General features: G+C 44.3%; 1 protein-coding gene across 1 annotated transcript; it reads left to right on the forward strand.

Moving 5' to 3' along the window:
- Window positions 1-4,379: 4,379 nt before the first annotated feature.
- Window positions 4,380-50,374, forward strand: ABCG1 (ATP binding cassette subfamily G member 1). The gene is made up of 14 exons (XM_041399825.1): window positions 4,380-4,617; window positions 34,858-34,975; window positions 35,724-35,856; window positions 37,249-37,299; window positions 39,308-39,453; window positions 40,093-40,216; window positions 41,481-41,595; window positions 42,361-42,509; window positions 42,666-42,767; window positions 43,884-44,052; window positions 44,851-44,951; window positions 46,043-46,201; window positions 47,658-47,776; window positions 49,124-50,374. Exons 1-14 carry the CDS (start codon window positions 4,398-4,400, stop codon window positions 49,350-49,352), a joined length of 1,935 nt encoding a protein of 644 aa, XP_041255759.1. The 5' UTR covers window positions 4,380-4,397; the 3' UTR covers window positions 49,353-50,374.
- Window positions 50,375-50,950: the final 576 nt, after the last annotated feature.

A 50,950-nucleotide genomic window follows, 5' to 3' on the forward strand; every position in this document is an offset into this window, starting at 1 on the left:
GGAGGGAGGACACTGCAGGGCAGGGATCACATCCGACCTGGCACAGATGTTCTGGGCAGCAGCCTGCAGCGCCATGCTGCCTGCTGCTTGTGGTAAACACAGGAATAAAATACTTACCTGCCTCCCAGGGCTTTGTGAGGCTTATCCCGTGTCTGTGCAATGCTACATGAGTTCCAACCACTCTGTGAAGCTCCCTGATTAGAAGATTCCTCTCAGATTATGAACTCCTGTATGTCATGTTTGGTAGCTGCTCTGAAACCAGTTCTCAGACTGCTGCTGTGTTTTATCCTCACTTTCTGCTGCTTCCAGAGGAATTGAGAGGGAGCCTTAGCACACACCTAAAACAGTCTCAGCAGGAATGGGAACACTCAGAAGGCTGGTGGGTTTTTCAGCATCTGGCTTCTTGGGGCAAGTTTTTGTCCCCAGGTGGCACAGCCAATGAATCCACCTCCAAGACTAGCCACATATCCAGATCCAAGGCAGCAGAGCCAGCTCAGCCCTAATGCCATGTGAGCACCACGAATGCGTGGTGCCCTTCGTGTGCAGGACCTCAGTGTCCAAGGGGAGGTGTCAGAGGATGAACCACACTCTGCTCAGTGGTGCCCAGCAGTGGGACAAGAGGAATGGGCAGAAGCCAATGCCCAGGAAGCTCCACCTGGACATGAGGAAGAACTTTCCTCAGCAGTGACTGAGCACTGGACTGAGATTGTCCAGACAGGGTGTGGAGTGTCCTTCACTGGAGATATTCCAGAACCATCTGGACACAACCCTGTGCTGTGTGCTCTGGGATGACCCTGCTGGAGCAGGGGGGTTGGACCTGGTGACCCGCTGTGGTCCCTTCCTGCCTGGCCATTCTGTGATCTAGTGATTGTGTGACCTGGCTGAAATGCAGGCCTTTGATGTGAGGAGTAAATGAATGGAGAATGTAACTCAGTGACAACTTTCCTTCCTCTCCATTCCTGAACTACAATGGCTTGCTCACCAATCAGTGGGTAGGAGTCCCAGGGCCAGAAGAGCTGCCTCGTCCTCATGAAGATGGGATGCACAAGGCGATATGGGATGGTGCTTCTACTCCCCATTTCCTCAGGGAAATCCTCAGGGAGCTCTTTAGGAACCCATCCCTGCCTGGAGCGTGGGGACAATGCTGGCTGCCCTCATTTTGTCCCGGCGAGCGACCTTCGGTGCCCCAGTCCTCGGGACAAGCGTCTGCCGCGTGTTTGGGCACAGCGACAGCCACGGCCACCAGCGGCTTGGGGACACGCTGCCCACCATTCCCAGTGCAGAGGGGTGCCCCCGACCCCGCCGCTCTCCCCATCCTCGGTGGGGCGGGCCGGGGCGGGGGCGGCTCCAGCTCCATCCCGGCCCGCCCGCCTCCCGCAGCCAGTCGGGGCGGAGAGGCGGCACTGGAGGGCTCCTCCGCCAGCAGCCGGGCGGGCAGCGGTGCACATGGCATGTCTGATGGCGGCTTTCTCCCTGGGCAGCGCTTTGGTAAGGCGAGCCCTGCTTTCCCTGCGCGGGGCCGCGGCGAGCGCCGGGCTGGGGGGAGGGGGCGAGGTGCGCGGCTGGGAGATGGAGCCAGGGCTCGGCGGGGAGCTCCCGAGACGCTTCCCGAGGGAAAAGCAGGGTCGGAGGGGTGCAGGGTGGAGGCTGAGGGATGCGAGATGCGGGGTGCAGGGTGAGGGCTGCGGGATGAAGGATGCGGGATGAAGGATGCGGGATGAAGGATGCCAGTGTGCGAGCGGCCGGCGGCGCACGGCGGGACTTGACCGCTGGTTACCTCTGTCTGTAGCTAAGGCGGGGGGATTATCGCCGAGCATGCTCCCTGCGCCGCTGCGCCCCGCCGGCTTCCCAGCGGATTTGCGGAGGGACCGTAACCTTTGCATAACAGCGGGGCCGGCGGGGGACGGAGCGGGCAGAGCCCGCGGGACCGTCCTGCCGCCGCCACCCGCCGGGCTCCGGGAGCGGCCCGGCTCCTCGGCGGCTCCATAAACTACACGGGAAATAGCCCAAAGTGTGCAAAAAGCAGCTGAGAGGTGAGCGCGGTCCTGCTGCGAGCGCGGGGCTCGGGATGCGGGGCCGGGGCATCCCTGCGGGGTGGAGAGCGCGCTGCAGGTGTTGGAGCGGGCGGAGGGGGCTCAGGTGTGTCCGTGCCTTACACACGGCTTGGCTAAGCCTGCGCCTGTCGTAGCCACGGGATCGCCCAGCTTTTTCCAAGCCAAGGTGATCCCGATAGCCGGAGGCGTTTGGATCGTCCCAGCTCGGGGGGATCCTCAGCCACAGCGGGCAGTCCCTGGAGGAGGCAGGTGTGTGAACAGGCAGTTCTGTCCGCAGAGTGACTGAAATTGTTTAATGTCCCAGCAAGAAAAATCTTTGCCTTCATACTCTCAGACGATTGAGTAGTCAGAGGCGAGGATCTTGTCCAAGGTTCTTGTCTTGTTTCTTTTTGAATCGATCTGAACTGGAGAAGCTCTGACTTGTCACCTAGATAATCAAGGTGACCTGCTCATTCAGAGTTCCTTTTTGGATATTCCCTGTGATTGTGTGAAGGTGCCCAGTGGTTCCTCAGAACAAAAGAGGTTATGAGTGCCAAAGTCAGCCTTGAAAACATTCAGGGAAGAATATTGTTAACTCATCTTCTCTTAGCTTTTAGGGGAGTTCCCCTGCTTTAATTCTTGAGCTTTAAGATGTTTCCCATTACTCTTGTTATGGTCAAATTACATACCATGGCAGTGAACTATTTAAGAATTTGACAGTAAGTGTTAATGGATACCTGACCTCTAAGTAAGTTGAGAGCATGATTAAAATCTCTTTCTTGAGAAAATGTGGTGAGCAGAGCAGATTACTTTCATCCAGAACTTGGGGCTTGTGTGTGGAGAATGTGAAGACACCAGCTATGGAGTGGTTAAGCAGGAGTACCTTTTTTTTCCATCAGTGATTATGTAGCACTGGAGTTTTTTTTAATGTTTTGTCAGCATTCATGACAAGTGTCTGATCTGAGCTGGGCTGCTCTCACAGCAAAGATGGGAAGACCAGGAACCATGAGAGGGAAATGGAAGTGGCACAGGCAAGAGGAGGCAGTGTCACTTCTTAGCTGAATTAGACAAATAGAGGGAAAGAGTGGCAAGATCTGCAGCTCTGTCTGAGTTCATGCATTGAAAAGTAGTGCAGCGCATCTGCTTTCCAAGAGATAACTTTGTATTATGTGTCAGCATGGAAAGCCTGGCACATCAGCCATCTAGAGAAGTCCTTTCCAATACAAATCTGCATCAAAAATATCTAAATTTCCTAACAGACAACTGTGCAGATGTTTGGCTCTGCTTATGACACCCACCAAACAAGAGATGACAGCGAACAGCCTTTAAACAGAACTGTTCAAAATTCTGATTAGCTGAAGAAAATTCATGACTGTTTTTCTTTTGAGCTTACACACATCCTGCTCATATTGGTGCAAGGCACCTGTGCTGGTAAAAGGAATGGAAAAAAATCCAAGTTTTGGACACATAATAAAAAAAAAAAAAAGAGAAAGTGGGTGGAAGGCTGTTGTCATGGCCAGGAGGGGAGGGCAAGGAGGTTTGCTCCAAAAAGTGCCAAGTGGAATTGCACAGAGTGCTGTGATAGGCAAAGTGTAGCAAGAGGGATGGCTGTGAGCACAGGACATTGACCTTACAGTGTCAGTGGTGCAAGAACTGGAGCAGGGTTTGTGTGTTTATGCAGCTGATAAGATTTCCATTAGTTATCACCATGGAAAGCACTCAAGGATTTTGGGTGCAAAGCATTGTGCTTTCCTAAAAGACCTCCAGAAAAGAACTTGTACTGTCAACCCAGGTTGCAAAGTCTCCAAAACTATCAGTGCAGGAGAAAATAAGGCATGAAATAGTACATTTGAAAATTCTCAGAAATATAATTTCGCCTTTACAGAAGCATAGGCTGATCCAGAGGAGCAAGAGCTCTTAAGACGTTTTGAGTGGCTGTCTCTTGAAATACCTGCACAAATAATTGCTCAGCCAGATCCCTTCCCCCTTCAGCTCTGTCCCAAGCCCTGGAATCAGAGTAACTAGAACCAAATGCCTTGAGTGCATGAGAAACCAAATACAATGGGGACTGAACTTATAAATGTATTAATCTGGTGCAAGATCTCAAAGAAAAACTAGTGCTAAAGGAACTGTATGTGCTGCAAGAGCTCTTTTACCTCTTCTGTCAAGGCTCAGGCAAAAGAACAAACAAAAGATTGCTTTATTTTACTCCTCTTTCACCTTTCAGCGCGTTACAGCGCTGGATTTTTGTGCTATTTAAAGAATAACTCCTCTGGTGCAGAAGGGTTTGAAACGTGTTCCTAAACAAAAGTCTGTGAACTTTCTCCACTTTCCCTGCAGGGTGGCAGCAGCTCTGCTTGCACCATGGCCGAGCCAAAGTCTGTGTGTGTTTCTGTGGACGAGGTGGTCTCCAATGGCACGGACACCCAGGACATCCGGCTCTTCAATGGACACTTAAAAAAAGTGGACAATGCTCTGACAGAAGCTCACAGGTTCTCCTACCTGCCCCGCAGGCCAGCTGTGAACATTGAGTTTAAAGAACTGTCCTACTCTATCCAGGAAGGGCCATGGTGGAGAAAGAAAGGTGAGGAAAGCAAGGTTTCATCCACAAGAGGCTGAGGATGCAGCAGTTCAAACAACTGCTTATTTCTGCCTCCCAATTCTTAAGTATCTGAAGTAAATATAGTATTGCTGTGCTGCCAAATATCTGTCCTGTGATCTTGCCTGTCTACAATTTATTGTTGAGGGTGGGTAGAGCATGCAGGAGTTTAAAGATGGGGGTGGGGGAAGTGAGGAGGCTTTGTTTTTTTCACTCCTGCAATTGGCTGTTTTGTGAAATGGTTGTTTTCTCAGTACTCTTTCAGAACAGAGAGTATCTCAGAATTTCAGAAGGCATTAGACACCAGGAAAAAAAACCTATTTTCTTTAAAGGTTGTGTTTGGAAAGAAATGCTGTGAGCTATAGGTTTCTCTACAGCTTAGATGGGTCTCTCAAAGCTTACAATTTCTGTGATGAAATCACTGGCTCTTGCTGGGACTGAATCCTGAGGTTCAGTCAAGGACCACGATGCTTTTTGGGTAACTCCTTTGCTGATATACACTGCAAAGAGCTCACAGCCTGCAGCACAGGGCACCAAAATGATAGATATTGGGCACTTCTCAAAGAAGAGAAGTTTGGAGTCAGAAGAGATTATTCAGCTCTCTTCTCTATAGATTCTTGGTTGATTCCAGTTCTAAAAGGTGATTCTGTCCTTTCTCCTCTGCTTGGCATCAATTCCTTTCATGCCTTCATTTGCTTTGTGTAACCGTGTGTTTCCTAGAGAGTTTTTGGTTTTTTGGGGTTTTTTTTCTTTGGTGTGTGTGACTGGTCCTCTCTGAAAGGAAAACTAGGTCATGAAGTAAATTCCTGCCAGCGAAAAGAAGTATGCCCAAGAGAAAAATGTTGAAATCTTCAGGAGAATTTTGTGTACTAAATGGCATAATTGCCCTTCCTCGAGGAACTCTCTCCCAGTAATGTAAATTGTATGGTTGTGTGCTTCAATTCTTTTTAGAGATAAGGCCCTGCCAGTGCAGCCCTCACCTGAGCCATGCTTGATACCTGCACTGGCCCTGAAACTATAAATCCACTGGCTTAAAGGTTCCACTTGAAATTGTTTCACAAAGTACTTGGCTGCCGTCTGTAAATTGTATCATTATCACAACACCAAGGCTTCAATAGTCTAAAAATGTGTGGTATGAAAAGCTCTGGAGCTGTTGCCATGAAAGTGCTACTGTATGCGGACAGGCTGTGCATACAATTATTCATTTGTTGAAAGATCTGCAGATTTCATGCTTTAATGGGTTTTTCAACATCAAAACCGTATGTAGACCCACTGGCCTTCTTTTAATTACTTGCTAAAATTGCACGGAGCCACATTGTCCATAGGAGAACAGCTTGGTTTGGCAGCAACTTTGCTACATTCAAAATTATTCTTTATCTTATCAGAATGAACACAAAACACTGAAGGTTTTTTGTCCTCCAAGAAATGGAGCTATGCCAAAATCTCTCATTTAAGATTTAAAAGCTTGAGATTTCTAACTCAATCTCTTTCTCACTGGCCAGAATTGATTGAGGGATCCTGTACCCAAAACCTCTGTTCAAATCTTCTGACATGCCTGGGTGGCTCGGCTTGAACAGAAAAATATCCTGGCAAAAGGTCCTGCTGCTGAAAATAACCCGTGGAGGTATTTAGCTCTGGGGTATGGTTATGACTGTGCCACCACATTTGGGTTTGAAAGAGGAGGTTGAACTTTCCTGGCTGGCTGTGTGGAGGGGTTCAGATCCTCCTCAGCTGGTCTCACACCTCGTGCCACTGCTGGGACCACCGAGGACAGGCTCTGAGCTGCTGTCTGCCCCAGGGCTTGGCTCTCCTCTGCTTGCCAAGGAGCTGGCACAGACCTGGGAGGTCTGCACCCAGTGCCAATGCCTGTGAGCCAAAGGAAGGGGAATCACACCCTGTGGCTGAGGCCATTCCCAGCTGGAGGCAAGCCCTTGCCCTTCTCCTTCCTCATCACTGAGAGCACAGCTGGAATATTCTATCACTTTGGGTGCTTCATATCTATTAAATTGTTTTTCCCAGGCCAGTTCTTATAAGCCCTCGAAAAACACTTAATACACCCAAGGATAGCTCAGCTATTACTTTGGGGACATAAAATAAGCAGGATGGTTTCTGCTGCGGTGTTAGAAACAAAAAAGGTTTAATAAAAGGCAAAATAACAAACAGAAAAACTAGAGCCAGGTACAGGAGTCTGCTCCTGGTAGAAACACTTCACAAAAGCCCCTCTTCTCTTTTGTTCTGTTCTTTTCTACTTGATTGATCAGGCAGGTCTTTTTGGCTTCTATCCAATTAGATGTTCTCTGGTGTTTGGTGAAGTCCCTGAGACCCTATGAGGTGGCTTTTCACCTAACAGTTGAGAGAAACTTCTGGGCTTCTTTCCTTTTTTGGGGGACAAAGGTTAGTTTTGCCACTCTGTCATTAGGGGACACATTCCTACACATATCAGCAGAGACATGAAGCTGGAAAGGGTCTCTCAGAGGGGTTAAATAATGGTTCAGGGGGGTCTGAGGAGTCTGGGGCTGCTCCTGCCAGTAGTGCCAGATGATAAATTACACGAGCCCGTGGCCACACTTTGCAGTTTGGGTGGCTCAGGGTGGACACCAGGAAATAAATTCCTGTTCCCCAGCTGCAGCACTGGGATGTGTCACCCAGGGACAGCAGGGGACACGTGGCTGAGCTGCTGATCTGATCTGGAGCTGGTGGTTGTCTTGCTTTGAGTAGAGGGCTGGGCCAGGTGACCTCCAAAGGTCTCTTGCTCCAGTGTTTCAGTGAGTTGCTGGTCAGATTATAGAAACCTAGAACCAAACTTTCCTCCCAGCCATGTTCTCTCCTCCAGGGATGGGCTCAATATATTGGTTTTAAAATAAAAGATTTTCCATTAGAGAAATAGAAAACCAAATTGCCTAAATAGTCCCCAGTGAAGGTAGGAACCAAACAGTTCAGATTCTCTGAATTGTTTTAGTGGTTCTGCCAGTAGAGGATTTTTTTTGTGTGTAATTTGGGATATCTCTGTTCAAACCTGGTGGATTTGTAGCTGAGTGCATTGCATATAAAACTATTCTGAATACCTTACACTGGTTCCTGTTCCAGTGGGAAACTGAGACTTTGCAGTGCCCAAGTGTTGTACCTCCAGCACTGGTGGTTACTGCAGTTCAGCACTCCTTGTGGATTCCCTGGGCTAAAAGTCTCTCATTGCTGGAATGTGAAATATTTGAATTCACTTTTTTATGAGAAGAATAGCAGAAAACATGCTGGGAAAAAAAAAAAAAAAAAAAAAAAAAAAAGAAAGGAGATGTCTCTCAGTTCACATTGTTCTTGGGTGCTGGTTGTGGTAGGAAGAGATAAGGAATGCTGTTTCAAAAAAGTCTTTTAATTAATGGTGTTTCTATTCTGAAATGGAGCTTAAAAAAGAAAATCTACTATTTCCACATCATTCTCTGTGATTGTAATGAATTAGTTAAAACCTTTCAAGAGTGTTGGATCACAAAGGCAGAAGTACAGTTTCCTTGCAAAGACAATTTGTGCCAGCATGTTGGACAGGAATTCAACTGAAGAGCAATTCCCAGCAATTCCCTTCAGTAAAAATGGCATTGCAAAGTAATGTTAAGGTTAGGCTCTAAATTAGCAGAAGGAGGAATAATTAGTAGTGCTGCCATTGTGTTCTGTGCTTCGCTTGATTGTTCAGACAATGCAACTCATGGTATGTCATGTCTTTTATTTTCATTAAAAGCCCCCAAAAAAGGTGAATCTCCATTTCTTGTCAACAACAAAGGAGCTAAATATGCCATAGTAGACTTCAAATTGGAATTTTTTCATTGATTTTTGTCTCAACATTAAATTGATTAATTAAACAATTAAATACCATTTTCTCTTTAAATATGAGGAGGGGCGTTTTGGTTCTAAGGTTTATATGATAAATGCTGCTCTCCTTATGAGGTTTTATCAGACTCATAGCAGAGATTGGGGTGACTCTGGGGCTGATTAATTCCTGCTGCAATTTCCCCTGAGGTCAGTGGGATTAACAGGGAAGGAATAAGGCAGGTCAGTCCTTGCTCAAAGCTGCTGTGTCTGACCCACTCCATTCAGTAGGAGCTGTTGCCAGTATGGGAATTTGGGAGAGGTTAAAGAGGTAAAAGTTTCAGAAGGTCTCAGTTGACTTTGCCATTTTCCCCGTAAAGCTTTCAGGGAATTGGTCAACAGGTAGAAACAACTGTTCCTTCAGGTTTGAAGGAAAGGGATTTTTGAGTGATTTGTGAGGTTAAGGATCTTCCAGAAGTGAAAATGTGTCTCAGTCTTTGAATCCAGGCCATGTTCAAGCATGTCCTGGGGGTTTCCTGTGGCTCAGTGAGGTTTACAGTTTCAGAAAGCCCCAGAGCTCCTGGAGGAGCTGCTGTGAGGTTAAGATGGACTGGCAAAGCCAGAAAAGGGAACTTCAGCAAGTTTAGTAGAAATAACAGGGCTGCTTAGTCCCTGGATACTTCTCCTTTCTTTTAGGATGAGGGACCCAGCTGGCTTGGAGGGGAAAAGAAAGAGTCCTGTATGAGATCCAGTGTGGATCCTTCAATGTGAAAAGCAAGATCTGCAGAGCTTTGGAACAAAACATGGCCAAAGTTTCACTGTCTTGTCACAAAGCCATTTGTCTGAGGGTTGAGAACAGAGCTTTGGAACAAAACATGGCCAAAGTTTCACTGTCTTGTCACAAAGCCTGAGGGTTGAGAGGGAGACAGAAGTGGGTCTTGGCTTCTGAGCTGTGTGTTTTATACTGCAGTTTGAAATGTAAATCACAGGAACACAGAGATTGGTTTTACCAGTTCATAGAAAAATTACAGATGTATAGGTTTTCATGGTAGGCCTGCCTGAAGACTGTTTGTAAGAGGATTTGGTAGAAAAGTCAGTGCCTCAGGTTTCTGTCATTTTTGTTAAAAGCACCATGAAATAATCTGAATGGTGGTTTGGGGATGAATTATGTATAGTCCCCTATACAAAGGGGGCATGAAAAGTACTTTGGAGCTTTCTGTCTAGGTCAAAGTCATTCAGCTTTACTTGAAAAAGATACATACATTCTGCATAGCCATGAAAGGGCATTTCTTCTATTGTTTCTAGGTGGGTTTGCTATAATATAGCATGGAGATGGAAATATTCTGCCTATATAATTGAGTGCATCCAGTAAGAAAATAGTAATAAATCTGCTTGCAAAACACCACAACAACTCAGGGATTGCTTTTGGTTTTTTTTGTTTTTTTTTTCCCCTCCCCTCTCACACTTCTCAGTATTCATGGCTAATTAGGCAACGTTTTAGTTGGAAATTTCTCCGTTGTTATTTTTAGGGCTGTAATGAGTCACTTGCGCTGCGTTCGAGTGCGAGTTCTGGTAGGATTTGGTCTGGAGTAACCTCTGAGCGCACGGGCTCGGGCCAGGCACAGTGCAGCCGGGGATTTTGGTACAGAAATCCACTCTCAGCAGAAAACATGACATTTCTTGTTATTTTGGGTTTGTTCTGATGGCTCAAACCTCTTGGAAGCTAAGCGGAGAGGTGCTGCTGTCTTTGCTGTCAAGGTTGCAGTTCCGCAGCTTTGGGCGGCAGGAGGGCAGCGAAGGACCGGGCTCCGAGGTGTCCGGAGGGGGAACACGGAGCCCTTGGAAGCTTGTTTGGTATTCATGGAAGGCCAAAAGTGGCAGCCCGAGACAGTGTCATCAGGACAGCGCGATCCCTGCCTGCCGGCTCCGGGTGCTGTGTGTTGCGTTCATGCCGCTCTCTGCGTAAGGTGGAAACTTCACCGCTGTCAAGGCGTCGGCAGAGATTTAAACAGCCTGGGCTTTGCTGATTTCGGTGCTGTCCTAGCAATTGCCTCTGGCACACACACACTCGGACAGACCCATTTCTGTTTATTTAGCTGGACGCTTTATTTTATTTATTTATTTATTTATTTAATTTTTGCAGCATCCTCTCTGCTGAAAAGATCTCACACAGCCCCCCCTCTCTCCCATCCCATCCCATCCCATCCCATCCCATCCCAACCCATCCCATCCCATCCCACCCCATCCCATCCCATCCCACCCCATCCCCTCCGGAGACACCCAAACGAAGCCCGGGAGAGGAGGGGGGCCCGGGAGGGGGGGATTTGGCCTAGATGAAGTGCAGCTCCGTGCAGGGGCAGCGGGAGAAGGGCGGCGTTGCCGGGGCAGGTGCAGTGCGGCGGAGGCGCCGCGCCCGGCGCGGTTACTGCCGGGCGATGCACTGCAGTAACCCGGCGGGATGCGCGCCTGCCTGGTTGGCTGCTCCAGCCTCTGTTGCTAAGATGGGAAGGAGGGAGGGAGAGATGCAGAACGGGAACGAGAAAAAAAAAAAAAAAACCACTTTCCGAGAGAGATTTTTCTTTCCTTTTTTTTTTCCCCCCTCTGCCAGATGGGTTGCATTGTTCTCCACCTTTTTTTTTTTTTTTTTTTTTTTTGCCTTGCTTTGTCTGAGAGTGTGTTTTCATCTCTTGTGCAAATTAAGATCCATATGTTAGGAGGAGTAAACAAGTTAGGCCGGTTGAAACCAACTGCAATGCCGGTAAAAGGCTCTTTTTAGGCAAATGTTGTGTAGATTCCTTTTCAGTGGCTTAAAGTGTTGGCATAATTAGGCATAATTTTTTAGCAGAGAGTTTCTAAGCACGTGCTTTAACCTTGATAAAATCCGTTTAGTTTTTCTTCTGACGCTTAAGCTGTGTCAAGATGGTAAAAATATATTGAGTAGTTGCTGTTACTGAAATAGTTCACAGTGTTTTATTAAGTGATAAATAACTTCCTGGAGTCCTCTTGCATGTGTTCTGTAAAATAGAGGTTATTGGGAACAAATCTTGGTCAGCCCCTTTGTCTGATCCTTCTCCTGTTTCCCAGCTGAGTATGCCCTTACTTCAGCATTACTTGTTTTCCTTCAGGCAGAATCCATTGTTATTGTGGGTTTGTTTTGTTGGGGTTTGGGTTTTTTTTTTGTTTGTTTGGAGTTTTTTGGACCTGGAGCTTTTATAAAAATGTGCCTTAAGTTTGACTCAGTGCGTTTTGGTCACTGAGTCTTCAAGCAGAACATCTTCTTTCTCTTTGCTGTATTGTTTGTTAAACCTAAACATTACAATGACCTCACTATTCTTCATTCTAGCTAATGTTTTGATACAATAAATTTTATTAACTGCTGCTGTGAAAACTTGTGGCTGAGGAAGGAGGTTTTAGGGAGTTACCAGTAAAAGCATTCTGGAATTTATATGCCAGGAAGTGGTCACAGTGAGTTGCTGAGTCTGAGCTCTGGTCTTTGCTGTTTCCATCTCTCAGAAAAAGTGTTGGGGGCTGGCTGTAACTCACCCTGACACCCTTCCACTCCAACTTGCTCTGTGCTGAGTGGGATTTGATGATATGATTTATCCTCTGCCCATAGGTGGCCATGCCCTGCTCGAGGTGTTGAGGAGGTAGAGGCAACATGCACCAGCATCTGGGTGCACTTTTGTCACATTTCAAAGCAGACTTTGGTTTCTGTAGTCTGGAGATCCATCTGAAGGCTGAGGAAAGATGAAGCAAGAGGCATTTTGCAATTGGAGACTTCAGACATCATGTGGTCGTCCAGGGTTTTCCACAACCCCACTAAAAGGAAAGAGAAATCACAAGAGCAGAAAGAAAGCAGAAGCTAACTTGAGTAAAAATGCTGTTAAAGTTCATTTTTTGTTGTGCACTTTCATGCCATTTTGGAAAGTGCCTTCTGGAAGTCCTTGGGGCCTGAGCTCACCAGCTCTTTAGGGCAGATTTTTGTTCCATGGGGATTTAATATCTCAGAGCTCAGCTCTGTATCCTCTGAGAAATTATTTGCTTCTCACACTTCCCTGTAGCATTTTTCTTGTAGGTAGACTGTGGTGACAGATCATGACACTACTCTGAATGTGGCAGGCCCTCACTCAACTCAGCTGCTTTATAATTCACATCTGCACTCTTTAAACTTAGGATGGATAACTTTGTCTTCTATTAAAAAACAGTGTTTGGTCTTATTATTAAAATAACAAGTCAAGACTTACAAGAAACAACATGCAAGGAGATCCCCAGCAAAATTTACATGGTTAGCACGTGGGAATGAACTGATTTGGATTTATAATTAAAGCGTTGCAAACTGAAAGGTGGGTGTTCATTCTCAAAATGAAAGTCCTTGAGGCAAAAGCTAAATCAGCCAGTGATGCTTTAAACCCAGAACCTCTGTGGCTTGCATCTGGAGAGGTGCAGAAGGACATGTATCTTACATAAGACTGAGTTTTTGTCAAAAATAAATTGGGAGTTTGGGTCATTGTGCCCAGAGTCTGTTACTTTGCAGCAGGACTGTGAGATAACTGGCCACCTACCTTATTGTGGGATTCATTTATTTAAGAGCTTTAATAAAATGCCTTGTTGAAACATGACATCCGTGTCAGATGACAAAATGCCCACTTTTTTTAAAGGTGTTCCTTCTAATGGATATCACACGCAATTAGTATTGCCAAATCTTGTATCAGAAACTTCTGCACAAGGCCTTTTATCTCTTATCAAAAGCCTTGGGACAGGAAGAAGCTGAGGTGGTGGTGGTTCAGATTGCCTGCCCACTGTGCCAGCTTTGAGCCCAGCAGCCAGCAGTTTTTGGTTAGCACCACTGGTACAGAAGGACAACAAATCCACAAGCTCTTACTTACTGTGTGGAAAATGTAGTTTTCTTCTGTGAAAGTGATTTACATTCAGAACTTTAGTCCCTAGGACTGGCAGAGTGTTCCTTATCAAGCCCAGGACCAAGCTTAAACAGACACCTTCCTCTTGATATCAAAGTCTGTTAGGAAATGGAAAAACTGAGGGTCCCCAGATGGTCCAAATGTACTCACCTTTTCACCAGCTTCATGAGAAGAATACATAATACAGCATGTATGGAAGAATTACTGCCCTTTTCAACCAATTCTTTAGGTTGTTCATCCCCAAGTATGATGGAGAAGGGTAACAGCACAGACAGAGGAGGCCAGACAGTTTTGGTTGTTTTCAGTAACTCTGAAGCTCAGTAACTTCCTACAAGTAACTGGAAGGAGGCCTGCTGCAATATCCCATTGATGATTATTTTGGCATCTGCTCCCTTGTGAATTCTGTGCTTTGGTGCAGATGTTTGAGTTTAATTTGGCCTTTGGACGCTTCGTCACTTGGAAAATGAGATTTTTGAGAGAATGTCTGATCTGAATATGTGTGGTGGCATAAAATACAGCAGGGCCAGCCCTGTGTGAGTGTCTCTGGAAGGAGGGCAGAGCAGTTCTGTCTGGGAAATGGTGTGGCTGGGGACTGCAATGGCTGGATGAAATGGATGAAATGGGCTGCAGTTGTGGGCTGCAATGTGGCTCGAGTCACTGCAGGTCCTCACTGGACCTTCTGGTCACTGCTGGGCTTCTGCTCCCATTTCCAGCTCATCCAGGCTCTGCTGATTGGTGGGGGAAACAGATGCACTCTGCAGACTTAATTTTCTTCAGAAGGTACAGGGATAAAGCCATCCAGATTCTTAGCAGGCAGAACTACATGGAATTACATAATAGCCGAAGAGATAGCCGCTTGTTTGTTCAGGTTTGGGTTTTTTTTTGTTATGTATCTGTTCCAAATAAAAATAAATGGCAGAGACCTTGGCTTTACAAGCTAATTTACCATCTGCCTCTCATCTAGTATGTACAGCCTGCATCTTTTGTGTAAGAAACGTATTTCTTCTGGCTTCACATGTTTAGAGTAATGACAAATGTTGTTTATAATTGCAGAGCATCTGCTACAAAAGAGAGGAGAAGATTGAATATGCAGTGGTCAGGTTCCTGGGTAAATGAGAATGGACCTGTGCTCTGTCTCCTGCTGAGCTTTAGAGGGTAGGCTTTTATGCCAGACAGAAGAAAGAAGTTTCAAATGAAGCTATGCACCTGGTTAATATGAAATTTAAAGGAAAAAAACACCACAAACTGAGGCTTTTAATACTCTTGTTAAGCAATGGAGTTAAATTCTGCCCTGTTGCATCTGTTTTGTGCTTTTGAAGCAGTCAAGTGGATGGGGCTGCACCAGCAGAGCCTGGCCAGTATAATCCTTTTTTAGTCATGATGCAGTTATTACCTCAAGTGCTTTGAAAATTAAGCACTCTAATAATACCAGCATGGCAGGGCTGGAATGGGTAAATGAGTACCCAATTAAAAGAAAGGGGATTGGAGCTAAATATTTGCTATTAGAGGAAGAGCATTTTCTTTTTCTGGGTCAAAGAGCCACAAACTGCAGCCAGCTTATTGCATATGAATATCAAGGCCTGATGTCTAAAATGCTATTTGAGGCTCATAAAGCTGAAGCCAGTCTGGGATGGAGTTCCATTTCCTTCTCCCCTTGGAGAGGTGAAGCTCTTATGCAGAGAAATGTGAGCCAGAAAGCCAAGAACAGAGCAGAGGGCACATCTGTGCACAGCTGGCAGTGAAAAGTTACTCCCCTGGGTTTTAATCTGACCCTGAGTCTTGCAGAATTTCTTGAAGAAGAATTTTCCCCAGGGAAACAAACTGACAGTACATAAACACAAAGATGACTGATGGGAGGCCTTTTGGAAAGCGAGTTGGGTCAGTCTGTTTTGTAACCAGAACTGCTGAGTTCTTCACAAGGAGTGTCCAATGATAATGACAGTAATTAGGCAGTAATAAAACTTAGACTGCTAGGAGCAGCTGGAGCTGGTGGGGCTTTGAAACATGAAGGGATCCCTCCTGCCCTGGTGTGTGGCAGCCTTGGTTCTGGAATTCCAAGTCCAGCTTGTGGTGAGGCAGGGCAGCTGTATGGAGCAGCAGGAGGACAGAGGGCTTCTCCAGCACCCTCCCAAACACAGATGGCACCTGGGCAAACCTGAGCAGCCCCAGTGCCTCCCTGGCATTCCTCCTGTGTGGCTTCTTGTGGGTTGCACGCACCAACACACACAGAAGATCTCTCCACCAGGTGGGTTTGGGACACGCTGTCCATCCCATCAGTCCCTCAGACTTTGGTCTCCTTCAGTTGTTGGCACCTGGACCTACAGTAACCCCTCAGATTTTCAACCTCATGCTCCAGCAGCTGGTGTGGAAATCCTTCAGCTGCTGACCGCTGGATCCAGGGTGGTGTCTCCTGGAATGGGCTCACACAGGTGAGGCCATTCCCACCTGAGAAATCTGGGAGCAGTGTTTAGCAGGAGTGCAGGCTGGACTGCAGGGAGGAGGAGCTCTGTCACACAGGTGTAGCTGCCTCCTGACATGCCTCTGGCTCCCTCAGTCCCCATTTCCAGCTATTTTCTCAGGCCTGTTCCTCCTCAGTCTTTGATCCATCCCTTTCCATCCCCTAAATGTCCTGTGATGGATGTTTGTCACTCTGTAATTCCCATGGCCATCCCATGGCTGGTTCTACACCATCCCAAACTCTTGTTCCCCCTGCATGGCATGGTAAAGGTCGGCATGCCACTGAAACAATTTCCCTGGGGACACATCTTGGTGGGTTTTCCTCCAGGAACAGCAGCCCTGTCCTCTCCATTTTAGCATCTTCAGAGTGGCCAGTTCAGTGGGTTGTGTCTTCTGAGCCTCACCTCAGTCTCTGTGCTCACTGGCCTTGTGTCACATAACTGAGCAAAGACCATTTTTAGACCTTCTCGGCTGATTTGATTTTTCTGAACTTTGGATTTAAAAAGAAAGGAAATAATATGTCTGGCCAGTTGTTTGTTTAAGCCCATGGAAAGTTTCCCCGTGGTGTAAATCATCACTGAAGTGGAACTCACATTAGGCAGATTTTTACCCTCTCCTGTGGAAGTTTCAGGAAAGCGGTGAGTGACTGCAAATAGGGAATGGAGCTGCTGCACTTGTGGCTATGATAAATCAGCTTCTGCTGTCTTACAGGCTGAGTTATGACAATATGTGTGAGCTGCTATATCACAAACAGTCAGAGGAGCTTGACAGACAGCCCTGAAGGAGGATTTGATACTGGATTTCTTGCCTGGGAGACCGGTGATGTAAACCTGAAGGAGAAACACATTAAACCTGAAGGAGAAATACATAACCTGAAGGAGAAATACATTAAACCTGAAGGAGAAACACATTAAACCTGAAGGAGAAATACATAACCTGAAGGAGAAATACATTAAACCTGAAGGAGAAATACATTAAACCTGAAGGAGAAATACATTAAACCTGAAGGAGAAATACATGACCTGAAGTATTCACCAGTCCATGAACCCTGGGGTTGCTGTCAGACCTGGTGTTCATGGAGGAAGACTGTGCCTTGTGCAGCAGTCTGACATCTGGGGACACCAAAAGAAAGATGAAATGTCTGAATATACATGAAAATAGTAAACAGATTTACTGTTTAGTCTCCAAGCAGAAATATGGGCATCAGTCTCCTGAACCCCATGCATTCTTTTTGCATTATAAAATCAACCAAACAAATAAAAATAAAGCAGGCCTTCCCATATAGGGCATGGCTGGGACATTTTAGCACTCATCTTTTGATTCTTATTGACAGGCAGTAAAAATAAGCTCCTCCAGCTAAGTGAATTGGGACAAAGGGTGGCACACGTTTTACAGTAAATAAAAATAACTTCAAAGCCAACCTAAAATTCTTCTTGGATGCTCAAACTGTGCTGCTCCAAAAGTACAGGTCCAAAGGAATGCTGGAATCACTGCAAGGACACACTGGACAGAGTTTAGCCAAGGGACAGGTATCAGCATTCTGCCAGGGCTGTTGTCTTATGATAGAATATTTTGGACCAAATTAACAGAAATTAATGAAGTTTGATGAAGGAAGGGTATGGCCTAATACCCAGAAGGAACTTTTTCACTTATTTATATATTTCACTGCTAAAACTACATTCTAAAGATTACAGAAGCCAATTAAATTCATTTTAAATGTCAGTGTTGGATGTCACCAGCATTCAAGGCATGTTTACCTGGTGGTGGAATGTGTCAGCAGACACCATCCTGTATAGACGTGTCTGAAAGCATCAGAGGACCTCCCTTCAGAGCACTAAAAGTAATATATTACAGGTGTATTCTATGTGCATTGTCCCTCTAGGTATAAATATGTTCAATATATGTGCATTTAATTTACTTATATAGATACCTGTAAATATGAGTGAGTGTATATAGAAACACAGGCCATCTATATCTATATCTATATCTATATCTATATCTATCTATATATCTGTATATATATGTAGGTTATATATAGATATTTATAGGTTATCTCTGTTTGCATATTTAGATGTGTGTATGCACATACATTCAGGTATATTTATTTGTGTACTAAAACTGGCTGCATATCACTGCAACAAATGCTTTGAAGATAACATTTTAATCGAGGTGTATATTCCTCCTCCTCCTTTGTAGTGACAAGATGATGTAATTATGGGAAAGCAGCAGCAGCAACCTGATTTTTTTTTTTTTTTAAATGAAAAGCAAGAGAGTAGCAGTTGCTTAGAAGTGGTTCAGGTCTGTTGCTAGTGGATTAACAGCATAACAGGCTAAAATAGCAGGAAAAATGAATGTAAAATGGAAGCTGTTTTATCTGAGTGCCAGTGGTGAAAAGAATGGCGTGAAGAAATGGCAGCATTTTGCAGATGCTTTTCAATAGGGACTTATTACATTACATAGGTTGAGTAATTTTCTGCTCCCAGTCATTTCTCTGGTAATCAGATTGTTTGTGCTTTGTTCTTGCTGCCTTTAGAAGTTGTAGGAATTGGTTGGAGCTCTCATGTGTAGCAGTGGTGGGTCCAATTCAGACCTGTGTGGGTTATTTTGCCTGCTTGTAGCTGCCAGCATCATTGTCTGAATCCCCTCATTAGCTGAGCATCTTTGGAGCTTGCTTTCCTGCTGGGTGTAGAGGAGAGTATGTTTATGTGCCAGATAAATGGCTGCTACTTCTGTTTGTTTCAACAGTGCTTTGCTGGTGAAAACCGGGGGGAGTTGTGTATCTTGGATTTCAGAAGGAAAACACTGAGGTTTTAAGTAGAATAATGTGTTCTGGTTTGCAAGAGCCACCGAGAGAGTGATGCTGCAGAGAGCAGGGAAATGGTGGAGGTGTTCTTCTGGCTGGTTTTCCTGGGGACTGGAAACATTCCTTAACTGCACCAGGAAGGCAGATAGCAGCACTGCAGATGCACAGCTGCACTTCCCAGGAAGAGCTCTCTGCGCATGGATGGTGCCCACTGTGGTCCCTGTGGCTGCTTTTGCCTTCCCTTCCTCTGATGTGGGAAAGGGAATGGGCTGGGGAGGGAATTGTGTGTTTGTGGCCGGCCTGGGGAGGATCCACACTGTGTCCCCCAACACATCTCAGGGCTGTGAGCACGAGTGCTCTGTGGTCACTTCATCACCGAGGTCAGGAGGGTGGGAGAGGGATGACAAGAGCTGTAATGGTATTTTTGCTGTCCACGTGGCTCTCCCACACCTCGGGATTGGTGTGAATTGCCCATTTGGAGGATGGTCCCACCTGTCCCTCCTCCAGCTCCCCCATCCACAGCAGCAGCCATTCCGAGCAAGTGCTGCCGCTAAAACCACAGAGGAAAAGGTGCCTCCAGATGCTTCCAGGGTGTTTACAACTGTACACAAGGAAAGGGGATTGGGCATATAGTCAAGATTAACCTCTCCTTTTGTATTGCAGTATCATTATCTAATGAGATCAGAAGCAAAGCCCAGCAGCTTAGTCAGTATTAGAGCGTAGGCACCCATTTCAGGAGGGAGCCTTTGAGAAGAGCAATCCTGAGCCGTCCTCCTACACCATTTGCTTTGCAGCTTTGCAAGATGGAAAAAGTGACAGCTGTAAACCTCCCCAAAGGCACTTGCATGTTCTCCTGATGTGCGTTGCCTCCAGACACTTCAGCTCCCCTGGCACCATCAGGGGTGATCTCCAGAGGTGACCCCAGCTCTGCTGTCCCTGCTCTGCTGGGACAGAAACAGAGCAGCTCTGTTGGAATTCATGGGGATGAGGTCTGGTTTTGAGCCATCCATGCTATTTCCACCAGACCAGGTCCCATTTTTGGGGTTTATATACTTTAGGATTCACGTTGTCTGCTCTTGATTCTGCATCAGTTCTGAAAGTACTTTCTGTTTTAAGTTTGCAAACACCCCTCCACAAGAGTGTGCCTTGTGCAGTTTCCCCAAGCATTATTTTAACATAACAGATGATGGGATTTTTGTGGGAAAAGCTAAATTTTAATTTTTATTCTGTTTTGAATAAACCACTCTGTGTGCCCTTCACCTTACTGACATATGAGGGTCTGAAGAGCAGTGCTGTGGGAACTGCAGCAAACCCTTCAGTTGTGTAAGGACAATTTATCAACAAATAAACGGAGAGTGTGGGAGACAGGAATTGAGTAGGTAAGATCCTGTCCCTGCTCCAAGATCTTGAGCTTAATATTTGATGTCAGTAGACTAAGGACGTGGGACCAGGGCTTGTGGAGGCTGCTGTGCTAACAGTAACATCAGCTGTAAATGCACAAGAACTGTTACAGATATTACAAGTACAGAAGTAGAAGCTCATCTGTTGGGGGCAGGTAGCAGAGCTTAAAAGCAGCGTGTTGGGTTCCACTCAGGTCTTCATTGGAAGTGGAGCAGTGACTCAGTTTTAACACATACACACAGGAATTTAAAAACATGGCAATGTTTTGAAAATGTTGTGATCTGGTAAGAGAGCAATGTTCTGTACTTGTGCCATTACCCAGATTGCTGCAGCCCCTGTCAGAATAAGGTAATCTCACCTGTTGGCACAAGGACAAAAAAAGACACAGGTGGTGCATTCATCACTTGCACACAATGATCAAAAGCATTTAGCCAGCACTGAAATGAAAACCAACAATATTAGAGGTGCTTATTTTCCCATTTGCACGCAGACTACAGCTGTTATGACTGTGCTTTGTTCTGTCACATACACTTAGGAAAAAATTGCTTCAAAACTCTGAGCTTGTGCATTGCCCATATGGCACTGAACATGCTGCCCTGAGAATTGTCTGTGGCCTGGCAGACCACAATTGTTTTATCACTGTGTGTAATCCCTGTGACACTGAGATTTGAAATTATTTTAAGGTATTATGTATTTTTAAAGTATTTTTAAAAGCATGGATTGCATGAGCTGTTGTATCTATAGGCAGTAGAGCAAATTTTTCCTCAGGTGTCTCACAGCAGTGAGAAACAGGGCTGGACACATTCCTAGAATCACAGAATGGTTTGGGTTGGAAGGGAGCTGAGAGATCATTCTTTTTCCACCCCCCTGCCATGGCAGGGACACCTTCCACTGTCCCAGGCTGCTCCAAGCCCCAGTGTCCAACCTGGCCTTGGAATGTGGCAGCCACAGCTGCTCTGGGCACCCTGTGCCTGCCCACCCTCACAGGGCAGAATTTCTTTCTAACATCTTATCTCAATCTTCTCTGTTTTAATTTGAAGCCAATTCCCCTCTTGTCCTGTCGCTCCATCCCTTTTACACAGACCCTCCAAACCCCAGTGTCCAACCTGGCCTTGGAATGGGGCAGCCACAGCTGCTCTGGGCACCCTGTGCCTGCCCACCCTCACAGGGCAGAATTTCTTTCTAATATCCTTATCTCAATCTACTCTGTTTTAATTTGAAGCCAATTCCCGCCTTGTCCTGTCACTCCATCCCTTTTAAACAGACCCTCTCCATCTTTCTTGTTGGCTCCCTGCAGGCCCTGCAAGGCCACAGTTAGGTGGCCAAAAGCTTCTCCTTTCCAGGCTGAATCAGCTCAGTTTCTCCAGATTTTTCCTCACAGCAGAGGTGCCACTCCTTTGAATCTGTGCAGGTTCCTGCTGGGTAAGAGCACGTGGACAAATTATACAGCAACCTGCAAATTATACATCACCTTTTATTGGTAAAAAAAATTCATTGATGGCCAGCAGACTGTAAGTTACAAGGAATTTCATCCAAAAGATGCCAGACAAGTGAGTCTCCACATCTCCTAGGGGAAATAGCCGTGGTGGGGTGGCCCTAGCTTGTGGCTGAGCATCCTCTCAGCCCCTCCCTCAGTCTCCTCCCTGCCCCCAGAACAGGGCAGAGCAAAAGCTGAAAGTTATGAAGATGAAGATCAGGGCAGTTTAATTAGTGAAGCCAAGCTGCCTGTGTCTTCTCCCAGCTTCTGGCACACCCCAGGCCACTCTAAAAAAAAAAAGAAACCCTTGACTTTTTGCAAGCCCTGCCCAGCAATAGCCAAAACTCAGCGTGTGACAGATGCTGACTGCTCCAGAACTGCCCCTTGGGGGCTGCTCTGCAGGAAATTCACTCTGTCCCAGCCAGACCCAGCAGAACAGCTCACATTTGGTGTTCACACCACAGGTCCTTGCAGCTGGTTAAAATAAACCCCACACTGGTAGTCTGAGTTCTTCGTACATCAGTGTTGCTACGTGGAAGTTTTCCATCTTCCACTCTTTGCAGTGGTGCAATATTGCCTTTTCTCTGGGTTGCCATGAGTCCCTGCTTTTGATCCCTGAGCCTGTGGCCCAACACAGCTCTGTATTGATTTTGGTAGTGCTGTGGTGTTTGGCAGGAGCTGGGTGTGGAGAGTGCCTGTGATTTTTAGGATCAAAGCATGTTTTGAGGTGACATGGATATTCTTCTGGCTGTGTCTCCTCGTTGTTTCATTTAAAATGACAGTATTTGTGGGGAAAACAGTGTAAACACCCTGGAATCTTTATCTCCTCTTTATTTCCTGCATGTACTGATGTGTTAATAGGTAGCAGAGAAAAATGACTTACAGAAGGAGTAAAGTATAGGTGGGCCAGTGACACAAAGTTATAATAAGGGAATAAAGAAACCTCAAGTGACAAGTCAAGCTGAATTTTCTGGTAATGCATCCAACCAACACTTTTCTGAAATGTCCTTGTCAGTTTAGTTGGTGGTCAGGAAAAAAATGGAAACGTTGCCTTGACTTTGGCAGAGAAGATGTGCACTGGAATATGGTTTACAGAGACATCTAATTAGAAGGATTTGAGAAGACCAGCACTTTTAAAGTGTGTCTCTCTTACTAATGTTACACATGAGTCTTCAGGCCATTAAAACAGCTCATTTCTTTTGATGGACTTCCAGTTTGTGGAGGAAGCAGCTGCTTTTACTACCAAATTTCTCCTGTCTAATTAGACCAGTTGAGTCAGCCAGCTTAAATCAGCCCATAGCTTACCCCTTGCCTCTTCACTGAGGAGCTGAATAACCTAATTGTAAAGAAGGACAGAAAATGTCAAAAGAAGTTACAGTTGTTACTGGGAAATGAACCAGTGCAGGGTAAAAAATACAAGGGAAAAAAGGCTCCTAACACAGAGGGCCTCCTGACGAGCTATAGTGAAAATCCCTCTGGAAATTCTCAATATCCCCTCTTTGTTGGAAAATGACAGTGCATCAGAGTAGCAGCTTGTTGTTTGTTCACTGAATTTTCCTCTGGCTACGTTTCGGTGCAGGAGATGTGTTAGGTGGAGGATTTTTGGAGTCAGGAAGAGGGAAAGGGAAAGCCCAGCTGAGTGGTGACCAGGGCGCTTGAAACTCTGTGAGACCCAAGCTGAAGTTCTTGATCCAACTCAAGGACTCGGGCTTGGATCATCCTCACCTCAGTGAGTTCCACCGGCCTCTGGAGTGACTTGTTGCTGGTTTGCCAAGAACATAACCAGACCAAAAAAAAAATCCACCTCCAAAAAGAGTTGAATTTTCTCTCTGCCTCAGAATAAGGTGGAAAACCTGTAGTGGAAGTCATGCTTTTGTGATATGAGTTACTGCTTCCCACCTTGCTTCAATAATAATTCTGTAGATAATTCCAAAAGGACAGGATTCCCAAAATTCTGAATGACTCTGATGCCTTATTTTTAGTATATTATATTTCAGTATGTCCTGAAAATGTGAATCCAACTTAATCTCTTTTTTTTGAACTTCAAATAATTTTAATGTGTACATCTGATTTTTTTTTTTAGTCTGTGAAATCAAAATAATCAAATGGATGGTATTTATACTACAATTAAAGTGCATATATCAAAATATTTTTTCTGTTTCGTGTGTGAAGAGTTTTTCTCTTAAAAACTCTTGATTTTTCCATGGGACATATTATTGATGAAACATTTAATTGCTTAGGATGTGTGGTTAGCAGCAAGACTCCTGCTTTGCTCATGCTACTCTATAAGCTCCAACTAATCCATAACATAAAATGTAGGTCAGCTGGAGCTTTTAAAAACAGACGGAAATTCAGGAGTTCATGGTAGTGCAATGGATGTATGTCCCTGTGAGGCTGCCAACTTCTCCAAATGCAAAATAAAAGCAGAAATCAGAGTGCTGAAAAGTGCTCATTCTACCTCATTCCCATCCCAGGACCAGCAATGCCCTGTGCAGTGGCTTTTGTTTGTAACATATTCAGCCCTGGCATGCTACAGAAGATGATAATTACTTCTGAGGCGTTTAAAGGTTATTAGATTTACTTTATTGGCAATGAAAAGTATTTTAATTTGGGCAGCTTCATTAGTGTAAATATTCTAGAAGAGAGCGGTAAAACCACAGTTGTTCTAAGTAAAATGTGAGGAGTGGAAGTAATCCAGGTTTATTTCTGCACACACTTCAGGTTTTCCTTTGTTTTTACCTTCAGGATCATAGGTTGTATCTTTTACCAGATCAGCGAGGAAATAAAATGAATACATTACCCTGTGTTTCTGCTTCAATAAAGTTGTGAGTGTTTGGAGAAGTGATGAGAAGCAGTGTGGCTGTTTCTGAAAACAGGAGCCTGCCAGGACACGTGCTGCATCTGCCCATATGGCAGGGAGCAGGGATGCCCTGCTGCCCTCCCAGACACCACTCCTGCTCCCTCTGACAGAGCTTTTCCAGGTCTGAAACCCCCAGGGAAGTTCCTGTCCGTGTCTCTGCTCCTGGGTGTGCGTAGCAGGGTTAAAGACTCGGTGCGTGAGCTTCAAATTTGCTTTTTAAAAGAGCTCTGATGTTTGCCCACGAGTGTGTTTCACAGGGTTCTCCTGGCTCTGAGTGCTCCTCACCTTCCTGTGGGAGAGAACGGGGCAGGAGCAGTGGGAATGTGAGGGGATGGAAGCGCAGAATTGGTTTGGGATGGTGGGAGAGGCAGGGCAGGGATGTGCAGGGGTTGCTCAGAGGCAGAGATCACCTGTATTTCACAGAAAGCTCCTGTCATCACTACTGCAGCTGAGCTGGACTGATGTGAAAAAACGGAATTTGTTTGGAGTCAAATGTAACATTTTGAGTTTCCAAAGCTGACTAATGATCTGTGATTTTTTTTCTTGATCTCAGACTCTCTGGCAGCTTTTAAATTGCAGTCATGATGGCTGAAAACATTTTTCAAAATCCAAGAAATGTCTCTCCTCATGTCTGAAAGCTGGGGACAAAGCGTTGTCTTGTGAGGGTGTGAACCATGGCAGAAGTCTGTTTTAGACAAAACTTCTAATAGTCTGAGAAAAGGGTTTTTTCCCCTCTGCAGTTTACAGGAGACATCTCATCACCTTCCAGTTTATCCTAGAGTGTGCGATGCAGATCACAGAAGGCTTTCCTTTGTGCACCAAGCTCTTTGGACCAGATATTGCCATGAGGCCCAATGTGGAGGAAAGAGATGCTAAATAACTTCAGCTGCTTCTTCTGTAACTCCAGAAAGCCCCAGGGCTCCCCTCTGACCCTTACACAGCTGGACAGGAGGAAAGAGCCAGTTTTACTTTTGCTTTTCCCCCTTCCCTCCTTCTTGCTCTGGGTACACATGGGTGAGGAAGGGAGAGGTTCAGAGAGAAAGGGGACTCTGAGCAGCAGCACAGGAGAGCAGAGCAGTGTTCTGTGAGGGAGGAAGGCTTTCTGCCTGCAGGGTGACCCAGCTGCATCCACGCTTGGCAGGGAAGGCACTTGGGGCAGTTCCGTTCAGAGCAGCTGCTGGGATAGTTCAGAATATCCCCCACTTGAAGATTTTTTATTTTTTTTTTAAATAAGGGGATGTTGTGAAGGATTCTGGTTTTATTTGTTTGTGAGACTGTGAATAACACTATTTGTACCTTGATGTGTGAAGGTACTGCAATTATGAGAAATTGCTTTCTGCCTGATTGTCACACGTAAACAGCTTTCATCTCACAGTGCATCAGGCTCGTGACTCCGGGTTGTCATTCCAGGGAATGTGTCAGCCTTTCATTTCAAACTGCCTTGGCTTTTCTTTTGTCAGGAAGGACCTTTCCTGTGCGCTGAAGTAATAGAAACAAAGGCAATTAAAAAAAAAAAAAAAGGCATCAAAAAGCAATTATCAAACAAAGATTAGGCTGTGGGTATTGCTTGGAAAAGACAATTCTACTAGATTCAGAAGAAAGATGAAGCTGTGCGTCATTCATACTTTTTTTCTTTTTTCTCCTTTCATATTTCCTAAGGGTTGAAGATAAATTAGGGTAGCTATTTTCTGTACAGGCACAGTACAAGCTATGCCCCAGATCTCCAAAATGCTTCAACATGTAAATACTGCTTCTGGAGCCATCAGGTCCTGCTGCAAGTAGAGATTTATTTGCATTCATGTTTGAAGGTTACTTTCGTTCATTGACCTATTTAATTGTCATTCTCTATCCCTGGCTGCAGGCATATGGCTCCATGTGCCTGTGGAGGGAAGAGGAGCAGCTTTAACTCTCTCAGGCAGAAACATTCCACAGGGAAAAAACCCAAGAACTGAATCTTAACATGGATGTAGCCTGGTAATAATAACAACAATAACAACAATAATAACAATAATAGCAATATATGAATAAGAATAAGACTGAGAATGAGAGTAAGAGTAAGAATAAGAATAAGAGTAAGAATAAGAATAAGAATAAGAATAAGAATAAGAATAAGAATAAGAATAAGAATAAGAATAAGAATAAGAATAACACCCTTGGACTCACATGTAATGGCAATCATCTGTAAACCTTACTAGAAGCTGCAGAACCAAATAAAAAGGAGGCAGAAAAGGTGAATGCAAGGAGACACAGGTTGCTTAGATGCTTCTGCTCTGGTCAGAACCATAAAAAACATGGAATTAAAGGGTGCTGGCACAAACCCATCCATCTCCCTGCACAGTGGAGAGGTGTAACCAGTAGTAGCAGGGGCAAGGAGTTTTGCCACAATATTGGTGACACTTTCTTCCTCTCTTCTGTTGGTGGAACATTTGTCAAGAAAACCAGAATTCTGTGTCCACCTCTGTTTTTTGTCCCTTGGGTTCTCCACATAAGGGGAGAGTGGTTGTATAGTCTGTTAATCCTTCAAACTCAAAATTCGGGGGCTGCAGAGCTTGCAAGCCCAGCAGAGTGTCATATCTAATTAGTTATTCTGAGGAGGAGCAGCATTCAGATACTAAAGTGATGTGATGAGCAGCCAGGATAACAGAGAAGGAGCACGGTGCTCATAACTCCTATTTCAGAGTTTCAAAGGAGTGGAATCTTTACTTAGTCAGGGCTTTTTTTGTTTGACTGCACAATGTGAACTGTCACATCCAGTGTCTTGCATAAGTTTAATATCTAGTCCATGGATCTGAGGGAACAATGAAATTAAAGGACTTTGCAGATTCTTTATAATCTACAGCTTGGTTTAAGATTCTCCCTGTGCTGGAACTTGGTTTCTTGCCTGACTGGCCATCTTCTCATCATTCTCTTTTATTATACAACATGACCTACAGTTACTGGGGATTTTATGTCATAAATCTTGGCTTGGGGGCTCACAATCACTTTCCAGGCTCCAATTTATTGTGCGTTTTTCTGACTTGCCGCTGAAGGAAATTACTGTTCAGCACAGAGGAAGTGGTGTCAAACGTTGGGCATTCATGCAAACAAAATCCAAAAACTGCTTTTAAAGTTTGTCCTGAAACGTGCAGCTTTTGATTTACATCTTCCAAAGCCCATTTGGGTTTTTTCAGGCTCTGAGATGTTTATACCCAGTGCTACCAGCAAAGTACTGGAGCTAGGTGATAGCTTGAAGAAAAAAATGTGTGAAATGCCCCCAGTTATCAGGGTGAAAACAGCATCTGATACCTTTGTACATCCTGAACATGGCCAGGCTGCTCTTCTTGATGGGTTCCCAGGGAGCATCTGCAGGTGTCCCAATCCAGCCTGAAAACTGGGATGTGCAATTGCTGTGCTCAAGTGCTTCGATGGTGCAAGCAGATGAGGGACCACAATCAAACTGGCATTTCAACCCACAAAAAAGGTACCAAAGCCAGCCAGCATTTTCTTGGCAGTGCATGGGATTTCTCACAGCATCAAGAGGCTCACCTAAGCTAATTGTCCTAAACTCCCACTGTAGTGAAGAGAGAGGCACTTCCACAGGGTTATTTATCCCTTCCCAGAGCAGGAGTGCAGAATAAGTAGAATTCATCATCAGTTTGCTGTGCCTGTTCCTATGCACTGATAATTTATGGGCCCTAGAAATGAATTTGGGTTAAGCATCAAACATTTTGATGTGTCAAATTAGGTAGATTGAGCACCCCGAGCCTTGCTGTGAGCAGGGGCTAAGCCCTGCATCTGAGTAAGGACTAATCCACCTCATGACCACTAAGTGGGAAATCGGCTGTGGATCAAGAGCAATATGTTTGACAAGGCCTGGCTGTGGGCTATATTAAGAAATGCAGTTTAGTCCACTACAGAGAAAGAGCTTTGCTGCCCACAGGGGGATTTCTCTTCTTTTTTTTTAAAGCTTGAAAGACTTATTCGTTTAGGTTGCGAGGAATAAATTCCTCATTTCTGAGCTGGAAGGAGCTGTGAGGCAGAGGAACTTGATTGGGTTACTTCAAGCACTCTCCTGGCTTCTCTGCCCTTTCTGTCCTGATGTTTTGGTGCCTGGCTTGCTGTTTTATAGACATTTACATAACGAAGGTCGTTTCTCTGAGGCAAGGTACACGTATACATTACAATTGCAAATTCCCTTAATTGTCCTAAAGCAGGGCTCAGAGCTTAGACAATGGAGAATCCTGTTGTTCAGTGTCCCTGAGAGACTGTGTGAACGGAACAGAAATGTGTTTTTAAAAACACATTGTGTGGATGTGTTGATTCTGAAGCTAGAGTGAGAAAATGATTGGTGGAAAAGGTTTGCTCCCTTTTGATACACAATGGATGGCAGAAATTATGCACCAATGACATATGAGTTCACAGACAGGTTTTATTTGGTAGGCTTAAACATGTTTGTTATTTCTAGTGTGAGTTTGCCCCTCCAGGCATTGTAGAGATACAGTCCAAACCAGTATAAAATTAGGAAGGTGCCTGTTATTAAAGCAATATATTTTTTCACTCTGCTTGTCAGGAAAGCTGTTTCTGTCTTTCCCAGATTTCCTGGGAATTAAAAGATGCTTTTTTTTCTTCCCAAGTATCTGTACCTGTAATTCACTTTAACTTAAGCTTGTTTGAACTCAGTGTGGAGCTTGGGAAAGGAACCTCCATTTAAATAATCCCCATCAAGAGGGTTTTTGAAATCCAAATTATTTAAATAATCATCAGCTGATACAGATAATCCCTTTCAACTGAGAATTTACAAACTGAAGCTTCTACAAACCCTGCTGATAGCAGGGAGAGGAAAGTGCTCTGTACTCAAGCAGTGGGTGGGGAACACGGTGCCCTGGCTGGTTAAAGCAGAATTAGAAATATATGGCAAACACTCCCCTGACTGTATTCCAGTTTAGGGAAACACCCTGCCTTTGATCTCATGTTGGTTTAGGTGAAAAATCACTGGATGAAGCAGATCAGGGTCCCTTCCAGTAAACACAAAGATGTTTTCTGTGAGGGTGGCTTCTCAGGAGCGAGGAAAGGGCTGAGATGCAGAAAGTGAGTAATAGATTGAGGAGGAGCAGGCAAGACAATTTCTATCTGTCATATTCACACCTGGAAAAGGGTGATGTAAAAATGATAAGGAAAGGTTCCTGGCTAATGTTTCATTACACCTCCAAATGTAAGTCTGGCCTTGAGCTGCCGTCTCTGTGTTTCTCACCCTGTGCTTCTCCACAGAGTTCCTGCCACTATTTCCCAGCTGTTCAGTTTTCTGACAGAAATCTGAAGAGTCCACAAATGAAATGCCTGCCAGGTCACCTGAGGGATGTTTCCAGAGTCTGGGTGGACTTCTGCAAGGTGCTTCTCCCAGCCCTGAGTCACTAACTCCACCTACAGTGTGACATGGGACCAGGTTATCCTGCTTTTCCCTTACTTGTGCAGTTGCTGTCCAGTTCATAATCCAGGGAATGGACTTTGGCCATCGAGGTGGGACTCTGGTGGGTCTCAGGGGCAGCAGCAAAGTTGTGAATTTTCTAGGAGTGTTTTTCCTTAATAGGAGGATTCCTTGCTCCTGCCTCAAGGGGAAAGATGTGACAGCTTGGTTCCCTGTCCCCTCATTTCAGTTTTGTGCTGGAGAATTCCCTGGACTTCTGCATAAGTTTGGGGATTTTTTTAATTGATGTAAGAGGAGGTGGGGGCTGAGCCCATAAAATTTAGAATAGGAAAATACAATGGGGATTCTTTAGTGGGTCAATGTACAGTGCCAAGAAATTGCTGTGGTTTCTTGTCATGATTTAAGAAACAATTTGGCTGATAGTACATTAAGAGAGCAAATTTGTGGATTGAAATTTAAACTGCTGTTTAAAAAGCATGTTTCTTGTTGAAAGCATTAAAGGAAGACAGGTAAGTAATACAGTAGTTGCCAGAGATGTCTTCTGTATTTCCAGCTGGATATTTCTCAGCAGGAATACATCCTGTCTAAAAAAAAAAAAAGCAGCACAAAAAGATGCAGAAATATAGTCCTTGTACAATTATTTAATTTTTAATAAAGGAATGCATCATTTCTGCCTGGCAGGGAGTGTGGAAAGGGCAGGTTATGATGTCTCTGGTTTTGATTTTTAAGTGCCAAATGCCGATTTCTTTGTGGCTCAGTTTCCAGTTTTTTGTGGCTTTGCCAAACTCGCGCTGCTTGAATTGAAATTTCCCCGGTTACCTTTTGCTTCAGTCAAGGCTCTGAGAAACCTTTGAGCAGTTTCAGGCCAGTGGCACTTGCGGGGCACCAGCAGTGATTTCCTGCCTCCAGAAGAGCTTGTGATGAAAGAGAAGCAGTTCAAATACTTTGGGAAGGGCAAATCCTGCTCTAATTGCAGGGAAAGCCTGCTGTGCTCACCCGGGACCTGAGACTGGTCTGGGTGCCCACTGATGGAGGCAGAAATGGGTTAGAGCACCTAGAAACTTCCACGAGTCTGTGTGACGTTTCTCTTGAGTAACAAATGAGGGTTGCTGGCAACGAAATGCAAATGAATGAAGCATTTCGGTCAAAAACCTAGAGGTGGTGTTTACCTGAGGAAATTCACTGTGAGGTAGGAGTGGGTTTTGGTTATGTTTTCATTGGTGCTGATTCAGACACATCCTGAAGCATTGTTCCTGCCCTGAGGATGAGGAGGGGGACGGCTTGCTTCTTTCCAGATTAATCATAATTTCTGTGAGAATGGTAAAACCGGATCTCCCCATAAATCTCTGTGAAATCCGTGAGGAAGCAGATAAAACCATCAACATCTCTCCCTTGCTGATTCCAGTAGTAAAAAAAATTTTGTTGATTTGAGCAAGGAGAGCTCCCTTGGTGGCTCGACACGAGGTCACCTCTGTCCATTTATTGAAAAAGGGGCTTTTGTGGGCTCTGTGCTGCTGCCAGGCAGGGAGGGAATCCCACCTCTGCAAGGGAGCTCTGGGCAGGTGGTTCAGCTGTGAATCTGGGCAAATACCTCAGTGCCTCACGTTTGATTTCATGGGAAATCCTAACGTGGGAAAACAAAACGCATTCTGCTTCTCTGGAGAAGCATTTGGACTCCAGAATGTAATGTGAGGTGAAATTAAGGCCAAAAAAGGTTTTGTGTTGTTAGAATTTTCTGGTTTAGTTTTGATTTGTTTCTGGTGTATTCTGTTTTTGGGGGATTGGGCTGAGAAATTTGCTGAGGGGTTGTTCTGGTTCGTGACGGCGTGTTAATGTCAAACCCGTATTTTAAGTAGCTCTTGAAAACTGATATTAAAATTCCCACGGGTATCAGCCCCTGAATATATATATTTTAAAGGTTGTGTCACAGTAACTTCAGGAGGGGACATGGGAAAAGTGAAAGATCCAGGCTGATTTCCATTGGAAATTGAAACAATTTTAGGAGAAGTGAAAAAGGAGAAAGTCACAATTCTACACTTGCTCACAGTGAGAGCTCAATCCCCTCCAAATGCATAATCTGCTTCTCCTGAAGGACACGTGGCCCCCTATAGAAGTTTTAGGTCGACTGATTCAGCTGAAGATTAGCCTCGATGTTCTGAAAGGGGAGGCTGTGGCTGCTCAGGGGAATTTAATTCCTCACAAAGGATTATACTGGGGCACCACGCTCCTGCCACAGTGTCAAATCTTTTCTTCGTGGGTTTGCTAAATTAACCTTTGTAATGGAAAAAAAAATAAAGCTCATTATGCACTTCCAGCCAAAGGAGGAGAGGAGTCTGAGTTTGTAGCAACTTAAAATGCCAGTGATTAGGATCCTAATCTAATATTCATAGTTCTGGGGCTTTTTAAAAATTTCTTCTTAAAGCATATTTCTCTACTGTATTGCAAATGACTTGCTGGGAATTTCAGGAAGAATTTCTCCGTGGAAAGGGTGGTCAGGCATGGGAAGGGGGTGCTCAGGGAGGTGGTGGAGGTGTCCAAGGAATGACTGGATGTGGCCCTCAGTGCTCTGTGCTAGTTGACAGCGTGGTGATCGGTCGAAGCTTGGACTTGATGATCTTGGAGGTCTTTTTCAAGCTGGTTCTGTGTCTCAGTGATGAGTCCTGCTCTGATTTAACATGGTGTGCAGGATACTTAAAATGGAAAACTCTGTCAGAAGGACAGAAACACGTGAAGGTCATGAGGGGGAAGATAGTGCAGTTAAAGATAAACCCATCATCGCTTGTGAAACTGGAAAAGTGACTTTAATGTGTGTAATGTTAAATCTCACAGTCATATGTAGGGAGAGGAAAGGTTTCAGTTTTAGGCAGTGATATCTATGCTGCACATCTTGGCAGCTGCTGAGCCTGTATTTTAGGTTGCATGTCCCTCGCTGATGGCAGTGTACATTTTTTATCCTCCCTCACGAGCTTGTGCAGTATTTACTGCCTGGTGCATAATGCAAATGATTGGTGGTACATTCTAATGTTTAAGTCTCTTACAGGTTTAACAGGGTCGGGAGGGAGCAGGTTCTCATTACACTGAAGAGGGAGAATGAAGGACATTGTTCCTGCAGATGCAGTTTATTAAATATTGTCTGAAAGGCCTGATTGTTCCTTGCCCTTTGCCTTCAGATGCTGCTGTGGGTGGGGGCCTTGGTGTGAAGGACAAGCTGCTTGACCTTGTGGGGGTGCCGTGGATTTCTCTTTTCACTGTTTCTTTTTAGAGATTGTCCTTGCTTTCCTTTTCAGCACTGCTGCCATAAACAGGCTGTGTGGACACTCTGCTATTTTTGTACCCGTGCTACCTCCTGGCCTCCAGACAAGTTGTTTCCTCTAGGTCCAGGGCAAGATTTATCGTGAAAAATTACTGGCCTGTTTAAAAAAGAAAAAGGCACTCAAGAGAATTGTTGTTTTCATCCATGTGGTCAGTTACATTTTCTAGGACATCTGCCATGAAAACTGCAGGATCTGATATTTCTGGAGAGGTTTTGTGGCTGCTGCATTGCCCCTGGGCTGGGTGTGCTGGGAAGGAGGGTTTGCAGTGGATTTGGGAGACCCCACAGCAGCACGACAATGTTTTTGGTGCAAAGTTTGCTCTCTTGTGGCACAGGAGGAGTGTGAATGGAGAATGGAGACAAGAAGAAAATTTAAAGAGAATAAGTGAAGATGAAAACAAAAAATTGAAGTTAGGAAGAAAGAGAAATCAGAAGATAACCCACAATTCTTTTTTTTTTCCTAGGAGCTTGTAGACAATGTGGTTTTTTTACAGTATTTCCATGTTCCAGCTACATCCTGTGCTGATCATCAGAGCTCTGGGATAGTTTACCTGTGGAATGTGCATCCTGCCTGCATATCCACCAGGGGGGCAAAATGGATTGCCAAGCCCTGACTCTGCATTTAAATGGATTTTCCACCCTTCTGTTTTAGTTTTAATTGAACCACATAAACATTGCCAACATGTGAGATTGGCTTTTAACACCTTACTTAGCATTTTTTTTATTATTAAAAGCTTTAGCTAGAAGCACTGGTAATTAAAATAAAGTAAGCAAGCAAAGAAAAAAAAAGACAAAAGTGAAAGAGATCCTGAAATATTTAAATGCTGTTCAGGCCTCTCTCCACCTTCCTTACACAGATTTTATGCCTTTACATGGAAATCCTGCAGGGCAAGGTGGATGCAATTGATCCAAATCTGGAATTCTCACTGGAGCACAGTCTGCACTTGGAATAACATGGAGTGAAGGCTTTTAATAAAGGTGGTTTACTGGCAAAGATAATTAACTCAGAAATCAGTTGAAATGCTTGAAGGAGGTGGTGTTGTCACTCTAGAACATCCTTGCCTGAGGATGTAATTATAGTGGCATGAAATTTTGGAATGGATTAATCTAAATGAGAAAAACACCCTGCATGTTCTTAACTATAAAATTTTCCCTAGAAATTGTTTTTACAGTTATGTGGTCAGTCTCACAGTCTAGAAAAGCCTTTAGAGTTCCTCTGGGTAAGAGAGTTCTCGTGGCAAGAGAATGAAGAAGTTTGTGTGTCTCCTCCTGCTGAGTTTCTTGTCATACAAGACATTTTTTCCATTTCTTTTATGGAAAAAGGAAAATGTCTTTGAGATCCTGGCTGTTGCTCTCTCTAAGAAGTTGCTGTTTTGGTGACAGGGCAGAATTTTGGCACTGAAGCTGCAGAGATTGGAGGGCAGCCTACTCCAAGACTGTTAGCTGTGGAGTGTTGGATATTTTAAATACTCTGAGAGGACTCAGAGTATTTACAGTATCATAGCATTTTAGTATTTTACATTGCTGCCACACAGAGAATGGCAGCAAGGCTTCATAGCCCTGTTTAAAAATCATCCTGCAGTGAGGCAGGAGTGTGAGACCCTGTAATCCCATTTGTGTCATGACAGGAACTGCTGCTCCCAGTCACAATTTGGCTTTTGATAGTTATTTTTGATATTGCACCTCTCAGGAGGTGCCTGTTAATGCCTGTTTGTCATCAATATTCAGTGGAAATGAACTTTCATTGCTCCCCAGACGTGATTAAGGGTTCAGTGAACTTCTCTTTCTTCTTCCAGGTTATAAGACCCTTTTGAAAGGAATTTCAGGGAAGTTCAGCAGTGGAGAACTCGTTGCAATTATGGGGCCTTCAGGAGCTGGGAAGTCAACGCTTATGAATATTCTGGCAGGATACAGGTCAGTACCAATGAAAATCCCAAGTTAAGATAAAAATCACTGAGGCTGAGGGCTCCTTGGAGACAACAGAAGAGGAAATTTTGGCCTAGAGTTTGTCAAAAACAGGCAGTTCAAAGGTTTTGAATTGGATTCTTTTTAAGATTTATCTTTTTTCCTCTGTGTCGTGTTTTGGTCACTTGGGATTTATCTCTTAACAGGTCTGATCCAAAAATAAGAAGCAATTTAAAATCCAAAAAACACACATGTAAAGTAAATCTCCTTTTTTGGCCGCGTAACAAATCTGACTCAGTGTCTTATGTTTGTGATGTCTTTTTAAAATCACATAAACACTTGAAAAATGGACTCTTTTTAGTCACCACTTCATAATGTTGATGTCTTCCTCACCAAAATGCAGTGGCTGAGTTTCATTTCTATAAATCCCCTCTTGTATGGCCATACAAGGTGTCTCCGTCTCGTCATTTGGGACACAAGGAACAGGATAGAGAAACCTGAAAAAACTCCAGCTTTAATTTCTTGATAGTTCTTCAGATTTATATACAACAGCACACATTTTGAGTAAAATTTTCAGCATCATGACATGAAGCTTTGTATGAAAGTAAGCGCCAACAGGAAATAATTTCATTTCTACCCAGCCTACCAAATTTATTTCACAGTGGCAATGACTACTTTGAGGCTTCCAGGTGCTCAGTCGTTTGGCAGCACGAGCGACGGTGAGATTCACTCACCTCTGGTTGTTTTGTTGTTTCAGAGAGACGGGAATGAAAGGAGAAATCCTCATCAACGGGCAGCCCCGCGACCTGCGCTCCTTCCGCAAGGTCTCCTGCTACATCATGCAGGATGACATGCTCCTTCCTCACCTCACTGTCCAGGAGGCTATGATGGTGAGCTCTGCTCCTTGCTCTAGTTTATCTGAGCAGGGGAAAGTGGAGAGTGGTTTGTGTTGTGCCCTTGGTCCTGCTCCTGGCGGTGCCGCAAATGTCGGATCCCTGTCGGATCCCGCTCAGTGAGAGTTCTTGGAATTTGGTGATGCCTTGAATTGCATTTCAGGCTCATCCTTCTAGGGATTCTTTGGCTTCATAATTTCCACCCCGTGCCCAGCATTATGATTTGGAATGAGATCTAAGTGTCTGCTCCTTAGATGTAGAGAATAGAACCTGAGATTCTTCAAAAATGAGCCTTTGTGGGAACCATCTGTCTGCTTGGGTGCTGGATGAGTAACCTCACCTCTCTCTCTTTCTCATCATCTTTCATGATCTGACTGAAAATTGGTATTTACACTTCAGTGTGATCTCTCTGCCCCTTCTACTCTTTTGTGCCTTTTTAAAAATAAAAGCATTTTATAAAATCTCTTCCGTTTCTTCATGGGGAAAAAACCAGGAACAGAGTAAGTCCAAGATGTACAGGCAATGTTAATTATTCTCATTGTTTTGCATCACGTCAGCAAGTTTATGAATTGCCAGCTTGACCAGTTAGTCTGGAAGTGTCTGAAATGAGTTGAGAAATGAGACAGTTTTTCTCAGAAATTGTTATCAAAACAAGGCTCAGGTTGCTCACGCTGTGCCAGCTCAATTCACAAATTTTAAGGCCAGAAGAAATCACTCCAGTTTTTATGTGGCTAGTTTTCTGCAAAGGCTCTTTTCTGTGGAGAAGGTTTGCTTCTCTTTTGTTTACTTGAGTGTTTTCATCAGAATCCCACGGGACCACTTCTGCAGAATTTGGCCCAGATTATAGTTGCTGTCTAAAATTAATCAATCAAGGCTCTGACAAAAAATAATTACCTAACAGTTTAATTGCTTTTAATAAAGGTTAATCATGATGTTTCGTGGAGCTGCCTTTCAGGACAGCAGATGACATCTTGCATGAGATTATTTATTTCTGTGCTCACTTGTTTGCCTGCTGGAGAATGGCAGAGTTCAGTTATCCTTACAGTGGGAATGAAGCACAAACAAACTGTGTTTCTAGCATTACCTGGGAAATTTTTGGATGTGCAGAATATGTCACTCTCCCATCCTCCTGTAAAGCTCTTTGACTTGCAGAATGGCCTTTCTTTTCTAACACAATTTCAGGTGCTTTCCCTAAGTCAAATTCAGTTATTTCCTGCACAGAAAAATGTGATGCTTGTGACTGGAACATTGTAGTTCAGGTTCAGATTTTCTGACTGGGTTGAAAGGAGTTGTTTAAGTGGTACCTTGGAGTGCTGTGAAACATCTGCTCTAAGTGGTGGCTGTGCTTCAGACCAGCTCAACATCAAATTCCATTGTTTTGCATTCCAGGTATCTGCTCATCTGAAACTTCAAGAGAAAGATGAAGGGAGGAGAGAAATGGTATGTACACTGCCCATCAAACTAGAATTTGGGTGATGCCAAGAAGTGAGCTCTGTAAAGCAGACATTTTTATCTAATACTGAGCTGCCCTGGACTTGTAATGACAGAATAATTCACATTCTCTAGGCTGACATGTGCCATCAGGAGGGAATGTTCACTGCAGTCTCCATGAAAGCTGCTTTCAGTACGAGACTGGAAAATTGTAAAAGGTTTACTGAAACAAATCCACAGGTTCTGCAGGATCCCTGTTAATGCACCTTGGGTTCTCCAGTGTGCACGTCTGAGGGCTCAGGCATCTCATGTGGGGTGAGATAAAGCACAGCTGGACCTGCACTAGGACCTGTGCCCTCTACCCCATCCAGGGGAAAAGCACAACTTTTCCTGAAATATGAAAACTGTGGCAACTTCCTAGGTAGATCAGCTGGTTTTGTGACTGTCCTTTGTGTTCATTTCCAAATTGGAGCAACGGGCATTTCTTCAGGCTCAAAAGAATCCTTGAAAATCAGAAAGGGAAACTTACAGGAATCAGCTTGTTGTGAAGAAAACAAACACAGGTTGTTTTTCTATTGGAAAATAAATTTATATAGAAACAGCTGTTAACTTAATTGTGGTTTGAAAGCCTTAGTTCATTTGCACTTTAGTGAAGTTAGGCCAAGCAAGTTAATTCATTTGTTCACACTGCCACTGTAATTACAAGCAGCTCTTTGAGTTAAAAACTCTGCTGTGTTTATTCAACACATGTTGGAAGAATTTTCTAGTTCGTGTTACTGGCCTGTGCAGGAGAAGATAATTCATTTTTTTGTTGTAAATTGGAGTGTAAATGTTTATCCCAGATAAATGTTATGAATTTATACACTTGTGCTAGCAGGATTGCAGACTGTTTTTAAAGCAGGGACAAGTGAAAATCCTCAGGTGAACCACAGTTTATGTTTCTAGTTGTCCTGGCTTGTGCTGCCTGACTCCTGTTTACCCTTCTCAGAGATAAAGGGATTCAGGTAGTTGGGCTTTTTTCTAAGCAAGGCTTAGTGGGTTTTGGTATTTTTTTGCTCCCTCTTACTGGGAGAGGGAACTCCTGGAAATCAAAATCAGGACAAGCAAAGGGTCAGGCCCCAGTTGGTCTCACCAGTTTTCACCAGATCAGGCATTCTTTCTGGAAAACTCTCTCCATCCAAGCAGTTGATGCTTTGAAAAATGGTGGGCTCTGTTTTCTAAACTTCAGTGAAAGTATTAAATGTCTGGGCTGCTTTCTGCCTTTGAAGTGGTGGAGTTTGTTAATTGCATGAGCAATGTAGCTCATGGATTCACTCATTTTTGTGTCCATGCCTTTATTGAAGCCAAAGAGCTATTTCCCTTATATAGGGCGACCAGACACTGACACAGAAAAAATCCTAGTGCCTGGGATTGTTCTCCTTTTGCTCCAAAAGCCCTGGGACGAGCTGTGCCCTTCCTGAGGCTGTGCCTTGAGGAAATCCCAAACATCTGAGAGTGCCTGTGACAACTGCATTGACTCCGAGTGGAATGAAAACACTTGAAATCAATGGCTGCACTTGAAAGAGGAGACTGTGGAGAAGAGATGAGATGAAGCAGGTCACTGCTCTACAGAAACCACTGGTTTTTGTTATAGATCCCTCCTAGAGACAGCCCCAGAGTTCTGTTGAAAGAAGCTCCTTGGTTTCACTGTGTGAGAGCCCCTCACATGCTGCCAAGCTCTTCTGATGTCATACCCATAAATGCACAGCTGCAGAAGAACTGATTTCCACTCCTTTTTCACCTCTTTACTGAGTGAGGTCATGCAGGACAAACAAGCAGAATTTGGGTCAGAATGGCAAATGCCAAACTGTTAACACTGAGTCTAACAAATGACTAATAAATACATCAGATGGGAAAAGGCTTTAAGTGTGTGGGTGATGGAACAAAGTCATGAGCTGGTTTGCAACCCCGTGAAAATCAGTGAAGGGGCTGAGGGTTTTTTGTGCTCCAACAACCTGGAATATTCTGCTCCCTGCAGGTGAAGGAAATCCTGACAGCCCTTGGTTTGCTGACGTGTGCCAACACCAGGACTGGGAGTCTCTCTGGAGGCCAGAGGAAACGCCTTGCCATTGCTCTGGAGCTGGTGAACAACCCCCCTGTCATGTTCTTCGATGAACCAACCAGGTACTTCGAGGCCAAAAATCAAACATTGGCAAAGATGGTTCTGCACAGTAGAACAGAAAAGCTGCTCACCTCTAAATCCTTGGAAAAGGCTCCTCTTGTGTTGCCTGCAAGAAATAATTTGAGCCAAGAAATAATTTGGTTTGGGTTCTTGGTGCCTTGGGTCACTGCTGGAGCTGCTGGATTGTGGGGCTGTAAATAATATTTAAAGCAGACACAAACTGCAGGAGGAAGGAAAAGAGAGAGGGAAAATATTGTGGTATGGATTTTCTTTTTCAAGCAAAGACTGCTTGAATATAAACATTTTAAAATGTGACTTTTGGTAATGAATGTGATCAGTCTGGGAGGAGGCTGGCAAAGCTATGAATATGTATCTATTCATTAAAGCTGGGAGCATTTAAACCTGCAGCCCTAAAATGTAGAAGCCCCTTAAGGCAGCCTCAAGAATACTCTTTTTCATTCTCAGGCATGCTTCCAACTTAATTAAAAGCCTGATGGAGAAGTACAAGCATAAGGTTGGCATATGATAAAATGAAACTGCTACAGAGAAAATTTGTGAGAGGATAATAATGGGATAGCACGTAGCAAATGCATGTGCTGGTTTTGAGTGGTGGGTAACAAACTTGTCTGTTTCTTTTGCAGTGGCTTGGATAGTGCATCGTGTTTTCAGGTGGTCTCTCTGATGAAGGCTTTGGCCCAGGGGGGCAGATCCATCATCTGCACCATTCACCAGCCCAGTGCAAAACTGTTTGAGCTCTTTGACCAGGTATTGCTCTCAGATTTTCTCTTCATGTGCACTTCAGGGTGGTTGTGCTTTCAAGGCCACGCTCTTTAATCAAAACACAGGAATAATTCTAGTTGGTGGCTACAGATGATAGAAAGAAATTAAATAAATAACAGCACAATATACCTTTTGATTATGTTTTTTTTTCCTTCTTCTCTGCCTGTTTCCTTTATTTACGTGTAATGGTTGTGAAGAATGCTGCTGTTAGGTTTGTGAAATCAAGATTATTGCACTGGTGATGATCATGCCTTCACCCAGCAGTGTGCACAGGGCTGTCACTGAAGTAAATGAAATCAGAGCAATATAAAAGCAGGAGAGCTGCAGTGTCAATGGCTGCAATATATCTGTGTATCCCAGATACAGAGGTGCAGACTGAGAAGAGTTAATTCACTTGAAAATAATAACAATCAAATTTTGTATTGAAAATTAATTGAAATTGAGTCAGTTGGAGAACTTCTCTCCAAGCCAACAATGGCTTGTGGACCATGTGTGTTCAGATTAGATAAAAAATGTATTTTAGTCTTGTTAGAGGATTTAGATTAGTCCTGTGAGAGCTGGGAGAAAACCTCCACCACCACAGGTGAACAAACTCTTGCAGATTGCCAGTCTGGCAGGGAGGTTTATTTAAAGTCCAAGTCGTGGCTAAAAGTGAGAGTGATGGAGCTGTTTGCTGTTGCTGTGCTGGCCCAGCTCTCCCTCCACTCCTGCATTCCCCAGCCCAAAATATCCACAATGTGTGGAAATTAGATGGCTTGGCTCTCCAGCTCCTTGCCTATTTTCAGCATGTGCCAAAGGCTGGAGTGAGTGTGTTTCTGTGTTAATGTGTTTGAAGTCCTGCAGGCAGCGTGTGCAGAATTCCAGCTCCGGGCTTTAAATTTTCCATTTGCTGTGATTCCATACAAAGTTAATTTCAGGTGGTGACAGATCTTCCCAAGGTGTTCTTCCCACAGGGACAAGAGATGCTATCAGGCAACAGGTTCAAGTATTTTGATGCTATTTCACATTTTTTCTTATTTCTTTTTCTTCTATTTTCTTTTCTTTTTATTCTTTTTTCTTTTCGCTGTTGAGACCATGGACCAGTCTACTCAGATGATCTGAACCTCCCTTAAAGAGGATTTTTCAATTAAAAGTGGTGTCAAAACTTAAAGACCTTGGTTATTCTTGGTTGAGACTATTTCATGTTTTTTTCTTATTTCTTTTTCTTCCATTTTCTTTCCCCCCCCTCCCTTTTCTTCTTGTTTTCCAGCTCTATGTTCTAAGTCAAGGTCAGTGCATTTACCGTGGGAAGGTAACAAACCTTGTCCCATACTTGAGAGATTTGGGCCTGAATTGTCCAACCTACCACAACCCAGCAGATTTTGGTAAGGACAGCTTGAATGGTTTCCTTAATTTCTTTTTTATTTCATAATTTTGTATTTTATAATTTTATCACCTTCAGGTTAAGGAGAACCATGGTGTGATTTATACTTCTGCACATATATTCTTACCTGCTTTGTCCATATAAGAACTAAAATTCAAAATAAAAGTAATCAGATATTTTATTTTTCCTTCCAAAGTAATTTGAATGCCATCTAGTGGTGCAGTTTAGTGAGTATTTCTCTCTGTTAGAAGTCCAGGTTCAGGAAGTGAAAGATAAAAGTGTATTCTTTAGTGTTTCATAGTAACTAATATTGGTGGCTTTTTTAAGTGGCTCCAGTGTTTTTCTTGTTTTCTTTTTATATTGAGCAGTATCACTGTGGTGTTGTGGTATTAGAGCATTGAGGGTTTTTTCAGTGTTGTTTCTTAAATTAAAAAAAAAAAAAAACAACAAAAAACCAAAAAAAACGGAAAGTGTCACAAAAATAGACTTTTGTCTATTTTCTGTATTCACTGCCTTTCCTCTGAACTGGTTCATTTAACTTCCAGGACGAAGAGACCTCTCTGAAGATTTATGGGAGGATGCATTTGAACGTGATGTGAATTTGCACGCGGCATTTTAAAGCCTGCGCTTAAAAAAAAAAAAAATTTAAAAAAATTATTATTATTTTTTTTTTTTAATCAGGTTTTGTCAGTGCTGCAGCATCAAGGGGATTTAACAACAAGGCTTGTAGCTGCTCAGCAGTAACTTCAGCCTTCTGTTTTTGCAGTGATGGAGGTGGCCTCGGGCGAGTACGGGGACCAGAGCAGCCGCCTGGTCAGGGCTGTCAGGGAGAGGATTTGTGACACTGACTACAAGAGAGACGTGGCTGGGGAGAACGAGCTGAACCCCTTCCTGTGGCACCGGCCCTCTGAAGAGGTATTTTGTGCATCCCAGCCCAGAGGGAATTCAAACCCTCCCGCAGTGGAGGAGTCTCTGGGCACACTCAGCTGGTGTGAGTGGGTTTTTGTCAATGAAAACCAAAGCAGATGCTGCAGGGGAAGGGGTTTATTCTGTGTGTGTGTGTTTCTGCAGGACTCCTCCTCCACAGAAGGATGCCACAGCTTCTCTGCCAGCTGCCTAACCCAGTTCTGCATCCTCTTCAAAAGAACTTTCCTCACCATCATGAGGGACTCGGTAAGAACTTTGGCTTTGTGGTGACTTTTGTGGCCAAAAGTTCTGTCCAGCTGGGTGTGAGGCACTGCAGGACACCTCAGAGGTCCTGTCCAGCAGCCCGTCCGTGAATTGTCACAGAATTCCAAAGGGAAGAGGCTGATCTCTCAGCCTTGCTGTTAACTCTACCATCTTCATTGTCAATACACAGCACTCAGAAGCACCTGGCCTAAAAACCCAAAGTTTAAATCCCCTCTGTGCTGGCAGTTCTCTTACACAGTTATTAATCCTATTGAAAAGCAAGTGGGAAGTTGTAGTGATGTGTCACAAAACTAGGTTTTTCAGAAAATTCAGGATGGCAGAGATAGTAAGTTCATGTGATGTAAAGTTACTACTTAAAGTCTTCATTTTTGGAAATAGAAAATCGGTAGATAAAAAGTTGGCTTCTTTGCTAACTAACTTGTTCTCCCTTTGTGCTTTTTATAAGTGCATTTGTCAACAAAGATTAATTAAGTTAATGAATTAAGATGAGAAGAAACTGTAACTGATTTGCTGATGCGTAGATTGAAGGACAATGTTGTTTCTAATTTTTTTTTCTGCTTGACTCTAAAGGCTTGCAGTTGTTCCCAATGTTATTATTTCTTTTGTTCTTCCAAGCCTCTTGTGGGAATACTGTGTTGCAGAGAAGGCACAGAAAGCTAATTTATTCTTGATGAAGTTACTTTGGTCTACACAAGCCTAAAATACCTTTTCTGCTTCTCTTCTGCTCTGGGGAAATTGATCTTGTAGTCAGAAAGTCTCTTTCCCCTGATGAATAAGAGCCAGTGGCTCCGTGATATTGTCAGACAGTGAGATTTCAGGCTGCAGCATTTGCAGTTCCTGCCTGTATTCCCTGAAAGAAATTTGCTTGGGAAGCTCATAATTTTTCCTACCCAGTAGGAAATGAACATTTCTCATGTCAGGGCGATGGAGCTAGGTGATCTTTAGGGCCCCTCCCAACCCAAACCACTCAGTGGTTTCTATACAAGATTTTCTGGGCATAAGTGCTCCTTTCCTGCAATCCGTGTGATTTCAGCCACTCTGTCACTCTGGTTCTTGAGCCCAGGCTTCCTGAAAAATGCCACCCTTTGCTCACCACAGGTCCTGACGCACTTGAGGATCACCTCACACATCGGCATTGGGCTGCTCATCGGCTTGCTCTACTTGGGCATCGGCAACGAAGCCAAGAAAGTGCTCAGCAACTCGGGCTTCCTCTTCTTTTCCATGCTGTTCCTCATGTTCGCGGCGCTCATGCCGACCGTCCTCACCTGTGAGTACAGGGACAGTGTCACAGCACAGGGCAGGGGGTGTTGGACTGCTGGGATGTGTCTGGCTTTGTGTGGCACAGCGCCTGACTCGGGATTCTGCCTCTGAGACAGGCGCGGGGATAAATCTTGCACCCACAGAAGCAGGCTCGGCCAGCGGCGCTTCTGCCTCCCCAGTTTTTTTCTCCCAGTGTTTTTTTTTCAGCACAGACAGTTCAGTGTTACAGTCCTGGGCTGGAATTTTTCCTTATCCCAGTGCGTCTCAGCCCTGCCCTGAGCTCGTGGTTGGACTTAGGGAGAATGGAATAATTTTTCTGGAGCTTCCAAGTTATTACTTCTGTATAAAATCAGTTTATTCATGTGGTGTCAGAAGCAAACCCCTGCAGGCTGGACTGCTTCATACTTGCTCTGGGAGTGCTGTTACTTTGGATTCCCTGTTGGTCCACAAAGAATAACCAAGTTCTTCAAGTTTTGACGCCACTTTTAATTGAAAAATCCTCTTTAAGGGAGGTTCAGATCATCTGAGTAGACTGGTCCATGGTCTCAACAGTGAGCAGCTCTAGGGGCTGAGCTTTTATATTCCATTACAAATCACCCTTTATATTCCATTGCAAATCACTGAAACTTTTGCTGCTCTGTCAGAGACCTGAGAGTTCCAGTCCCACCCTGGGACTGCAGCAGTGCAGGATTAGGCATGGGTGAGTCTTGTTTTTAATGTGTTTAACAACAACATTCATGTTGTTTTAACGTGGAGCAGTATTGCACCCTGCCAACCTGACTGAATAATCTGTGTTTCTCTGCAGTTCCCCTCGAGATGGGAGTCTTTCTCAGAGAGCATCTGAACTACTGGTACAGCCTGAAAGCCTATTACCTCGCCAAGACCATGGCTGATGTTCCTTTTCAGGTACATGCTCTACTCTTCAATAAAACAGAACCATTTCAGTTCATGGATGACAAGCCCACTTGCCAAGAAGATTAGTGCTGGTATTTTATCCATTGGAATAGTGGGGAAAATATCCATATGTGTCTGGTGATGTGGATGTGTTCGTGGGTCCCAGGACAAGGGAAGGGATAAATCTGACTCCATATTTCTTAGAAGGCTGATAACATAACATAACATAACATAACATAACATAACATATTAATGTAAATAATATTGATAATATATATAATATAAATATCTATGTTTTATATAATATATATTTATATTATATATAATATAAATAATATTAATATAAATATTATATTATATTACATTATATTACATTATATCACATTCTATCACATTATATTATATTAAAAATGCTATACTAAAGCTATACTGAAAGAATAGAAGACAGGGTTTCATCAGAAGGCTAGGAAAAGAATGAATAATAAAATCTTGTGACAGACAGCATTAAAAATGCTATACTAAAGCTATACTAAAAGAATAGAAGGTCTCATCAGAAGGCTAGGAAAAGAATGAATAATAAACCCTTGTGACAGACAGATAGTCTGACACAGCTGGCTGTGATTGGTCATTAAGTAAAAACAACTCACATGAAATCAGTCAAAGATGCACCTGTTGATAAACCATCTCCAGACCACATTCCAAAGCAATCAGAGAGGTGATTGTTTACATTTCTTTTCTGAGGCTTCTCAGGAGAAAATCCTAGCGAAAGGATTTTCATAAAAATATCACGGTGACATGGTGAAGCTTCAGGGGTGAATCAGAAGCACTCTCAGAGTGCAGGACTTCACAAAAGCTGAGACCTGACCCAACATTCTTTCATTAAACACATGACCAGCTTTGCTTATTTGCAGGAGGGGAATTGTGAAGGGTTGGGAGTGGAATATTTTTAAACGCCCAAGCACAAAGACAGGTATCCTCCACCTGTCATGTATGGAAAGGCTGGGAGCTGTGGATTAATGGGAGCCCCCCAGGTTTTTGTCTCACTCCGAGCAGCAGTGAATGTCTGGCTGCCAGGGGCTCACTCCCAGTGCCTGTCCTTGCAGATCATGTTCCCTGTGGCTTACTGCAGCATCGTGTACTGGATGACCTCCCAGCCCTCCGACGCGCTGCGCTTCGTCCTCTTCGCAGCCCTGGGCACCATGACATCCCTGGTGGCTCAGTCCCTGGGCCTGCTCATAGGTGCAGCCTCCACATCCCTCCAGGTACTCGTCTTGGTTTGAAAAGCCAGCTGTCTGCTGAGGAAGGCAGGAGCCTCCCTTGAAATGGAAAATGTAAACACCCTCCCTCTGAGTTATTGTAATATTGAAATTAAGGGGCTCTCAGGCAAAGATGTGGGAATAGGAATAACAGTTCTTTACTAGGGAAAAAATAAAAATACAAATGCAATAGTACAAACGAAAAAAACCCCACTGCCAGAGTCAGAGCATGCCCCATCTCCCTGTGTGTCAGGGTGGTGGCACAGTCCCATCCCATGGGGGCTCAGCCCTCCTGCAGTGCCAGCTGTGCTTCTGCTGGAGCAGGGATCCTGCACAAGGCTGGAGTTTTCCTCTGAAGCTCCAGGGCTGCTGGAGATGGGCCTGCTCTCCCTCTGGGAATGCAGGGGGCAAAGGCTGCTGTGCTGTTCCAGGCTCAGATTGTATCCAGGGAGGAATGCTTGGCTCCTCCCCTGGGTGGAGCATCTCCCCATGGGATGATGGAATTTGATCAGCCCTGCAGGGACACTCCCTGGCCATGGAGAGCAGAGATCTCCTGGAGGGAGGATTGGCTGTGGGAGAGATAAAGAAAAAACTGCCCCATGAACAGCAGAGAACTGCCCCAGCTCTGACAGGCGGAAATTGAACTCACACCCCAGGCACATCTTTGAACTTAAGACAGTACTGATGGTGTTTCATGGTCTCACAGGAGCTCTGCTCTGTCCTAACTCTGCTCCCTGTCACAGCTGCTGTGTCCCCAGGATGTTTGTTGAGAGGTGACAGGCAGAAAGTTTCTTGTGGAGTTCTTGGTGCTCCCCACTCACCCAGAGCACAGACATGCCCTGGGTGTGAGGCTCTGAAATTCCTGCCCCACCTGAAGGGGCTGTGCCTGCCCCTGCTTGGGTGGATTGTCCCTTGCTGTTCATCCCAGACTGAGCAGGTCCTGGGAACTGCAGGACTGATGTGTTTCTGCATCCCCACAAACTGGAAATTTTCCTCAGTGTCTCTCTGGAGAAGGTTCTTCCATGCATGTCCGGAAAAGCTGTAGAAAGAAAGGAAAAAGCTTGCCCAAACCCCAAATTTCTGGAAAGGGAAGGAGAGTGGCAGCTGTTGGCATGACTGGAAGCTGGCCATGTAACTCCTGGCAGAAGTTGTGCTGAGGTGACTATTCCACAGCAGAACAGATGATTCTGACCTCAATATGCATTGATGCTGTCAAGATTTCTGCAGCAGAACACTTGATTCCCTCTCTGTGCCACCCTGTGGAGACCAGCATAGCCTTACTCCATGATTCCTCTGCTTCTGCTTCTCCCCTCACAGGAAAAAAAAAAGAATCATCAATTTTCTGCTATTTCAAACTGTGATAATTTGGGGGCAGTAGAATTATTCCTAGGAGTCATAGAAGAGCAAGTTAATGTTTACTTTGTCTTTCTGATGAGAGACACTCTGTCCCTTCTCTTCACAGGTGGCAACTTTTGTGGGCCCAGTTACTGCCATCCCAGTCCTCCTGTTCTCTGGGTTTTTTGTCAGCTTTGACACCATCCCAACATACCTCCAGTGGATGTCCTACATCTCCTATGTCAGGTACTGCCTTCACCCTCCCATCTGGACATGCTGTTTGTTTGCCTTTGCTTGCTTGCTTGGTTATTTTGGGTGCCAGAGAGACTGTTCACAGTATGTTCTTTTAGAGTATAAACAGACTCATGCATGTGATGGAAACCACATTATCTCTCTGCATTTTGAGTTGTTTATCTTGTGAAATAAAATAGGAACAGGTTACTGGCCACAAGTCAGTGTCAGTGCCTTTGAATTCAGTGGGATTGCACAGCATGAAAATCTTCCCGGATTTTGCAGTAGCGGATGTATGAAATAATAGGGACATCACCAACTGAGAGATTGATGCCAGCACCTCATTTTGGAAGGAAATGTATGATTCACTGCTGTATCCTAGATAGGTTTGTTGGATAAAGGCCTGTTTTTAAGTTTTGCAGCAGCACTGCCACAAGAGGCACAGGATTTGTGTCACCTCTAATTTCAGCTGCTGCTTTAAGATCCATAGGCACCTTATAGTGCCTGTGTCTGTGTCTGACTCAGCTGCCTCAGGATGGGGCAATTCCCACCAGGAAACCTCTGGAGGGATAGTTTAGACTAGAGACTGAAATGTTTTTAGCTGAAATTAGGAGAGGGGAATTTTCCCATTCCCCATTTCCCCACCCTGCCCAAGCTGCACTGCTACTGAGAAAACCCAGGCAAAAAAAAAAAAAAATCCTCTTTGTTGCCAAGTGAGGTCCTACACAGATTCCTATCGAAGATAATGAGACTGCACCCCCTGAATTAATACTTAGAATTCAAGGTGAGGCCTTAAATCATTGCCTGGCTCATGTGGAGTCTCCTGAAGCCAGAGGGAGCTTTCATATGCATGAGATCCATGATGGTTTATCTCCTTGCAAAAGCAAATACTGGGAACATTATCAGTGAAACTGTAAATGTACAGAGGGAAGGAGAAGGGACATTCTAGATTGATGCTGGTTTTAACTTATTTCTGACTTCAAGCCATAATTATATCCCTGTTGCTTGTTTAAAAAATAAAAAAAAAAGGCAAAATAATGATGTCACTTTTAAATGGGGAATTTCTGAATATGAGCTGAAATTATGCTGCTTTCTGATTTAACATTTTTCTTTTGGAGAAACTGGTCTGTTCACTAACTGGGAAGCATTAAAGGCAAAACTCCTGCCCTTGTTCCCTCTTATGTAAAATGCCCGTGACATGTCACGTGCCTGATTGCAGCAGGGATAGAACTTGCCCCAAGACAGATGTGTCAGGGCAATATTGAACCCCTCAGCGTTTCAGCTGAGCTCTCACAGGGATTGTGTTGCACTTCTGACCAGATCCCCAGGATTTTCCTTGTAATCCCTCCTTCCTCTTTCCAGGTACGGCTTCGAAGGAGTCATCCTCTCCATCTACGGACTGGATCGAGAAGATCTGCACTGTGACAAAGACGACACCTGCCACTTCCAAAAATCAGAGGCCATCCTGAAAGAACTGGATGTAGAAAATGCCAAACTCTACCTGGACTTCATTGTTCTTGGGATTTTCTTCTTCTCCCTGCGCCTGATTGCCTATTTTGTCCTGAGATACAAAATCCGAGCGGAGAGGTAAAGGAGAAGCAGCTGAGCCAAGGCAGTAGGAGAACTTTAGACATGCAATAGAGGGCACTTGACATTGTCTCACTGTGGCAGGCTGGTCCCCAGTGGCCAGCCAGATGCTGTCCTGACCGAGCCCATGGAGAGCCACAATGGGATAGTGGACATTCAGTGTTCAGCCAATCAGTCCAGTTGGGTTGGGTCATGTTTTCATTACACTTTCTAGCTTTAACTAGGAAGAAGAACTAGAAGGGAATTTTGCACCACAGAATATCAATACCGAGGCAGTGTAACTGTCACAAGGAACCTGGCTGCAGGGGCTTTCCTTATCAAAACCAATTTTGGGATAAGGTCACCAGGTCCTGGTTACCAGAGTAGTGTAATGTCATCTCTAGTTGACAAGGTAGTGAAATGCAAAAATGAGGAATGCAAAGAAAATAGGATTCTCTCATCTTTTTAAATTTCATCTTTGCAGTTTTCTATGTATTATTTTGCAATTCTTTTCCACAGGATTACCCCTTCTGGCTAAAAGTCTGTAAATGTATTAATAAGGTAAAGATATCTTTTTAATATGGATAGTTTTTTAAAAGAAACCTAAAGTGATTCAAGTAATTATTTTTGTTTCTGTCTGAATTTAGAATTCTGGTGCTTTACTTGTCGAGCTGGTCTCATATCTGAAAACTGTAATGATAGGAGGAGAAGGCAGATTCTGAATCTGCACTAAACCTGTGGTCCCATGTGGAAGCAGCACTGGATAGCACATGCAGTTAGACATGGTCAAGCTGTCACTGAATGGTTGAAAAAAATATATTCTTTTGCAGTGTCTTTAAATCCTTAGTGTTTGTGATATTTTGAGATACTGGCTGTGTTCATTATCTGTTTGATCTACCTCCTGCAACTGAAAAAAAAAAAAATCAAAGCACTCCAAGGCTTGTTTTTAATTAAATTGTGAAAGCAGGATCTGTCCCTAAAGTGATTGTTAAAGGAGTGCAAGAGCTGTCCACAGATCAAAGCTTGGGCTGCTGTGTTAAAACACCTCATCCAGAGGTGTACACCTCATCCAGAGGTGTATCTGCAACACACTCTGTGTGGGACTCTCCCAAAAACACACAAATGACCTTGTGACGCTGCAGCTCTAATTGTGCCAGGCAGTTTTGTTCTCATCCCTAAGTCTACCTGCACAACATGAGAATCAGTTGGTCTGAACACCAACAAAACTTGTTATTTTGGGTGTCTCACCTCTGTAAATTTGGCAGGGGGAATTCTGGTTCCAGGCTGATGTGAATTTTCTCACAGATTTCCATGGGTTTGGATTTTCAACCCAAAATGAACCCATCATCCTCACGTTGGACACCTTGGCGAGCTTTGCTGCAAATTGCAGGGCCTTCTGCCTTGACTGTGAATTTATCTGGGTGTCCCAGCCCCCTGCACCTTCTGTAAATGCATTATTCCCATCAGGATGCTGAACTCTTGCAGGTTGGAGGCAGCTCAATGTCAGCAAACTCTTGAGGAGCCCAGCAGCTGATGGCGGCAGGGTAGGTAAGAGGGACCTGCTGCATCTTCTGGCCCCCAGCAGTCAAAAATTCACAAACTTTTCCAAAATTCACAAACTTT

The sequence above is a fragment of the Onychostruthus taczanowskii genome, unplaced genomic scaffold, assembly GCF_017590055.1.
Source record: "Onychostruthus taczanowskii isolate IOZ18803 unplaced genomic scaffold, ASM1759005v1 scaffold17, whole genome shotgun sequence".
NCBI lineage: Eukaryota > Metazoa > Chordata > Aves > Passeriformes > Passeridae > Onychostruthus > Onychostruthus taczanowskii.

Bases quoted from the DNA above. Each gene is read 5' to 3' on its own strand.
- ABCG1 (XM_041399825.1), top strand. From the start codon at position 4,398: ATGGCCGAGCCAAAGTCTGTGTGTGTTTCTGTGGACGAGGTGGTCTCC. The intron at 37,300-39,307 runs GTATGTACACTG...TGCTCCCTGCAG, and splicing joins ATGAAGGGAGGAGAGAAATG to GTGAAGGAAATCCTGACAGC. The intron at 40,217-41,480 runs GTATTGCTCTCA...CTTGTTTTCCAG, and splicing joins TGTTTGAGCTCTTTGACCAG to CTCTATGTTCTAAGTCAAGG.